Source organism: Heptranchias perlo, chromosome 15, assembly GCF_035084215.1.
Source record: "Heptranchias perlo isolate sHepPer1 chromosome 15, sHepPer1.hap1, whole genome shotgun sequence".
Lineage (NCBI taxonomy): Eukaryota > Metazoa > Chordata > Chondrichthyes > Hexanchiformes > Hexanchidae > Heptranchias > Heptranchias perlo.
In genome coordinates, this window is record NC_090339.1 from 28,941,568 (window position 1) to 29,002,515 (window position 60,948).

At 41.6% G+C, this 60,948-nt stretch overlaps 1 protein-coding gene across 1 annotated transcript; it reads left to right on the top strand.

Moving 5' to 3' along the window:
- The first annotated feature begins 25,461 nt into the window (after nt 1-25,461).
- si:ch211-153b23.7 (TNFAIP3-interacting protein 3) lies at nt 25,462-60,185 on the top strand. The gene is made up of 7 exons (XM_067996985.1): nt 25,462-26,340; nt 40,326-40,500; nt 42,126-42,269; nt 47,032-47,160; nt 50,616-50,861; nt 51,626-51,751; nt 55,872-60,185. The coding sequence occupies exons 1-7, from the start codon at nt 26,210-26,212 to the stop codon at nt 56,124-56,126; spliced, it is 1,206 nt and encodes a 401-aa protein (XP_067853086.1). The 5' UTR covers nt 25,462-26,209; the 3' UTR covers nt 56,127-60,185.
- Nucleotides 60,186-60,948: the final 763 nt, after the last annotated feature.

A 60,948-nucleotide genomic window follows, 5' to 3' on the forward strand; every position in this document is an offset into this window, starting at 1 on the left:
GACTGTTGCAAAAATCCAACTGGTTCACTAAAATCCTTCAGAGAATGGAATCTGTCATCCCTACCTGGTCTGGTCTACTTGCGACTCCTGTCCTATGACATGTGGTTGGTTTTGAAAGCCATCTCAAGAGATCCAGAAAGCCACTCAGTCAAAAATTGCTAGAAAACAGAGTAATAAGAGAATGCTCGCAGTAGATGACCATCCGGGGGAATGGGGTGTCTGGTCCCTCCTTTGGAACAGGGAACTGGATGCCTGAAGCCACCCCCTTACCTAGGAAACTACTTCAAACTCCAATTCCTGCAAAATTTTTTGGCCCCTCATCTTCGGTGGTCCAGACTTTGTTATGCCATATCCCTGGGATGAGTTCCGATCACACATCCGTTCCATCACCAAGACTGCCTCCTTCCATCTCTGTAACATCGCCCATCTCCGCCCCTGCCTCAGCTCACCTGCTGCTGAAACAATCATCCATGCCTTTGTGACCTCCAGACTTGACCATTCCAGTGTTCTCCTGGCCAGCTGCGCATGTTCCACCCTCCATAAACTTGAGCTCATCCAAAATTCTGCTGCCCGTATCCTAACTCACACCGAGTCCTGTTCATCCATCACCACTGTGCTCGCTGACCTACATTGACTCCCAGTTTGGCAATGCCTCGATTTTAAAATTCTCATTCTGGTTTTCAAATCCCTCCATGGCCTCGCCCCTTCCTATCTCCGTAACCTCCTCCAGCCCTACAATCCTCCAATTCTTGCCTCTTGCGCACTCCCGATTTTAATTGCTCCACCATTGGCGGCTGTGCCTTCAGCTGCCTAGGACCTAAGCTCTGGAATTCCCTCCCATATCCTCTCTGCCTCTCTAGCTCTCTCTCCTCCTTTAAGACATTCCTTAAAACCTACCTCTTTGACCTAGCTTATGGTGACTTTTCCTAATATCTCCTTATGTGGCTCAGTCTCAAATTTTGTTTGATAACGCTACTGTGAAGTGCCTTGGGATGTTTTACTACTTTAAAGGTGCTATATAAATACAAGTTGTTGTTGTTATTGTTGTTGTCCCAACAGAGGGCCTACGAGCAGAGACTCACGAGTTAGGGAGTCCACAGCCTGGCCCCATGCTCCTTTATGCCGATGACCTTGTAGGGGTGGGATTAGTTCTCCTTCCCCCCCCCGCCACCTCTCTGCCCCACCCCCAACAAGACCCTCAGGAAACTCTGGTTTAGGGTCGGAACCCAGCATATCCAGGTCTCAATATGCAACCATTGCGGCAGATTCTCGCTGGACTTACACCATTGCAATTTTGGTGCGAAAGACTTTAGAGGTGTTCAAAATGGTGCTAGGCCAGGAGAGTTGTGGTTTGAGAGCTATGAGCAAATGGCTGTGACCTGATCCTATGACCAGGACTGTGGTTTATTTGCAGAAGTGATATCTGAAGATGAACTCACAGTTTCTAGTCTCCATTCCAGCCAATGTTTTCCCAACAAATGATTGTACATATTCCAGTTACACTGGTTGCTATAGTGACAAATTCAGTCTGCCCATTATTTAAGGTGTTTTCCATCATGTGATAGAAACCTTAGTTTCCATTTTCTAATCTTTGAACATTGTACTTTATAAATCTTCAGACTAGTCCTGTAAAGGAGGATGAGAACAATGAAAATTCATTTTAACAGCATCTTCAGCCTCTTCTAACTTTGACAAAGTACTGGCGACCCATTAGTACCCCTTAGTACCAATGGGAAGGGGTGAGAGTGGGAATACATTACCAGGGAAAAGGGGAGTAGAGAGTGGGAATACATTATGAGGGAAAGGGGAGTAGAGAGTGGGATTACATTATGAGGGAAAGGGGAGTAGAGAGTGGGATTACATTACCAGGAAAAGGGGAGTAGAGAGTGGGATTACATTACCAGGAAAGGGGAGTAGAGAGTGGGATTACATTACCAGGAAAGGTGAGTAGAGAGTGGGATTACATTACCAGGAAAGGGGAGTAGAGATTGGGAATACATTGTCATGAAAAGGGGTGTGGAAAGTTGGAATACATTACCAGGAAGGGGCGTGTGGAGAGTGGGAATACATTACCAGAGAAAGGGGAGTGGAGAGTGGGAATTCATTGTCAGGGGAAGATAAGCAGAGAATGGGAATAAATAGCCAGTATAAGCTTACTGCAAATGTAAACAGGAAGACAGTTCAAACAATATGGCATAAAGCTGGAGCTTTCCTGCAGGGCTAACATCTGAGGGCCAATAAACCAGGACACCTTGGCGGATGGGAGTGAAAAACCAGGTGGGGAGCAATTCCTCTCACTTCTGGCATCCAACATCACTTCTGGACTTCGCACCAGAAGTGACATTAGGCTCCAAAATATAGATGGTGCATTGTAATTAGATGCAAATGATAGAAATACATCATATGAGCCCACCAAATTATTCAAATTACCCTGATCCCAGGAAATCGACAGATGGGATGGATGGAGGTGCAGGCCCACCAAAAATTTGTTGACATTGCATATTCAGAACCTCTCTGGCCACAGGGGATGTGCCAGAGGACTGGAGAACCGCTAATGTAGTACCATTATTCAAGAAGGGGAGTAGGGAAAAACCGGGGAACGACAGGCCAGTGAGCCTAATATCAGTGGTAGGAAAATTATTGGAAAAAATTCTGAAGGACAAAATTAGTCTCCACTTGGAGAAGCAAGGATTAATCAGGGATAGTCAACATGGCTTTGTCAAGGGAAGATCATGTCTGACTAATTTGATTGAATTTTTTGAGGGGGTGACTAGGCGTGTGGATGAGGGTAACGCAGTGGATGTGGTATACATGGATTTCAGTAAGGCCTTCGATAAAGTCCCCCACAGGAGACTGGTCAAGAAGGTACGAGCCCATGGAATCCAGGGTGCCTTGGCACTTTGGATACAAAACTGGCTTAGTGGCAGAAGGCAGAGGTTGATGGTCGAAGGTTGTTTTTGTGACTGGAAGCCTGTGGCCAGTGGGGTACCACAGGGATCGGTGCTGGGTCCCTTGCTGTTTGTGGTCTACATTAACGACTTGGATATGAATGTAAAAGGTATGATCAGTAAGTTCGCTGATGATACAAAAATTGGTAGGGTGGTAAATAGCGAGGAGGATAGCCTCAGTCTGCAGGACGATATAGATGGGTTGGTCAGATGGGCGGAACAGTGGCAAATGGAATTTAACCCGGAAAAGTGCGAGGTGATGCACTTTGGAGGTTCTAACAAGGCAAGGGAATACACAATAAATGGGATGACCCTAGGCAAGACAGAGGGTCAGAGGGATCTTGGTGTGCAAGTTCACAGATCCCTGAAGGCGGCGGAACAGGTAGATAAGGTGATAAAGAAGGCATATGGGATACTTGCCTTTATTAGCCGAGGCATAGAATATAAGAGCAAGGAGGTTATGATGGAGCTGTATAAAACACTGGTTAGGCCACAGCTGGAGTACTGTGTGCAGTTCTGGTCGCCACACTACAGGAAGGATGTGATCGCTTTGGAGAGGGTGCAGAGGAGATTCACCAGGATGTTACCAGGGCTGGAGCGCTTCAGCCATGAAGAGAGACTGGGAAGATTGGGTTTGTTTTCCTTGGAGCAGAGGAGGCTGAGGGGGGACATGATTGAGGTGTACAAAATTATGAGGGGCACAGATAGGATGGATACTAAGGAGCTTTTTCCCTTCGTTGAGGGTTCTATAACAAGGGGACATAGATTCAAGGTAAAAGGCGGGAGGTTTAGAGGGGATTTGAGAAAGAACTTTTTCACCCAGAGGGTGGTTGGAGTCTGGAACTCACTGCCTGAAAGGGTTGTGGAGGCAGGAACCCTCACAACATTCAAGAAGCATTTGGATGAGCACTTGAAATGCCATAGCATACAAGGCTACGGACCAAATGCTGGAATATGGGATTAGAGTAGACAGGGCTTGATGGCCGGCGCGGACACGATGGGCCGAAGGGCCTCTATCCGTGCTGTATAACTCTATGACTCTATGACAAAGAGGAAAATATGCCCCTTGACCTCTGTGTACGCTGCATGTTACCTGCTCTCACTGCTCACCTCTATATCTTTCACTTTGTAAATCCTGAATTTGAGTATCATTAACCTCAGCAGCATACCACATCATAATAAAAGTATTCTAACATGGAAATTAATTTTACTTTTTTTCTGAAGATCAGAAATTGTTCAGCATTTAGGAATGGAAATATGCAATATTGGGCTTATCATTGTCTGTTTATCCAATCCCAGGGCTCATAAAATACCATACCATGTTTCATACCACCTCATTACTTTTTCTGCTAAACTATCTGACTCCACTTGTCAATTTTCTCCCCATCTATCCTGAAGGCATTGACTCTTTGCTGGTGGAAAATTCCATGGACACCTGTTATCCTGCAGTAACTTGCTCAAATAGTCATTCTTCTTGTATGAGCTTTGATATTGAGTGTCAGCGGTTGTTCAAGCATGGGGACATCATAGTCCAGTTTGATGTTCTTCTCACCCAATGTCTATGTTTGCACTTCCAACAGGGATTGTTGGATAGAGATCAGCAGGAAGTCTGACCAATTTTACAGTCCCTAATTCAGGGCACTATGAGCATTTACAGCACTCATACTGCACCCCCAGCTGAAATCAGATAACTCAGAACAAACCAGGGATCAAACCTGGGACCTTCCTAGTCTGTTTGGCTCAGTTATTCACTGTGTAAACCCACTGGGTCATCAGGGAATTAGAAATCATTTTTATCCCACTCTCACCTGGACAGGATTTAAATTTCTTTTATGATTTCCATTTCAATACAGAATATAGAAGGTTTTTGGGGTGGCAATGGCCGAGAGATTTTGGTCTCCTGGGGCAAGTAATCTTAGTGCTGGAGATTAGAATAGTTTATAATTTTTGCACTCAGCAAGCAAAATCAAGCACTCTTCCAGGTCAGGTACAGCACAGGGTACTGGTAGATGTAAAGTGTGGAGGGCCAATAATGCCTCAGTGAATCTGGTGCCTGCTCACTGGAAAATCAGATGTATAGGCCTGAAGCCTGCAATGCATCTGAGGTGTTCCCCTAGTGAATAAGGTGTTCTTTTTTATTATGCAAAGATAAGTTGTATTAATGGGAATAAGTGAAACTGATTATAACTGTTCTGTATCTTCACCTTACTGTGGAATAAGGCAACTTAATGATTCATATCCAGTCTTGCATCTTCTTAGTGCAAACCTGAAGCCTACAATGCATCTTAGGTGCTCAGCCTACCCCTGTATGGGCAATGAGCACAAGAGGGCCTGGGGCCAAGTTGTACTTTAGACTAATTAGGCCCCTGAATTCTACTTAACTGAGGCTCTGTCCATAACGAGGCTGGAGCACCTGACCAACCCTCCAACCATGCAACGTATGGAGCGAATGATTAAAGAATTTGGGCTTCCTTGCCCTTTGCCCTCCTCCCTGGCATCCCTGATCCCAATACCCACTCATGCCCAGTGCCTCCTCGCACTACCCCCTAACCCAGGAGCTTGGTGAACAGACAGCCAGCAGATCTTCACTAGCAGCTGGCACATCACCCAAGTATGTCATGAGACACATGCCCTGAGCATCAGTCCATTTGAAGGCAGGCGCACATAAAGGCTGTGAAGCACCAGCATCAGCGCCACAGTACTCGAGCTGCATTGTTCGCCGCTACACGTCCATGACATAGCACTTGAGAGCAGTGGCCATAGTTCCAAGCCTAGAGGGCAGTCAACAAAGGGGCTTGGCTGGCTAGAGATTGTAAAAACTGATGAAAAATTGAACACTGCTTTAATTGCTTTAGAATCATAGAAAGTTAAGGCACAGAAGGAGGCCATTCGGCCCATCATGCCTATGCTGGCCAAAAAAGAGCTATCCAGCTTAATCCCACTTTCCAGCACTCGGTCCATAGCCCTGTAGGTTACAGCACTTCAAGTGCACATCCAAGTACTTTTTAATTGAGTTGAGGGTTGCTGCCTCTATCACCCTTTCAGACAGTGAGTTCCAGACCCCCACCACCCTCTAGGTAAAAAAATTTTCCTCAGCTCCCGTCCAATCCTTCTACCAATTACTTTAAATCTATGCCCCTGGTCACTGACCCCTCTGCTAAGGGAAATAGGTCTTCCCTATCCACTCTATCTAGTCCCATCATAATTTTATATACCTCATTAAATCTCCCCTCAGCCTTCTCTGTTCCAAAAAAAACAACCCCAGCCTATCCAATCTTTTCTCATAGCTAAAATTCTCCAGCCCTGTCAACATCCTCATAAATCTCCTCTGTACTTTGCAGCTGAATCAAAAACAAATTCCAGCAGGAATAATTATTTTGTATCAATAAGAGCATTTATTTTTCTTCCTTTCTCGCTCTGTTATCTTCCCTTGTGCCACAATTCAAGGCTATGACAATGGCTTGGCGATCTACTATCAAGCTTCTCCCTATGTAGCTCTACGACTAGCCAGGATCATCACTCCTACCTCTGTATGGAGAAGCACCCAACCCTCAATCTGTCCTTCAATGACTGATGTCCTAATGAGATCTAGCTGTCAGATTTGGACATTGCAGTGTACAATCTCACTCCACAGACACAAGAAGATGACAGAACAGTCTGTAATTTCCAATAACGATTTAGTCTCCTGTGATTGACACATGCCCCCTTTCTTTAACGGACAGAAGTTTAAATATGACACTAAATGTTGCTCAATTGATGAAACAAATACTGGAAAAATGGTACTTCAAGCTTCTCTTTAAATTATGAACATCAAAATTAACCTCTTACAGTAAGTACAACGCTTACATTACATTTCTAATGATCTGTTACCTGCAGGGTTCTCTAAAGTCAATTAATAATCTGAAGGATAATCTGATTCTACTCCAACACCATTATTACCACTCATTCTGAGAAGATGGCACGTAACAATCTTACATGAAAATTATTTATTCTCGCTAACAAAATAAAAATAAAACACATTGGGCACACTGAAAATTTTGTTGAATTTTTATTTTATCCTCTCCAGTTTTCACCTCTCGTCTTCTAAAGGTGTTGGAATGGGTAGGCCCGAGGCCCACCCAATATTGGGCCATGGGCCTCATTTACATCAAAATGGCGTGTTGTGGACACCTGCTGGGTGTCCCCAGGCAGCTCGCCGGCAAAGAACATCTGAACTTGGGGCCACTGCTTCGCCGGTGGGTCAGGTAGCTTTTGGGAGAAAGGGGGTGGGTGACCAGGAGAGGGAGGTTGGGGGGGGGGCGATCTGGAGAGGAGGGAGATCGAGAGGGGGTGGGGCGATCAGAAGGGGGAGTTGAGGCAGCTACAGATTTTCCTCAACGTAGAAACATTTGAAGAGGATGATATCCTTTAGTCAGAGCTGTTTTTAATTTAAGAATGAGGTTGAGCTATCCAAAGAGGATTTTACACTTTACCCTTTTGTAGTTCAGAAGGTCATGGAGAGTGACATCCATGTGCCAGATTCCTACTCAAAGCAGCTCCCTTATCGACATTTTCATGATGTGGAGATGCCGGTGATGGACTGGGGTTGACAATTGTAAACAATTTTACAACACCAAGTTATAGTCCAGCAATTTTATTTTAAATTCACAAGCTTTCGGAGACTTCCTCCTTCCTCAGGTAAATGTTTCAGGACCTCCTTGAAGCCTACGCATTTATACATATAGAACAATACATGGTGTTTACAGACTGCCCCTGCAACTGCCCGTTGCCAAGGCAATCACCGTGTTCAGACAGAGAGGTGTCACCTGCAGAACCCCCGAATACACATTCAACAAAAAAACAAACAGGGAAAAAAAAAGAGAAAAAAAACAGAGAGAGGCAGAAACATCCGGAAGGCAGAGAGAGCCAGCAAATGACCCATTATATTAAAAACAGATAACATTTGTTCGCTGGTGGGGTAACGTGTAGCGTGACATGAACCCAAGATCCCGGTTGAGGCCGTCCTCATGGGTGCGGAACTTGGCTATCAATTTCTGCTCGACGATTTTGCGTTGTCGTGTGTCTCGAAGGCCGCCTTGGAGTACGCTTACCCGAAGGTCGGTGGATGAATGTCCATGACTGCTGAAGTGTTCCCCGACTGGGAGGGAACCCTCCTGTTTGGCGATTGTTGCGCGGTGTCCGTTCATCCGTTGTCGCAGCGTCTGCATGGTCTCGCCAATGTACCATGCTCTGGGGCATCCTTTCCTGCAACGTATGAGGTAGACAACGTTGGCCGAGTCACAGGAGTATGAACCATGCACCTGGTGGGTGGTGTCCTCTCGTGTGATGGTGGTATCTGTGTCGATGATCTGGCATGTCTTGCAGAGGTTACCGTGGCAGGGTTGTGTGGCGTCGTGGACGCTGTTCCCTTGAAAGCTAGGTAATTTGCTGCGAACGATGGTCTGTTTGAGGTTGGGTGGCTGTTTAAAGGCGAGTAGTGGAGGTGTGGGGATGGCCATAGCGAGGTGTTTGTCCTCATTGATGACATGTTGAAGGCTGCGGAGAACATGGCGTAGTTTCTCCGCTCCGGGGAAGTACTGGACGACAAAGGGTACTCTGTTGGTTGCGTCCCGTGTTAGTCTCCTGAGGAGGTCTATGCGATTTTTTGCTGTGGCCCGTCGGAACTGTCGATCGATGAGTCGAGCGTCATATCCCGTTCTTACTAGGGCGTCTTTCAGCGTCTGTAGGTGTCCATCGCGTTCCTCCTCGTCTGAGCAGACCCTGTGTATTCGCAGGGCCTGTCCATAGGGGATGGCCTCTTTGACGTGGTTAGGGTGGAAGCTGGAAAAGTGGAGCATCGTGAGGTTGTCCGTGGGCTTGCGGTAGAGTGAGGTGCTGAGGTGCCCGTCTTTGATGGAGATTCGTGTGTCCAAGAAAGAAACTGATTCTGAGGAGTAGTCCATGGTGAGCTTGATGGGTCTATTAATCTCCAATCAGGATAAGAGTGACAGTTTTAGTGATGTGAACATCTGCACTCCGCACAACTGCAATCTCTGAAGTCTCTGAACTACAGAAGCATTAAATGTAAAAGCACCTCGAGTCTCAGTGGCTTCTGTTAGTTTCAGGAAAACAGTGTTAGCTATTACTCACAGTACTTGCCTGAATCCCAACCCCCACAAACAATCTACACCTGATCACCGTAAGCAGTCTTCCCCCACGACTGCTACATATTTCTTCCCTGTCACATCAGCCCTCAACAATTCTAGGCCATGGACGGTCAGTAATTCCTGGCCATGGCACTTATCTGCAAGAGAACTTATATATGTCCCAGGAACAAAAAAAAAAGACACGTACGAAAAGTTCTTAGCAGCACTGACTGTTTCCTTATTTTTGGGTGTACGTAAAAGTTGGCTTTAAAAATTTCAAGTAGTTAAGAAGCTCATTATACAGTGCAGGTAGATGCTGATTGGCCAGTTTCTGCCAGGTGAGAATATCAACTTCATTAGGAATGAAGCCAACAGGAGGAGAATAAGACATAGATTCCAATTTTCTTCACAGTTGATATTTGTGACCAAAAGTTGGTTCACTTTAATAATTATTTTTAAAGGAGAAAATATAGGCCCAGATACCTTCACTGAAGCAACAATAGCACTTGATTGCATCCTCCACTGTAATCAAGTGTGTTGCACAAACCTTTTCCATGACAGCAATACCCCTTTAAATCAGACAATGCAATCAATCATTTAATGTTGTTTGCCTAGCTACCACTGAAACCACTGTGACCCATTTGGATTAACCAAACTTCTTCATTTAATTACATAAGGACGCTGTGGTTTAGTATCAAATGTTCAGTAAGGTTTTAGAATAGAACACGTTTCCATTATCAACACTGCTCTCTCGCTCACTTTCTTTTTCCATTGCTGCCCCCCATCCATGTGTGTTGACTGATTTCTAAAATATTGTTTTTGGACATTTAGGCCCCCTCTTATTTATAAATAATAGTTGTAGCAATATTTATTCTTGTGGATTCTTGTTACATTCATTGAACAATCATTTTCTATATTGATTTTCTAAATGTTGTTGGTAATGTCAACACCCATAAATTCAGTACTTTGCACGCGTAAAAATCTCAAATGAGATTGACTTGAGTGAACCGTACATTCTTCAATTTGTTCAATGATGTATGCCTCTAAAATGAGCAACATTTCTACAACCAGTGTTTCGGTACATTTTTTATTAATTCCTCCCCCCCACCCCCCAAACAATTTCTCTCATCTTTTCCTCTTCTTCTGATGATGATGACTCATTGCTGGAGAAGAATTCCACGCACGTCGATCTCTCTCTGGTACCTTGCTCAATGATCCAAATATGCAAGCCTTGAGTGTTGGTAGGCTATTTGACTGTGGGGGCTTTGCAGTCCGGCTTGATCCTGTCCGCAGCTAACATACATTTCTAGCAGAGGTTGTTGAACAGCGATCAGGAGGTGAGCTCTGGACAATTTTCTACTCCAGGACACTGAGGTCAATTGTAGCTACCTTATCACTACCCTAGTTTGGTTCAGTTAATGCAACACAGGACAGGTATTGAACCTGGAACCTTCCTAATTTGCACTGGATAAACTCCCCGATTATCATAAGCATTCTGTGTTAGTAAACCTTGTTCCATAAATAAATGTAACCACATTTGTATGCATTACATAATTTTCATACAATGGTCATGGCCTCAGGAAAAGTGCAATAAATCTAGTGTAACATTGTTTTTTCATAGACCTCTTCTCAACTGTTGCGAGAGGTACCATGTAATCAAATATTATGTTACTGTTGTCACTTTTATTCATTCAAAAAAAACCACAAATTTTATTTTTTAAATGTACATCAGTCTAGCAGATAAAGGCCACATGTGGTATAGCATGAAGCAATATAATCCAGAAAGTCTATGTTTAATTCCTGACCTGTGCTGAATTAGCTGATCCCAGCCAGGGCTGAGCTAGAGAAGATAAAATCAGTCTGGCTTCTTGTTTCGGATTGCCAAGCCCATCTTCTTCCACTTCTGAACCATCAGTTGTTGCTCTGCAGCCAAAACCTCAACTATTCCTTCACTACTTCATCCACTACCCCTGCTGGAAAATGGGCTGGAATGGGCATGGCCGTGAAGTTTTCATACAGAATGGCCATTTGGACAAGGTAGGGCTGCTGGCATCTGTGGACTCTTACTTCAGCCAGAGCCAGCACCTTGTGGAGAGGGAGCGGACATATGAGGAGATGTTGAGTAGATTGGGACTCTACTCATTGGAGTTCAGAAGAATGAGAGGCGATCTTATTGAAACAGATAAGATTGTGAAGGGGCTTGATCGGGTGGATGCGATGAGGATGTTCCCAAGGATGGGTGAAACTAGAACTAGGGGGCATAATCTTAGAATAAGGGGCCGCTCCTTCAAAACTGAGATGAGGGGAAACTTCTTCACTCAGAGGGTGGTAGGTCTGTGGAATTTGCTGCCCCAGGAAGCTGTGGAAGCTACATCATTGAATAAATTCAAAGCAGAAATAGACAGTTTCCTAGAAGTGAAGGGAATTAGGGGTTATGGGGAGCGGGCAGGAAATTGGACATTAATTTAGATTTGTGGTTAGGATCAGATCAGCCATGATCTTATTAAATGGCGGAGCAGGCTCGAAGGGCCGATTGGCCTACTCCTGCTCCTATTTCTTATTATGTTCTTATTAAGACTGGCAAGAATATTATGCACCACAGAAATGAAACAGTTAAACATGCCAAAAACAATATTAGCAAAACACTCAAAATGTTTTTTTTTAAAAATGGTTAGGTTCTCCATTTCTCTAATTCTTCTTTATTTTGGCCCCGAGCTGAGTTTTCTATCCTACATCTGGTCCTATGCTAAGACCACCTTTTTCCACCTCTGGATCATTGTTCACTTACACTCCTACCCCACTCCTTCTCAGCTAAAAACCCTCAATCATCATCTCAAGGTGTGCAAAGTGGTTGCTATGTTACTAACAACATTTACTGCACACTTCAAAGTAATTCAGCAAATGTGACGCACTTTGGACTTCTTTGAGAGAATGATAAGGTACTGAATAATGCAAGCCTTTCTTTTCTCTAATACTCATCCCACCAGCCTTCCAACTGAACTTTCCAGACCAAGTCCTTTCTTGATCAAAGTTCCACACACACATATTTTTCCCCATCTTTACCCAGCTCCTTTTGTTTCTCTTGTTGGAAAATAGTTTTGGGTGAATGTCAGGGACCAGGGTGGAAAGGGTTAATCAGGGATACTGCAGCCATCTGATTGATTCTCCAAAGAGGCTTGTTAGTGTAATACTGCTGGCTTTGTATTTTATTATTGCAACCGTGTAACCGTGTCAAAGTTTAAAACCCATAAGGATGTAGTTTTAGACCATAATATTTTGAAATAGCTAATTAATGTTTGGAACGTCTGAACAGATGGTGTTGATTGTAAGTACACCAGCAGCAGACAAGTGTAATAAAGTTCATGTGAAAGCTAAGCAACAAAAGGGAGTTACAGCAGAACATAGCAGTGATAAGAAAGGGTATAAAAGGGAGAGTGATAGAAATTGGACCTCGTTGTGCCTGTTTTACATTAATCTTGGTTAAATTGCATCAGTACAAAGAGCTGAGGCTGGATATTCCATTTTAACAACAACAACATTCCATTTCGGAGTGCAAATATGATAAAGAGAAGTTCATGAGGGACTAACAAATGCACATGCAATGAACCCTGAGGCATTTTGGCCATTGTGAACAATTAGTCCACCTTTCTACCGCCATTACCACGATTTCCCCTTTTATGGAGACCTACAGCCCAATAACAGCTGCTGTCTGGCCAGATTTTGCACTTCCTGGCAAGTTTTTCCTGTGCCTATTCAAATTAGGGGGTGGGTCTTAGAGCACAAAATTCCGCACGGCCCAACTCCACGCTATGGGTGTAGGTCTGCCCGGGCAATGAGCGTGTACAGCCCTAATTTAGCTGGGATTGCAAAATCGGGGCTTATATACTTACTACACAGAAGGAGAAAAGGAAAACATTCTAATCTTTAGTCTCCCTCAGCACTTTTTTCAGAGTCACTAAAAAAGGTTGATGCAGAATCAAATGGGAAGTAGAACCAGAAAGTAAAACAAAATAAGGAAATGGGAATTTTTTTCAAGCTGCTTTAAGGGAGGTGGAAATGAATTATATCCTCATGAGAAAAATAACAAGGCCAAAACCACAGTGGTTAAAATGGAAGGTCAAAATTAACAGACTATGAAGAACTATTTTAAAACATACAATAGTAATGAGAAATGAAATACATGGATGTGTCAGTGCAAAATAGTGGAAGTGACGGGTTATCACTGTCCTGCTCAGAAATCACCACTTGTGGGACTTTTCATGCAAATTAGTGTCACTTGGGCAGCATATCATGCCACACACAGCAAGTGTAGAAATTCACTTGATGTATGACCTATCCTAAACAGAACTAAAAGTGAGCATTGTTACAGTTCAGGCTTCTGTCAGCACCTTTTCTCATGTGAACAGCCTGGGGGCAGTTTCTGTATGCAATCTGTTTTCTTTGTGTAAACTACAAATACACACATACATGCAAAACGTTTTTTTCTTTCTGATAAAAAAGGGCAAGAAGGAGAAAAGACCATACAGACCATCAGGTTTATCCTTCTAGTATTCCAAATAATAGAGCAGTATTAGTAGGGGACTTCAATTACCCTAATTTTGATAGAGGAGAAAACATTATAAAGGGCAAGGAGGGTAAAGAATTCCTAAAATGTGTACAGGAGAACTTTCTTAATCAGTATAATCAGTATAGTACTAGCTCAATGAGGAAAGAAACAGTGCTCGATCTAGGAAATGAAGTAGGGCTAGTGGAGTGTGTTTCAGTAGGCAAACATCTGGGTAATAGTGATCATAATATAATTAGGTTTAAAGTAGTTGTGGAAAGGGACAAACAAAAATCAAAGGTGAAAATACCCAACTGGAAGAGAGCCAATTTCAGTGATTTGAGAAGGGATCTAGCACAGGAGGACTGGAAACAATGATTGGCCAAGAAAACAGTAATGCCAGGTCTAGTTTGGGTACAAACCAAACATATTCCCATAAGGAGGAATGATATGGCATCGAAAGCTAGAGCTCCCTAGATGACCAAGGAAATAGAGGTTAAAATAAAACAGAAAAAAGGGAGGTTTAATGACAAATGTCAGGTACAGAATACAATAGAAAACCAGGCAGAATATGGAGAGTGCAGGAGGAAATTGAAAAAGGGTATAAGAAGGGCAAGAGAGTATGAGAAAAGATTAGCACGTAACAAAAAGGGAACTTTGATTAACATATAAAAAGTAAAAGGATAGTTAAAGGAATGGTGGGGCCGATTATGGACAAAAAGCTAATCTTCTTGTGGAGGCAGAGGGCTTGACTTGTGTATTGAATGAGTACTTTGCATCTGTCTTCACAAAAAAGGAGGATGAAGTTAATGTCGCAGAAAAGGAGAAGGGAATAGAGATATTGGATAGGATAAAAATAGATAGAAAGGAAATGCTAAGTAGGTTGGCATCGCTCAAAATTAACAAGTTGCCTGGTCCAAATGAGATGCATCCTAGGTTGCTGAGGGAAACTAGAGTGGAGATAGCAGAAGCTCTGACCACAATCTTTCAATCCCCCTTGGATAAGGGAGTGGTGCCAGAGGACTGGAGGATTGCAAATGTTAAGCCCCTGTTCAAAAAAGGGGCGAGGGATAAACCTGGTAACTACAGGCCAATCAGTCTCACATCAGTGGTGGGAAAACTACTAGAGACCACTGTCAAGGACAAAATTAATTCTCACTTAGAGAAGCATGGGTTAAGAAGGGACAGTCAGCATAGATTTGTTAAAGGCAAATCATGTCTGACTAACCTAATTGAATTCTTTGATGAAGTAACAGAGAGGGTTGATGAAGGTAATGCAGCAGATGTTGTATATATGGCCTTTCAAAAGGCATTTGATAAAGTACCACATAACAGAATTATTCGGAAAATAGAAGCTCATGGTATTAAAGGGTCGGCGGTAACTTGGGTACGTAATTGGCTAAGGGATAGGAGGCAGAGAGTAGTGGTGAATGGATGTTTTTCTGACTGGAGAGACGTATGCAGTGGGGTCCCCCAGGGATCAGTATTAGGACCATTGTTTTTCTTGTTATATATATAAATGATCTGGACTTGGGTAAAGGGAGTACAATTTCCAAGTTTGCAGATGGTATAAAACTTGGCAACGTAGTAAAGTGAGGATGATAGTAGCTGGCTTCAGGAGGACATTGACAGACTGGTGAAAGGGGCACACACATGGCAGATGCAAATTTAATGTGGATAAGTGTGAAGTGATGCACTTTGGGAGGAACAATGTGGAGAGGCAGTATAATCTAAATGGTACTATTTTGAGGGGGGTGCAAGAGCAGAGAGACCTGGGGGTGCATATTCTCAAATCTTTGAAGGTGGCAGGGCAAGTTGATAAAGCGGTTAAGAAAACATGAGATACTTGGCTTTGTAAATAGGGACATGGAATAGAAAAACAAGGAAATCATGCTAAACCTTTACAAATCACTGGTTCGGCCTCATCTGGAGTATTGTATACAATTCTGGGCACCACACTTTAGGAAGGATGTCAAGGCCTTGGAGAGTGTACAGAGGAGGTTTACCAGGAATGAGGGTCTTTAGTTATGTGGAGAGATTATAGAAGCTGGGATTGTGCTCCTTAGAGCAGAGAAGGTTAAAGGGTGGTCTAATAGAGATAATGAGGGGTTTTGATAGAGCAAGGAGAAACTGTTTCCTCTGGAAAGTGGGTCGGTAACCAGAGATTATAGAGTTAAAATAATTGGCAAAAGAACTAAAGGGGAAATGAGTAGAATTTTTTTCACACAGAGCTTGAGCACAGAGGTTGGTAAAGACAGAATATGAATCTCCAACAGAGTTAATTGCTAAGAGAGTGAGGACATTCAACTGGGAATTTAGTGAGTGTGGGAAGTAGGTGCAGAGGGAGAAGGAGGTGCTAAGTGATTTAAACCAAAGAAATGTAGACTAAGACTCAGTGAAGTATAAAGGGAGCTGCATGAGGAATCAAAACATGGCAAGGAGGAGCATCGAGGGTAAGTCAGTAATATTTAGTTCAAAGGTTAGTGGTTTTTAGTGGTTAGTGTTTTAGCGTCAGATAAACAGTAAAGTGCCTTAAAGCTAAACAAACAGTGTAAATAACTGTTAGATAACATGGCAGGACAGCTGGGGCCCATTGTATGCACATCCTGTGCCATGTGGGGGTTTCAGAACAGTGTGTGTGTCCTGGAAAACCACATGTGCAGCAAGTGCCGCCAACTGCTTGAGCTCAGAGTTTCTGAGCTTGAGGGGCGGCTGACGTCACTACAGTTCACACAGGAAGCCGAGAGCTTCGTGGATAGCACGTTTCAGGAGGTGGTCACCCTGCAGCTACAGAGAGTTCATGTGGAAAGGGAGTGGGCGACCGCCAGGCAGACGAGGAGGAACAGACAGGCAGTACAGGAGTCCCCTGGGAGTGTGACACTCACAAACCGGTATTCAGTGTTGAATATCAGTGAGGGTGTTGACACCTCGGGGGAGTGCAGTCAGGAGCAAATCCACGGCACCAGGGGAGCCCCAGCTGCATAATGGGGCAAAAGAAATGCAGTTGTTATAGGGGATTCGATAGGGGAATAGACTGGCTTTTCTGCAACCATCGACATGAGTCCCACGTAGTGTGTTACCTCCCTGGTGCCAGGGTAAAGGACATCACTGAGAGGGTGCAGAACATTTTGAGGGGGAAAGAGCAACAGCCAGAAATCGTGGTCCATGTGGGAACCAATGACATAGGAAGGAAAAGGGTCGAGGCCCTGCAGTCAGAGTTTCAGGAGCTAGGGAGGAAGTTAAAAAGCAGGAACTCAAAGGTAGTAATCTCTGGATTACTCCCAGTGCCACACACTACTGAGTATAGGAATAGTAGGATAAGACAGGTAAAAGCGTGGCTGGAGCAATGGTGCAGGAGGGAGGGCTTCAGATTCCTGGGGCATTGGGACCAGATCTGGGGCAGGAGGGGTCTGTTCAAGATGGACAGATTACACCTCAACAGAGCTGTGACCAATGTCCTTGCGGGGAGGTTAATTAGTGCTGTGGGGGAAGGTTTAAACTAATTTGTCAGGGGGACGGGCACCAGGATGAAACATTAGAGAGGAGAAATATGGTACACAGAGGACTGGGAGGGACAAGTAGCACTAAAGTAAAGAATTGTTCAGAAACAGGAGGGATCAGACAGGGGGCAAATGCGAGACAGTCTAAGATGAGATTGGAGCGCATGTGTGTAAATGCTCATGGCATGGTAAATAAGTCTCAAGTCACCACATGGAACTAGGATATAGTGGCAATAACACAGACCTGGCTCAAAGAAAGGGAGGATTGGGTATTTAATATTCATGGCTACAAGGTATTCAGGAAAGATAGGGAAGGAAAGACGGGAGGTGGTAGTATTGATCAAAGAAACTATTATAGCACTGGAAAGGAATGATGTCTTTGACCCCTCAACTACAGAAACAATTTGGTTAGAATTAAGGAACAATAGAGAAGCCACTATGATATTGGGTATATACTATAGGACACTAAATAGTGGGAAGGAGATAGGAGAGAACATTTGCAAGCAAATTGCAGAAAGGTGCAAGAACTACAGAGTAGTGATAATGGGGGGTCTCAACTATCCCAATATAAACTGGGACAGTAACAGTTTAAAGGGCAAAGAGGGGGAGAAATTCCTGAAATGTGTTTTAAGAGAACTTTCTGGAACAGTGTGTTTCGAGCCCAACCAGGAAGGATACAGTGCTGGATCTAGTTCTGGGAATGAAGTGGGGCAGGTGGAGCATGTTTCAGTGGGGGAGCATTTGGGGAACAGCGAACATTTCTGATTAACCAATCACATTGTACAAAAATGAAAAGCCAGCATGCCAGTTCCCTGTCAGACTAAACACCCATTCCCTGACTCCTTAAAAAAGAGATGCAGCTTTCATTGGCACAGCTATGGATTGATCCATACAAAGCCATAAGCAAGGCCACACATGATGTACTTATATTTTGGGTTGTAGCCTCATGCCAGCTCTAGAATAAAAATAGTTCCTGCTTGTACAGCCTGTCCTACTCCTGCCAACATCTGTACTAACCATTATTCCTCCTACACACTCTCACTAATACCACAAAAAGAATCCCTATCGAACTTACAAAAAATATCTCCAAACATTTTAAAATGCCATCAAAAACAAATTACTAGAGCTCTCCTGTGACCTTGGGAGTAAAGAAAGTTCTGTGTAGCAGAGAGCAGAAGGTCCTAGGTTTCAATTCAAATCTGTGTTGAGTTTCCTGATTGCATCTCAACTGAGGGAGGGAACAGTACTACCAATGGACTCAGTGCCCCTGGATTAGAGAAGAGATAAACACAGTTAGGGTTGCTGCCACCAGTAGCTATCACCACATGTTTGGACAGGGCTTGGCTGAGATGCCCGCTAAATTCAAAGTAGTTAACATACTGTTGCACATAATACCCACTTGGGTGAGATACTGCATAAAACCAGCCTATGTAACTTGCTTGTGTAATAACATCAAAACTGTCAAAATTACCCCTCAGGAAATTTAATTTAAAAAAATTACCGAAACTATTTTCGGCAATCAATTTTAATTTAATTCGAAGAAAGAAAAATAACTGATTACAGTAATCATTCCAACTTGTTACAATATATATCAAAGCACTTCAGAAATTAATGACTCACAAATTTAATCATAGTTCAATGTAAAAACTATTTAAAAAATTGTTTGTATCTTGATTTTTTTTCCCCTCTCAACTACACAAATAGATTTGCATTAGGCAGCAGATGGCACAACAAAATTGTGTTTCAACAAGTTGCACCAGAGAGCAATAGGATGCCAATTTATACTTGTGATTCTCTACATGGTGAGCTTGCAATTTCAGTTATGCTATCTGGGGTGGTGCCAACTGGAGGCCAGGTGTTTCCTCTACGGGAGGGAAAGTAAGAAAGTAAGAACTTTACTACCCAGCATTGATAGTAACAAAGATTGGCACTGACAGGTGCCTGCAACAGGCTGTCTGCTTGACCTTATGGACTCAACATGGTGACTCTGGTTGCCGCTACTGAAGAGTGATTCACTCTTCAATTTCCATTTCTTCCCTGTGAAGAAGTGTCTGGCCTACATTTGTCACCTTCTCCAACAGCACCATCCAGAATGAGATCCTAATTATTGCTGCAAACCCGCTGTTAACTAAATGGTACTGTCTTGGTAGTGAGAGTAGAAGCTAGGTGCTTTCCTCTGAGTGTGGCGGAAATTTTGGAATGTGAATTACCCTAGGCTACACTTTCTGGATCAAGTCTAGGTGCTGATTACTTGTCTTTCCTTTTGCATAGAGAATGATGCACAAGTATCTTGGGAGAGAGAAATATCTAAATAAAATATTGCCTTTTTGGTTTTTTTTAAACCTACAGACTGATCTTGTACATCTGGAAGATTTGTCATGACTGGAAAGTGTCTAATGCAAAATATCTGAGACCGGGAGGAGAGAAGAGAGAGAAGAAAGACATGCACTGCACAGTCTGATTGTACTCTGAGAGTTACAAAATGCATCATATTTCTAAAATAAAGCTCTGTCCATAGCCTGAGATCTTATTAGAATAATATTTAAATGATGTTAGCATGGTGGGAGAATCAGAATCCCATTATCTAAATGCAATTAAGAATGAAAATAAGGAATGATGTGGAGATGCCGGTGATGGACTGGGGTTGACAATTGTAAACAATTTTACAACACCAAGTTATAGTCCAGCAATTTTATTTTAAATTCACAAGCTTTCGGAGGCTTCCTCCTTCCTCAGGTGAACGTTGTGGGAAATGAAATCCTCGAAATGAAATCGCATTTATAAATCACAGAACAATGCTTGGTGATTACAGAATGTTTAAGTATCATGGGGATGCTGAGGATTTATGTATTAAACAAATATTCTGTCCTCATTTTAATACACATTTTATCTAGCAATGTAATCCTAATCTGAGACCAGAGCCCAAACTAAACCAATATCATTCACACTGGCCACGCAAAAAGAGTCTGTTTTTAGAAACATATTGCAGGGCATGAACTAGTGCTGAGTTTAGTCAGTCCGACCATGTAGGACAGCTCACACCCCACAGCAGAGTACAGCAAAGGGAACATGAATCATAGAACTTAAAATCTACACCCCTTTGACTCAGAGTAGGACTGGTCAGCTATTTTTTTAAAACATTACCAATTAGGCAATTTCAAATATTCTACATTTATAAGCTTATAATAGAGGAGACTCTGTCTCCTAATCAGAAAGCACGGAATGGAATAACAGGATGTAGTTAGTCATCAATTAAACTAATTGTTAAGAGGCGAACCTGAATAAAACTGCCAAACTTTACAACTCTGCTAATTCTCAGTGTCCTAATATGTATTTTACAAAACATTTTTGTAATAAGGTTTAATGTTTCTCCTCTAGAAGAGAAATCAGAAAGTCAAAGTTTCCCACATTGGCACTTGTTTAGTTAAGACTCCTGCTGTGCTTAGTGAAGGGAAGCCATTCTAACATAAAAAGGTGTGAATGCACTAATAAATGCCATTGTCTCAAACTGATATGGTATACGAGAAACACAATTCTGTTAGCCACTTCGGCTGGTGCTAATCAACATTTCCAAATAGTTCACGTGTTGTGGGCTGATTTCAGTTGAATTGCTGTACTATATATATCCCCTGAATCCTCCTAGGCTAAATAGACAAACTTCTTGAAATGTGACACTGATAAATATTAAATAACTGCAAATGGTACTGTGTTGATAGTTTAAACTTGATTAAAAGTATAAAACCTCCTGCATGCACAGATTAAAAAATGTAGGACCCAAAGATAAAGGCAGGGCATATTTTCCTCACGCTCCAAAATGTGAAAGTGCTGAGCACAGGGCTATCTTACAGTGCTATGAACAGCTGGTAAAAACATTTGGAGATGGAAACTTGTTCAACATTAAAGGGGAAAGGACCTGGATACAGATGTATTGGCATTTCCTACATTTTTTGTTTTTATTTTCAGCATGATTTTTATCTAAGCAAATAATGTCTGTATTTTTATTACCACTCAAAAATGTAAAAGTTATCTTTACTGGTCGTTATTTTTGTTAGATATAAATACTTGCAGGCGAAGCTTGGTAGGAGGATCAGGCTGTGGGAAGAGTGGCACAGTCAAGGCCCTTGAGGCTTCCCCAGAAATCTACTCAGGTTGGCTATTAGGGAACTTTAAGATAGACTGACTGGTGACATCCTGGGATTTTGCAGAGGAGGGCAGCAAATGGTGGATCAACTTACTGAGCAGAGGATTAGGAGAGAAAACTTGATCTGTTGATTGTAGGCAGTCCATTTTAAAGTGCCAATGGCTTATGGAGCTTGTCAAAGCCAATCTGCACTACAACTGATATATTTTTGGTGCCTTGAGACCTCAAGACACTCCTTACCTTTTGTTTCTATGGGACTGATAGGTCTGTTGCTGGTTTCTAGATCAAGGAAGGATGGCCGCATCATTTGCAAAGAGTGGCTCTGTGAAGGAGCCTACAAGTGTCAGTTCAGCTTGTGGCTATCCATGTTTTCATGCCCCATGAATGTTGAGTGGTATTTTGTGTTGCCAGTGCTGTCGAATCCATCTTCTTCCCCTTCATTTCTCTTTACCAGTATGGCAGTATTTTTTTATTACTAAAGGAATAACTTATATAGATGTAAATAGAGGATTTTAAGTCATCCAAGAATTATCAAACTCTGGTGAACATTGATGAGTTTATTTGTCCAGGGGCAACCCTTTTAAGTCTGGAGTATTTTTGTGCATCAAAGATTGACTGTTGTGTCTATGACCACTTAAATCTTTGTGTGTTTTTCACTGACTAAAAAGAGCTTTCTCTTCAGTTTTCAGGCAAGCAAAGAGCAATGGCCTGTAAATTGCTCCAAGCGGCAAGTCAGTAGTGCTCGCCGCTCATTAGATTTAAATTCACCCACTAAGTTACCACGTTCTTTTTGGCGGCAACTTTCTTGAACTGCGAGTTTAAATAACACCAGCGTTCTTTCCCGGGCTGTGTGAGTGGTGAAAGGCCTCTCAACCAATCAGCTTGTAGCAAGCTACGCTGTGAGAACCAGGAAGTGCAATTCATAAACAAACATCGCAAACTAAAAACCTGGGATGCGCCCGATAACGTATTAAGACAGAGAAAGCAAAATTAAGAGAGGATAAGATTAAAAGACTGAGATAAAAGAGATGGAAGGAAAAATTTAAAAGCAAATTTTTAACATTTTAATTATTTTTTTTAAACGTCCAAAACTATTAAAATCAGGAATAACGAGATTCCACATTTTTAGAAGGTCATTTTTAGTGCCAAAGAGCTTATTTTGCAGTCATTAAGCTGTTAAAACTTAGTTTAGACTTAAAAAACTGAGCGTAATATGTTTTGTGATGAGAGTAGTTTCCAGCTGGGTGGGAGAGCAAGTTGGCGCTGGTCCATTGATTCTATTGATTGCAGCCGGTAATAACCCTTTAAGGCAAAGCTGTCAGATCGCCAGCGAAGAGCAAGTTCCAGATTTCCGCTGTTGGACTCACCGTTATTTTGAAAGTAATTTTGTTTTGTAATAGTAATAGTATCTACAATTACCAGATTGCTTCCAATCTTAGCCACATGACTGCTGGAGAGATTCATTGAAGGCCAAGATCTTTCTGATGGGAAGGGGGGGTATGGGGATGAAGGGGAAATCAGAGGGGAAGTCTTAATTGGGGCACTGTCATGTGATTAAGGGGAACATAGCTGATGGCCAAACAACCAGATACTCTTCTGAGCCACAAACGATACAGGGTCTGGGACAGAAGAAAAGCAAAAGAAGAAAGGATAACATATGTTCACAAGAGAGTTATAGCACCCTAAAAAAAAGCACCAGTGAATTGTCATCCACCCTCTCTATTTATAAACATGAAAAATGATCATTGAATTTTGAGATGGGTTACACTTGAAACTTTCTCTTTAAATGTCGATCAGTCTTCTGAGCATTTCATAAATTTCAGTTTTCCATTATTTATGTCCTTCTTTACTTATGAAAGCCTGCCCCTTTTATGCCCAAACCTTTTATTATTGTAAATACCCAAGGTCAGATTTACAGCACCTGTCACAAGGAGCCTCCAAATCGAGGGTGCTCAGATGCTATGTCGCATAAGTCTTATGGGGCTCTAATGTGTCTTCCAGTATTGATGAGCTGCTCAAGAGTCAGGGAGCAGAAGAAAGACTAGTGCGTTGCACTAATTAGCTGAGCAGAGGCTTAAGGAGTCAACCATACACCACAGATGTCCACGGGAGTGCGGTTGTGGAAGTCATTGGAGAAAAAGGAAGCAGCTGGAGATCATTAGTGGAAAAGGGCACCATTAGGAGAGATCATGGAATAATACAGAAAGCTCCAGGGATGGTCATAAGGTAACAGAGTCTCACACACACACACACACACACACACACACACACAGAAAGAGGGAAACCGAAAGAGAAACTCAATAGGGGAGAAAACAGACATTCAGAGAGAATAGCAAAGAGGAAAAGGAAGAATAGAGTGGGCGAAACATACAGGAAAAGGGAGACTGAAGAGTAGATAAAGGGAGACACAGACAGGAAAATGAGGAGTGGACAGAGGGAGATAAAGAAGGGTAAAAGGGAGAGAAAAACAGTGAAAGAGGCTGATAGTAAAACAAGGGACACAGGAACCAATATGGTGAAAGAGGGAGAGTAAATATTACAGGAGAGTGACAGAGGCCCTGGAAGTGGGAGAGCTAAAATTTCCTGTCTTCACAGAAGGAAAAAAACTGCCTTTTATTAACATTACTAGCTTTTTAGCTAAATTCAATTAAAAGGGGAATATCAGCCCATGGGAAAAAATAATAGGTTCACAGAGGTGCTCTTCTCTGATTCTCCCTATTCCCCTCTTCTTGCAATTCACATTGGCACTATTCTTCCCTGATTCTCCACTCATCTTTACCTAAAGCAGCTGTGTCAGTTTGGTCCTTAAGTTTGGGATCTGGACATAAAACTTTAGCATTTGCCAAAAACAACTTTGCCTGACTCTACTATCATAGTGTAAACACACCATAACTTATATATTCAAACTGATATGAAACAATGACACTTACTGAATTAAGGGAACTCTACAAATGCTTAACTATTCATAATGTGGAGATGCCGGTGATGGACTGGGGTTGACAATTGTAAACAATTTTACAACACCATTCATTACAAAAGTGACTATTCATTACAAAAGTGACAATGAAACACTTCCGTTGACCCCATAAAAACTACGATTGAGGCAATGTCCCATTTGTACCTCAGTAAGATTGCTGGATGAGGATTTTTTTTTACATTTGTTTGCGGGATGTGAGAAACAGTGGAAGGCCATGCTTATTACCAGTTGCCCTGAAAAGATGGTTTTGGGCCTGCCTCTAGATCAGCAAAGGAGTTCTGCGCCCCAGTGGATAGTCTAGGCCCTCGTCTCTACTATCCTACTTGACAGATTATTCCAAACATTTATCAGCATTTGAGCTCAAAAAAAGTTCCAAAAAGATTCATTTCACAATTTGCCACAGTGAGATCTGAACTCCCAGCCTTTAGTTGGTACTCCAGTACTATAACTAGTACACTTGCCTGAATATAATTGGTAAATTTGAATATAATAAATCAATATAAGTAGAATATGGAAATGCACCAGCTTGCACCATTTTACATATCTGTTGCAATGGCGATAAACGACATAAGTTAGACTGTTGTGCTCCCCGATCTTCCAGATCTCACCATTGGTTTTAATGGGGGAGGAGCTGCGATAATTAGCTGTTTGACTTTTTGGGCAAGGATCTCTGTGGAACAACGCAAAAGTCCCAGTAAATTATGGTGTCGCATAAGTAATGGCATAAGTCATTCATAGAATCATCTTGCAAGGAAGAAAGCCATTCGACCCATCGTGGTTCTTTGAATGAACTATCCAATTAGCCACTCACGCCATAACTTCCTGGAATTTCTGCACTGGAACAATAGTGTACGTGGTAATGGCGCAAATTCATGCCCAATTTCTTAATCTTAAGGTGGTACATATTCTGGACACCCTTCCATAACAACCAATTTCTTGTCTGGAGGAGGGACTCGTGGAACAGCTCTTGCGGGAGTGCCAAAACCTCATGACCCTGCCCTGCAAATACCCACCCGACACACACACACACACTAATTCACATGATGGAAATATTTGTTGAAGATACATGCACACGGTAAATTCACTCCAGCACACCAATCCTGACTCAAGGCTGTCAATGAAGACGGTACCGTTTCAGCCGGTTGGCTTTTAAGTGGAAAGTACATATTTGAAATAATAGTCACATGCCTTGGAAAGTACAGATTGCTTTTTTCGGGGTGGTGGAGCAGACACGACAGTTACCGTCACACAATGAACTGACCAAAAAGACAAGGTCGGTGGCGGGGGCGGTTCAGCCAAGAAAATGACACGTTCCCTCAGTTGCTACATTTGCAGATCAGCCCAGCGTCAACACGGGAAGTGGCAGGGCTGTGACCTGCCCCAAATCTGAACATTTGGTTAAACAAAATCAAACCTCAGGATCAGCTTTGTGTGAAGCTCTGACAAGGATCGGATTCTCGTTTCCCTCTTCCGCTTTCTTTGATGCTCTGGAAAGTCCCGGGGCATTTTCTGAAAGCCGCAGCGATCACATCCGCCTGTCTTTGTAGTTTCTGTGTCCATATTTCACGTGATGAAAAGTTTTTTAAAAAAATAACATGGAAGTTTTGCATCCAAATTTTTGCATTGGAAGGATCACGACCTGAAAGTGATTCGAATGATGCTGTGAATAATTAATGTCAGATTTACTCATAATTCAAGATTGTAAAACATGCGGGTTCTGAGTCATTTTTAAGGGTCGGATTTACTATCGTTTGTTTTAATATAAGAGCGAACGAGTTGTAGCTTCGCATTGTCAGCTGCGCTGGACACAGTTGCCGATCAGCACCTGATGCTGAGTAAATTTCCTTCTGAAACTGAATCAAAGCCACTTCCTCTTTCAGCAAGTAGGTTGAAAGCCTGGTGACAGGGGACTTCTGTAGTAAACTGGAGGATCGTGAGGACTATACAGTCTGCGGCCAGAGTCTGTGATCGAAGAATGGAAGCCAAAGCAAGTCTGATGCCCCACTCCACTTACAGCCCTGAGCTCCCCCCGACGCTGGACAAAACTTCCAAGCTTTACCACGAGGATGAAAGAAAGGACATCGCAACAACTGAAAATGCCTTTAGGTAAGTTATTAGATTGTTCACTTTATTTAGTGCACTGCTTCGACCCCCCACCAGTCACTTAGCAAGTCTGTGCAGTGAAGGTTGCGCTCCGCAGAGCAGGAAAGTCTCAAGTGATTGCTGAGTGACAGGGTGGGGGGTCATTATAATTGACCTCGGCCTCATTGGGTTTCAAAGGGGAAAATCGGGTAGGGGTCCCACTATTGACTGTTATTCAGCAGTTCCTACTGGATCAGGGTAAAATGTGTATGGAATTGGAGTGAGGACTGAGTCTGGTTTGACTATGATGCCTCCTATAGTCAAATAGCCTGCTGACACTGTCAAGGCTTTTGTATAAAATGATGGTCACTGGATTGAGGTATGAGCAAATGAACCAGTAACCATGGAATCATACTCCAGCAGAGGGTCAATACCTGCGGGAGAAGATAAACTTAGCGGACAAAAATTGGCAAGAATAAAAAACGTTCTAAATTTAAAATATTCTGAATGATATGATTTAAAGAATTTAATTGCTTCAGTTGTTTAATTATTATTAAGCCTCTTCATTAAATATTGAAACCAGATATCCCAATTTTCAGAATCCCATTTCAGGGAGGCACTGCTAAAGCCATTTTCAGAACTGCTCCATTCCAGTACACATTAAGATAATGTATGTTTTGTGCTTCTATTGAGGAATCTCCAAATACGGCATTTTATTTGCTTACCTGCATGATGTAAATTCTGTCACGGATAGGGCTGTAGGTTTTGCATTGAGTCTATTTTTGCTATTTTGTGAAGTCATAGAACCATAGAATGGTTACAGCACAAAAATAGGCCATTCGGCCCATTTAACCTGTGCTGGCCCTTTGTAAGAGCAATCCAGTTGGTCCCATTCCTCCGCTCTTTCCCTGTAGTCCTGCATTTTTTCCCCATCCAATTCCTTTTTGAAAGCTACGATTGAATCCGCTTCCACCACCCTTTCAGGCGGCACATTCCAGATCATAACTACTTGCTGCATTAAAAAGTTTTTCCTTATGTCGCCTTCAATTTTTTTTGTCAATCATCTTAAATCTGTGTCCTCTGGTTCTTGACCCTTCCGCCAATAGGAACAGTTTTTCTTTATTTACTTTATCTAAGCCTTTCATGATTTTGAAATATCAAATCTCCTCTTAACTTTCTCTGCTCTTCTCAACCTTCTCTGCTCTAAGGAGAACAGCCCCAGATTCTCCAGTTCATCCACGTAACTCAAGTCCCTCATCCCTGGAACCATTCCAGTAAATCTTTTTTGTACCCTCTCTAAAGGCCTTCACATCCTTCTGAAAGCACAGTGCCCAGAATTGGACACAATACTCCAGCTGTGGCCAAACCAGTGTTTTAGATCAACATAACTTCCTTGTTTTTGTACTCTATGCCACTGTTTATAAAGCCCAGTATCCTGTATGCATTTTTAACTGCTTTCCCAACCTGACCTGCCACCTTCAAAGATTTGTGCCCCAAGTCTCCCTGCACCCCCTTTAAAATTGTACCATTTAGTTTATATTGCCTCTCCTCATTCTTCCTGCCAAAACGTATCGCTTCGCACTTCTCTGCGTTAAATTTCATCTGCCACGTGTCCGCTCATTCCACCAGCCTGTCAATGTCCTCTTGAAGTCTATTACTATCCTCCTCACTGTTAACTATACTTCCAAGTTTTGTGTCATCTGCAAATTTTGAAATTGTGCCCTGTACACCCAATTATAAGAAATTAATATATATCAAAAAAAGCAGTGGTCCTAGTACCGACCCCTGGGGAACATCACTGTATGCCTTCTTCAAGTCAGAAAAACAACTGTTCACCAATATTCTCCGTTTCCTGTCACTTAACCAATTTCGTATCCATGCTGCCACTGCCCCTTTTATTCCATGGGCTTCAATTTTGCTGAGTCTTTGTAGAAATACATCGAGTCCCCACAACTTCACAGACATTCAGGAATTCCACAGAAAAAAAAGTTTATTCCTTACAAAACATACAGCCTTAACTATGAACAAAACTGGACCACCGAGAAGGACAGGAAAATCAGGATACAGGGATAGTCCTGCAGATTGAGAAGCAGTTGGGACATCTGTTAAAAACATTAGTGAAAAGATAGGCTGCTATTTGACTGAGTTTGTAAAGATGCCTAAGCATGTATTTCAGGCTTTTCTGGATTGACAGACCTGTCATTGAGTTAGTTTCATATAACATACAATATATGCCTCTGACAACTTATTTTAAAAAATGTTAAAAATGTAATCACTTTACTTCAGCTTGTCTTGTCACCCCCTTTCCCTCATTCTAATATCTTCATGATCCTCTGTTCTATTTTTAATGTTACTTGTTTTCTACTAAAACTAACCTGTCCTATCTTTTCCAATCCCTTTCTCCTTTGAAAATGAACCTTAAGGTCTTTTGTTTATCTTGCTTCATCTTTCTCGGCTCCCATGATCCATTTTTGGAGATGAGTTAAAAAACGTTTCTCTTAGACAGAGAAGTAGCACTAAAGGCCATGTGCTCAATTTTCAACATAAAAATATGGGTGGTTTGGGGGCGGGGTGGGCGGTGGGGGCATTGAAAATTGCCACCATTTCAGACCTGCCCCCAACCCACCCATTTCCGTTTTTCACTGGGGCGGGCGACCAACACGCTCCCAGGAGGCGGGTCGGGCCTTAAAATCTTTCAAGGAGGCTTCAGGTCTCCATTTTTCTCAAATTCCCGATTTCAACCCCGGGGGGGGGGGTGGGGGTGCCGGGATTCCCGGACCTTTTGTTTTACGCATCGTGAAAGGAGGCGAGAAGGCCCAAGACTAACAGTTAGGTGCTTAGAAAGGGACAGCTTGTGAGCCCGGAGGAGCAGAAGTGCTTCCCCCAGGCCCAACAAGCCTACCTGCACGAACCCCCACCCCCCCCAACGATCGTGGACCCCCCTGACCCTGATCCTCCCACCCCCGACCCTGATCCTCCCACCCCCTGCCCCGACCCTCCCCCTCAGTGAACCTATGCCCACCCATGCCCCCCTCATCCATACAAACAAAGACTTACCTGAACACATCCTCTCCCTGGCTGGCCTCCGGTCTGACAGACCAGCCCATCGTAAAAAAAATAAAAGGCATCCTTATGTCAAAATCGTACTAATGGATTTCCCGACCTCAAATTGACCCCCCCCATCCCCCTTCCTGGCTCCGTTTTAAAATTGAGACCCATGTAGTTTCAACCAATTGAAAGCTCAGATATTTAAGAATGACTTAGTTGTATCATGGGTTTATTTTTGCGTGTGAAAACATGGATGAGGCTGACAAGTAGGTATGATCTTTCAAAACATTAATCCCAGTTTTTCTAAAAGTTAAAATAAGAGTTAGGCTTCAAATAAAACCATTCACCATGACAACACAGGTCCTTAACGAAGACCAAAGCTCGTATTGCAACATAAAACACTATGAAACGTTGACGAAGGAGGAAGCCTCCGAAAGCTTGTGAATTTAAAATAAAATTGCTGGACTATAACTTGGTGTTGTAAAATTGTTTACAATTATGAAACATTAGTTATTACTTTTCTTAATTGGACAAAAGCAGGCATGAGCCAGTTGCTGTTGTTGGGAACCTGTTCACCCAGTATCCACTTTAAGCTTAGCGCTATTCAAACAATTCAGGCTTTTATTGCACATTAACACCTCTGTAGACTTCTGTTTGCTAATGGTTTATATTGGAGTGGAAGTCAAATGTGTATTTCATTGTTTTTATTGCTTTTTGTACCTCAAAAAAACTCTGGTAGTAAGTGACATCAGTTAGTTGTAATGTATGGGTTGAAACTGTAGCCAATGTTTTGAAGTCAAGGGTTGAAATCGCACTGATATTAGTAACAAAGTTTTAATCTATTCGCATGACATTCATCTCTGCTATTTTAACAAAAAAAATTAATCCATTTAAAATTGATGTGGAGATGCCGGTGATGGACTGGGGTTGACAATTGTAAACAATTTTACAACACCAAGTTATAGTCCAGCAATTTTATTTTAAATTCACAAGCTTTCGGAGGCTTCCTCCTTCGTCAGGTAAATGTTCAGGAGCTCCTTGAAGTCTACGCATTTATACATCACAGAACAATACATGGTGTTTACAGACTGCCCCTGCAACTGCCCGTTGCCAAGGCAATCACCGTGTTCAGACAGAGAGGTGTCACCTGCAGAACCCCCGAATACACATTCAACAAAAAAACAAACAGGAAAAAAAACAGAGAGAGGCAGAAACATCCGGAAGGCAGAGAAAGCCAGCAAATGACCCATTATATTAAAAATAGATAACATTTGTTCACTGGTGGGGTAACGTGTAGCGTGACATGAACCCAAGATCCCGGTTGAGGCCGTCCTCATGGGTGCGGAACTTGGCTATCAATTTCTGCTCGACGATTTTGCGTTGTCGTGTGTCTCGAAGGCCGCACGACAACGCAAAATTCACATCATTATTAAAATAGTCGGTGGAGCTTTCAACTTCGGCGATGACATAAAGAGCATTAGAGGATCAGCCGCCCATTATACGTCCCGCCTGATTTTCCTTTCCCTTGAAGTCAGTGGAAAGGCCAATCTGAGACCACCCATTTTAACTCCCTCCACCGCCAAAGTTGAAAGTTCCGCTCAGTAAATTTCAAATGAGTGTGTTAATACTTTTATTACTAATAACTCACAATATGGGCCTGGAAATTCCAGGTGGGTTCTCTCAATCTTCCGTCCTAACTTCGGCAGAAGATAGCCAGAACCCCTGCAGAAACAGCTTAAGCATCCTCCCAGTTTGTAGATCTTGATTAGACTTTTCTTTCTAAACCACATACTTATTCCCTTGCCTGTTTCACCTTGAAATTATGCAATGGAATGCCTGTGTACGAATGCTCAATTTGCCTGAAATTCCTTTGTCTGTTATTTTAATGGATGTTCTAACCAGTTAAAAATAGATGGGTTAACACCTCCACTAAATAGTAATAGTGGAGAAAGGTATTTCAAGCTAGTGTCTCTATGGTGTAATTTCAAAGCCTTTTTGTATTTCCTAGGCTTTCCCACCCCCAAGTCTGACTACATTAAGAAACAGTCTGGAAATAAAAAGCCTCCATTCTAATTTCTGGTTCTTAGAGTGGAAAATTTGAAAAAAACATACAAAGTTATATTTTTGAATAACATGTTCCCAAATCATGGTCAGACTTTCCCCACACTGCAATTTTTTATTGTATTTCCTTGAATTTTTTTTGTATCTCTCGGTCTCCATCTTCCTCTCGCTCATCCATTTTCTTGTAGACTCCCAGTACTCTTGGCTTTCCTTCCTGTATTAGTACATGTAATTTTCCCTGTATAATACAGGAGATTTTACATAGTTGTATTACGATGCATTTATTTTCCATATACAAGTAGGTATGCTCTTCAGAAGGATTACTCCTAGATGTTTTGTAAGGTTAAACAATGGTTACATGTCAAACAAGACATTTTACCATGCTGATATGGAAGGACTCCAGGCCCAGAAGAATGTTTTGAAATGCCTTTTCTACAGAACAAATACAGGCGATGCCATGTCACAACAACAACAACAACTTGCATTTATATAGCACCTTTAACGTAGTAAAACATCCCAAGGTGCTTCACAGGAGCATTATCAACAAAAATTTGACACTGAGCCACATAGGAAGATATTACTGGTGTTTTTTTTCTGAAAATTGAACTAATAAAAGCTCAAACAAAGGGTCTGAGTCTCTTGCTCTCTCACTGTCCCAATCTCTCTCTCCCCTCAGCTTAATGCACTTTCTAAAGTTGATAGAATAGTAAACAAAAGCCACAACAGATGTGTAATCCTGTTGTTTCTCTCTCATATACATATAAACAGATATATATATACATCCTCTCTTTAAAAAAACATTATACATTTTACCTCAAAACCTTTGAAATCTGTACTCTAATTTTTCAAAATTATTTTATGAAGTGCTACTGGGCAGAAAGTGCTAGAAATAAGAAAAATATTCCACTAAGCTGACTGAATGGTACTGTTAGATCCTGTGAAATTAGGTATGCTGTATATGCTCAGGTTGCACAATCGAAATTTAGCTCAGAGTCACAACTCTGGGCAAAAATATTGAATCAAGCCCTGGGTTTTGGGAGAGGCTGGGGGTTTCAAGTAAAAACCTAAATGAAGGCATTACCAGGCACAAAAGACAATTCAATGGATAAATGTAATTAAACTATTGTGAAATACATATTTTTAAATTTAGTTTAACCCTTATTTTAAACATTAGAAATTTCAGTTACTAAGAAAATAACAGTACATTAAAAATGTATCAGGAAGCATTTTGAGCAATTTGTGGGAACCTGGTTGTCAGCTAGTGCAATAACAATGACAAGTTACGTAGCAAAATCCATTGTAAATGCAGATGTAGGAATTTATAATTGGAAAAGTTGACACAAAAAGTGACACAACAGAAAGTCAAGTTGTGTAGACAGAAAGCACGTGCTGACATAAGATTTTAAATAAGACACAGCAAAACATTGTTTTGATATTAGACTTGCGTAAGTAATGTATTATTCTCTGTGACACCTGTTGGTTGAAGCATTACATTCTTGCTGTGTAAGTTAAAACAGGTCTGAGAAAGATATTTGAGTTAGACTCAATTAATTTGTTTTAAGAGTGTGGACAATTCTGGAAGATTCCAGTGAAACAAAGGCTCAAAGAATAGCTAGAAAAATGGTAGCCAAAGAGGATTGGTCCTTATAACAGACAAGTAATCTATGGGTTAGTAAAAATCCTGTCCACAAACTTTACTTCCTGTTGTCATGAATTTTGGTCACATTTGTGTGTCAATATTCACCATTGTAAATTCTTAGGTCAGCATTTCCCATTCAATTTTACCGTGTCAACTGCTACAACATAAGAGCAGATTCTGACCACTAAGTGGTTTGGTGGGCCGATTTTTTTGACTTCTCTCTCTGAACTTCATTGACATTGTTTATATAAAAAAAACCTTGTATTTATCAACTGAATGTGGGTAATGCCATGGATAATTTATTGGTATTGCATCCATTGAGCTGCATAAACATTGGGAGATTTGCTCTGGTGACTTTGAGTAGCTTCCTTTTAAACACATTTCTGATTTTGCTACAAACCTTGTCCAGAAAAAGTCTTCATGAATTATTTAAGTTGTCGCTATACATAGAAATCAGAGCAATTCTTCCCCAATTGTATCACAACAGAGCCTATGAGTTATACTACTTATAGAAGGGAGATACTTAGGCTTATCAATACTTTCATTGTATTGAAGAATTCTTTTTCTCAATAAAAATATTTGAATTGTAATCAAAGTACTTGCTCGCCTGAAAGTAAAATGGCCCAACTATGATCTGACTAATGCAACCTTTCAGCAATATGTTGCTAAGATTCTTAGTGGCCAGTGAGGTATGGCATTGCACCATTAAATTGACTACTTTGTTTATGAAGTGACTTACTTCAAAAAGAAGCAAATATTTGTGGTCTGTTCCAGAATAGCACTAGAATCAAAATTCAGGGCTGATTTATTACTTAATCTACCTTGCAAAGTGGGAAAAATATTTGATAAAAATTACAAATTGACGGATTTTTTAAAACTAGTCAGTTTATATTGGAGGATTATTGTTAAAAGTTTTTTCATGTAGTGCATGTTGGCAGTAGTTATTTTCATGTTCAAACCTAAAGATATTTACTTGCTCTGTGCAAATGAACTCTTAGGTACTTTTACTGGAATTTGATATGCATTGCAATAAAGTGAACCTCAGTTGTCATCTTTGCATGAGAGATGCATGGAAGTTTGCTATTAATTTTGCATGGGTAACTTCCTGCTAATTGACTGTGATGTGTTACTGACAATATAATTAAAGGAACATTGATATTCAGCAAAGGTTACTGCCATTATTGTATTAGGGGTGTTAGTTGGATTGTGCAGTCAGATGATTGCTGATGTCATTGCATAACTTACCATGTCAACCACTAAATAATTTCTATTTTATTGAACATTAAAGAAACATAATCATGCAAAAACCACAACAAAGTAGTTTTTTACTGCAGCTGATATAACATGGGATGTGGCACACTCATGCTGTGGCAGATAATATCATGGCACTGAATTCTTGTAAAAAAAATAGTTTCATGAACTGGCAGTGCCTAAAATTCCCTGAAAGCCAGAAAAGTAGCCCTTTAATAAAGAACTGGGTGAACCATATGTAGGTGATGTTTGAGTTCACAATTTACCATCTTCTGAACTGCACTGGAGGCACTAAATGCCATGAACAGAGGATGGTTAGAAAATAATGAAAAGAAGTGAATATTTTAATAGAATTATTACCAGAGAAATATGGTTCAATGCTATGAAATAAGCATCACCCATCACAGCCGATAGGCTTGAGAAACGCATACGTAATTTATAAACTTTAATTAGTGATTCCCCCTATGTAAATGTGGATAGTACTTTAGGCGTTGAAAAATACCACACTCTGATATCAGTTGATCCTTTCCAGTTCCATCATGTCTCATCTCTTTTTTTTCATTTCATAACTTGGTGTGCTGCCATCAATAAATCAAGACTAGTGTATCTATAAAGATACATTGGCATGTCAAAAAGCACGGAGCTCGCAGATCTCTGCCTCTATTATAAAATGATTCAACATCCTATGTTTTAATGTAATGGTATGCTGCATTATTAGAAATCCAATTCACTACAATATTTACCTCACTTCCATAGGAACAGGAGTAGGCCATTTAGCCCCTGGATCCTGTTCCGCCATTCAATGAGATCATGGATGATCTATGGCCTAACTACATATACTCGCCTTAGTCCTGCATCCCTGAATTATTTTGGTTAACAAAAATCTATCAATCTCAGATTTAAAATTAGCAATTGAGCTAGCATCAACTGCTGTTTGCAGAAGAGAGTTCCAAACTCCTACCACCCTTTGCATGTAGAAGTGTTTCCTAACTTCACTCCTGAAAGTCCTGACTCTAATTTTTAGGCTATGTCCTCTAGTCCTAGACTCCCCAACCAGTGGAAATAGTTTCTCTCTATCTACCCTATTAGTTCCCCTTAATACTTTGAAAACTGCGATCAAATCACCCCTTAATCTTCTAAATTCCAGGGAATACCACACTAGTTTGTGTAATCTCATCTCATAATTTAACCCTTGGATTCCAGCTATCATTCTAATAAATCTACACTGCACTCCCTCCAAGGCCAATATATCCTTCCTACGGTGCAATGCCCAGAACTGAACACATACTCCAGGTGTTGTCTAACCAGGGCTTTGTATAGCTGCAGCATAACTTCTATCCCCTTGTATTCTAGACCTCTAGATATTAAGGCCAACATTCCATTAGCCTTTTTGATTATTTTCTGTATCTGTCCATGACATTTTAATGATCTATGTACATGGACCCCTAAGTCTCTTTGTTTCGAGCTTTTCACCATTTAGAAAGTACTCTGGTCTATCCTTTTTAAGTCCAAAGTGGATGACCTCACACTTGCTTAAATTGAAATCCATTTGCCACAGTTTTGCCCATTCACTTAATTTATTAATATCTCTCTGTAAATTTATGCTTCCACCTACACTGCTTACAGTGCTGTCTATCTTTGTGTCATCGGCAAGCTTAGCTATGTGGCTCTCTATCCTGTCAACTAAAGTTGTTAATAAATACAGTGATTAGTTGAGGTTCCAACAGAGATCCCTGTGGGACACCACTAGTCACATCCTGCCCATTGTCCCTACTCTCTGTCTCCTGCTACTCAGCCGATTTCCTAACCAGGTCAATAATTTGCGCTCAATTCTATGAGCTTCAACTTTAGCTAACAATCTCTTATAATATCGAATGCCTTCTGGAAGTCCATATAAACAACATACCAAGGATTGTGTTATAAAAAAGACAGGACTGAAAAATCTCACACACTAACTGGTCAGATGCAAGGTACTTTGCTCTCTCTACCTGGCTGAGAAACAAGGTAACATGTCAGCTTCCAAGTAACATCAGTGTGTTTATCACTTCATCTCCTCTATCTTTTCTTTCTCTACTTCTTGCTGCATGTAATCCTTTGAGGCCTGCTGCAGCACTTTCCAACCTGATTAGATCATTGTCTCAGAAAATGAACATTTGATTCCATTTCTTTCTGAGTAAATGATTATTGGTGAGGGCAACATTCAGTGGAACTAAAAACAAACAAAAACATTTTTACAAGGACAAGAGTAACTTTTGAAAGCATTTGTCCAGCATGAGGGTAGAATTTGTATATTATTTAACTAATATATAACTGGCAAGGCAAAAGTTTTTTTTAAAATCGACTTTGATTAGTCAGAATCTTCTCCCAGTGTTGAATTGCAGAATAACTCTGCTCTTCCCCAACAATGTTGCCCTTTAGCATTAAATGAATGGATGGATGGAAAATCAGGAGCTATGCACCCAGATGTGCTTTCTGTAAGCATCACTCCTTACTGCCGGATTACAGAATCTTCCCTTACACGTAGTCAAGCTGTACCAAACCTGGGAATATTGGTGCACAAAAAGGAGCATGTTCTAGTGTCAGCAGGGACATCCTTTATCTTGATGAACGGAAAAGCCATTTAAAAAATTTTTTAAATGGTAGAATATTTATTTGGAAGCAGAACAGTTGGAAGTTGATAAATAAGGACACGGGGTTGTGTCGGGAGGGGGTGGGAGGTGGTTGTAATTTTCACTTTTGCTACCTGGGCAGTAATTTGGCGAAGCGGATTTCAATAGGATGAAAATCAGGTGGATTCTACTATGGGCTCTGAAAGGTGATCTGCTCGACCAGGTTAATGCCCAGACAATGAAGTGTAAAATTAACCTCAGTGAATTCAAATAAAATGAGCATTTTCAGAAAACACACATGTAGTGCAGAGTGGCTTTAAACATAATTGCTTTTAGATGGCATAACACTGCAAAGAAAATGACCTTTGTGTAAAACCATAGCACAGACTAGTTGCCCAGCATATAGGCCTCAATGGACCTCACATTGCTGCACTCCATCTGTCATTGCACAATATACCCTGTTTCTACAAGTGACAGTGTAAGAGTTTACACCATGTATTGCACCCCCCTGCTGTTATAAAGTCACCCTCTGCATCACAAACCTGCAGGAAATACATAAATCAGAGCAGGTGATGCATGGTCTCGGTCTAAGAATGGAACTATTGAATTCCTGACTCACTGACTACTTCAGATATTGACTGTTTATGGCATTTGGTCTCTGCCACATATCCTCTACATGTGCTGTGATAATGGGCCCGATTTTACCAGGGGTGCGGGTTCCCGGCAGGTGGGCCAGCGGGCGGGTTGAAAACGCGCCCGGTGAAATTAATGGGTTGCCCGCGCGATCGTAGCAGGCAACACACTAATTGGATCCACTTACCTGCTCCTCCGGGTTCCCCGATGCTGATCTGCGCTTCGGGCGGCCTGCGCATGCGCAGTAAGATCTGTCAGCTGGAGGCGCTCTATTTAAAGGGGCAGTCCTCCACTGACAGATGCTGCCACAAACAGCAAAAATTACAGCATGGAGCAGCCCAGGGGGAAGGCTGCTCCCAGTTTGATGATGCCTCACCCCAGGTATCATTAGATGGGGTGAGGAGGAGGGGGAGGACAGAGATCTTCCACCCGGCGGGCGGGAGGAAGCAGCCTGCCTCTGCCACCAAGAAGGCCTGGCTCGAGGTGGCAGAGGAGGTCACCTGCGCCACCAACATATCGCCCACCTGCATACAGTGCAGGAGGCGCTCCAATGACCTCAGTAGGTCAGCCACAGTGAGAACACGTAGTCTTTCCCCTACACTCCGTCTGCCACAACACTGCCCCCACCCCACATCTCCTTCGGCACTGCCAACACTATTCTGTCACATCACCCCTCATACCCACTCAAACCTCATCCTCATCTTACCTGCACCTACTCACCTCGCGAGTACTCATCCCGCCACTACCACGCAACCCAATCCTCATACAATCTCATGGCTCTATCCCATACTCACCCTCTCGTGCATCTCTCTCACGGCCAGCCTCACTCAACCTGCCACCACCTGTGCTGCAGCCACAGGGCATGCATCACATATGTGCAGTAGGCAGCGTAAGGCAAACGTGTCGTGAGCATGAAGGGGATGCACAAGGGTGTTTGAGGGTTTGTCATGGTTGTTACTTATATTGAATTTCAGAACAACTCACATCACACATTATATTGGCACCACTACTGCCATGTCTTCGCGAATCCTGTCCGGTTTGTGCAATAATGCCCGCTCCTGGGTATCCCGATGAGGACCCACCACTGATGCCACCCAGTGTGTCACTGCAGAGTGGGTGTAGGTGTATTTGCAGGGCTTTTCTGCGCAGACGACTGAGAGACATCGGGGATGTCCCCGGTTGCAGCCTGGAAGGCTGTGGAGCAGAAGTTCGGGAGGGCAGTGGTGACTTTGACAGCGACAGGTAGGAAGATGGTGCACGGGCCAGCCAGGAGCAGTTCGGCATGAAAGAGGCTGCAGATGTCCACGGCTACATGTCGACTGACTCTGAGCCTCCGTGTGCACTGCTGCTCAGAGAGGTCCAGGAGGCTGAGCCTCGGTCTGTGGACCCTGTGGCGAGGGTAGTGCCCTCTGCGACGCATCTCTCTCTGCGGTAGCCCTCCCTCCTGCTGTACAGGTGGATGTGTCACAGCACTCTGTTGTGGAGCTCCACGTGTCAGAGGTGGACGGTGTGGATGGCGAGGCTGGTGAGACTGGTGATGCTGTTCGCCCTCCGAGGAGGTCATGACTGCAGCTACGGTGGCCCCCATCCGCAAGATGTACATCTGAGGGGGTCCGCAAGGTAGGTACATGTCTCCGGACCCCGTGGTAAGTGTGCAGGTTGGTGACTGCGACCATCAGGAGGAGGGTGGTGGAGGCCAAACATTGTCCCAAGTGACAGAGCGGCCTCCTGCAATGGCTGAGGGTCTCCCCCCGCCCCCCCACCTGTCAAATGGACCTTTGCAGCTGCCACAGGCTGACAGCTGCAACACGTCCATTTCAACTGGGAGTGTTTCCCCCAGTGTGGGAAACAGTCCCATGTTTATCCAAAATCACACACAGTCCCTTAATCAGGTCAGTTAATGACCTGAACAAGCAAAGTAAATACACTCAAGTGGCATCCCATTGGCTTTAATTGCCTGCGGGATTCCCACCAGCGGGGGCTGCGCGCGCACGCCGACGCGTCATCGGGGAACCCGGAAGTGGGCGGGATCGAGGCGCGATCCGGTCCCGCACCTGGATTTCGGGATTTTCGTGGCCCCCCCTCCGAGAACGCACCCGGTAGCGGGTGCTAAAATCGGGCCCAATGAGTTTATTAAAATATCATTGGTTTAAAGATATACATTACTAAACAAGAACTATTCTCTGCATCAGGTTAACCTGATAACGGCATCAATCTAACTATAAATGAATATTGGATATTCGATCAGTCACATGGTTCCTGACAATCAAGTTGACCTCTTTATTGAGAAAAGTGGTGTTTGAATGATTTGATGGCTCAGTCTGGACTAGAAGCTGAGCCTGTTATCCATGTGCCATATGCATTATGCTTTAAGACTGTGTAAAATAATGTGAGGAACTGCAGCTTTGAAATAATCTAAAAATTGGAAGTGTTAATAATGGCCGTGTTTGGATGAAATCCAGGTTGAAATGAAAATACCTCAATTGGGGATTGTGAAATATTATTGGATAGTCTAGAACACCATAGTTCATAGGAGAACAACATGTTTTTCTCATTGATGGGAAAGTCGTGCACTTATCCTCTACTGACAACTGTTTGAATTTCCCTGTACTGGAGATTAACTTTGGCCTCTGATCCATAATTATCTACCAGATATTTTAAGTATTGCGCTATTAATGATCTAGTTTATCATGTTATATGATTGCCAGACCCACAGTTGCCCAGGTTACTGAGCACTGATATTAAACAATATGTTATTTTTTTTTTAGAGAAAGTGTCTCAAGAACACCAAATAATCCATTCCAACTGATCCAAAATTCAAATGAGTTTGGAGATGAGGAGAATGTGACCTTTATCACAGAAAGCATGAGTGTCACTACTGCAGACGAGGAGAAACTACTGCTGCTGAACAGGAACACTGAACTGAGACGCATGAACAAAGAGGTATTTGGTCCTCTTGCACTTCTGTATTTTGTTAAGCAACTTACATACGCTAGATAATTTGCATAGGCAAAATCTATTGAGCAACACTCCACTGGAGTTTCCCTTCTGAGCAAAGAGCAACACAGACAGAAATTTGTAATTAGCACAGTCCTCTTCTCTACAAAATAAAATCAGTCAAGCATGTAGTCATTAAAATGCCTTGAGGGTATTTATGTTTTGATATACTTGGTTGGAAACTTGCCTCTGAGACATCAATGGTGTTGCCAGCATATCAAGACAGCACATATAATTAAATGGGAAGTCAAGTCCATTATTACAAATGTCATTGTGGGAGGGGTTGATCACCATATCAAGGCATTGAGACCACATTGTGTTTTCATTCCATTCCATTATGTAGTTAAATGATGTTCTGTGTACATGTCACATTGACTAAAGACCATTCAACATGAATGAATGTGCGTGACTCTGAAACTATATCACAGGTACAAGTGCTCAGCTCAACTCAAAAACTGAAGTGACTCAAAGTGAGCCATTTCAGGTTAGTTGTCAAATATTTGAAGTTTTGATCATTCAGAATTCTGCCCCTTAAAATCCTATAGGTGTGTGTGTCGAGGGATAATGTATACCCTAACATTATTTTATAATACTGGTAGATCTCCTTTGGCATCGCTCATAGTGAGTCGAGGGAAAAGCAGGTTGTAGCTGGGGTACTATCATTGTCAGCTGACATGATACTCCCAAAGGCTGCGACCCACTGGAGAAGCTTGTGACAGAACATCTATTTTTTGGTTGCTGGATGTGTTCAGCTTGTTATGGTTTACCTTTTTTTTCTCTGTGGATGCACATGAAAAACAAATTGTCAAGAAAGGGAATGGAAAACAGCAGGGAGACAATGCAGTTGATCGCAGACTGAGAGAGTGAGTGTGCTGCAGCATAATTCTGAGTTGGGTGACAACAGCAGGGAGCGAGGTTGTACACTGGGCATGAGGCCCATGAGTGGCAGTGGAACTTGCCATGGTACATTCATATGGATTAGTTGAAAGCAATGTTTAACACAGTTGACAATTGTGGCAGTGGGTAATGTGACTGTAGAGTGAGATCAGGGGATAGAGTTTTTCTCTGTGTGTTGTATCCATGGAGCAGGAGCAGGTATTGGTGCAGGCAGTGGTGAGTGACAGTAAAGAGAGAGAGTGGCTAAAGGAGGTGTGGGCCCATTAAAGACAGATGCAGGTGATACGGTAATAGGCAACAAGGTAATAACAGATTTATTAAACAAGTACTTTGTATCCATTTTCACAGCAGAGGAAGAGAATAAAATACCAATGATAGAAGGGAAACTAAAAGTAAATCAAGGGGAGGAACTTATTGGATAGATGCAGAGAAACAATTTTCCAGATAGAGTGGATACAATCTGCCAATCAGTGCAATCCATGTCCCTTAGAAATGATGAAGAAGTATCAACCGCTGGGTCATTACTGCTAGTTTACCAAGACATGGTGCTCAGTTGATCAGGAAATTCTATCTCCAGTTATTGATATAATACAGTAAAAGGGAAAGCTAGAGATTGGGGCTGCAGGTAATATGGATTACCTGCTTCCATTCTTATCATATGAACCTTCTTTCAGCTGATGAAACTCAACCAAGACTGGGACCAGATCTATCGAGCAACTACAACAGGACTTCAGCAAAGATTGGCAGTGCTACAGATGGAAGTTTCAGATACCAATCAGCATGCAAGTGCACTTTCCAAGAAACTGGACAATGAGCAGGTATGGGCAGCACCACCAACTGGAAATACTGATCAATAACTTTTACTCAAGAGCGTATTGTTTTCTAGTAAAATCCCTATTCTCATAGATGTCAAACATTAGTGCTTTGCACTGACAGTCAGCATTTTGGGGGCCTGATCAACATTTCCATATCAAATCAGTGTCACTGGGACCTTGCTCTAACCCGCTAGCCAACTCTTTGAGTCTAGTGGCTTATATACCAGATGGGCCTGCTCTTCCCAGCATTAATGGCCCAGATTGCCATCTGTGTACACTGTAAGCAGGAACTTTCTCAAGAACAGGATCTCCTGCACAGCTGGCAATCCCAGCCATTAGAACTGCGAGCTCACTGACAGAAGGAGTGAGGCCTATCTGGTTGGATGTGGGACCATGATAGCTGAGGGTTGGATGTGGGTGAGTGACAAGATGACGTAACTTTTGGGTAAGTAATGGCCTGTTGAAAATCTAAATGTCACTCGCCTGGTTCAGTCAGAACCCAATGCATTTGTGAAGGGCAATATGTTGAGTGAGTTGACGTGTACCAGTCTCCAGATGTGTCAGTGTGGGGACGAGGCTAGAAAGTAGCCTGGACCTTGAAGAAAAGTGAGTCAGTTTTAAAAGATTTTTTTTTAAACTGATTGGTCTCCTTACATAGAGGGGCAGGGAGAATATGGCCACGGTTGGCTGGTGGGGACTGGACAACCCCCACTCAATGATAGACATGGATTTTCCAGCCACATGAAGCAGGCGATTGCCAAAGATATGCACCTGTAGTGGTGCTTGTACCACCTGCCCCATGCAAAAGAGGTGTCATCCCACTAACCCCACAAACTCTGGCAAGATCAGTGCTGGAATGTACTGATGGGCATAATCCAGGTGTAAATGAGGAATTTTGGCTCCATTAAAATTAACCATAAATCACACAAAGGCTGTTCTTAAGTTGTCAGCTTTTTGTGAGTTGTATCAGCTTTTCTGAAGTTGCCGATCAACTTTTGCTTCATTTATTGTATCACTTCGAGAATGTTTTGAAAGTCTACATGGAAAGAATATGTTTCTTTTCAGTAACAGTGGTCTCTACTGATGACCCCATTTGAGAAGTCTATGTTTATAACTGGAATCCAAGTACAGTGCTACTTTAAAAAGAGGGTTAAGGTTAGTAAGATGCAAAATCATAATCATAATCATGACCAGGTCTCAGTTTGTGGGATGAATGTGTAATTTTCTTGGTAACCTCATACAGTAATGGGTCCCACTCATTTAGAAGAGAGTTTTTCTCCTCAGAACACAGTCATCTTAACATGTTGAGTTATATTTTCTGAAAGAAAGTACATTTTAAAAAGGTATGTATTTAAGAATAAAATAATCTTTAGACCTGCTAGTTGGTTAAAGCCCACATCATTTATTTTACTTCTTGCTAGATGTCAGTCAACTGATGCACAGCAGCTTCTTGCTCTTGCAACACAAGTTCAGTCACAGTAAAGATGGTAATAGTAGACATGTAGAATCTACAATTTTTTAAATATCACTTTGAATAGAGTCATTGGTGGATTCTTTATCTCAAGTGTATTGTTATGAAGGTCACATTACTGAGTCTCTGGACAATATTAACTGTAACATTGTGATGGGTTGGATTTAGCTCAGCACTGGCTTTGCTGTCGCCAGATATGCTGTTGTAACAGCAGCAAAGGCCATCTGTATTGCAGCGATTAACCTTAATTCCTTATTTAAAGCAGGGCATTCATAACATTACAGTACCTTGAAGAACAACATAATTGACCAAACATTAAACATTCCAATTCTGCCTGGGTGGATCTCTTCAGGAATTTGAAGTATTATAATAGTGTGATCCACATTGAAACTTCTTGGAACTTGCAACTTAGGCCCAGTGGAAGCACTCTCGTCTTTGAGTCAGAGGGTCGTGGGTTCAAGCTCCATTCCAGAGACTTGAGCACATAACCTAGGCTGATACTTCAGTGAAGTACTGAGGGAGTGCTGCACTGTCAGAGGTGTCATCTTTCAGATGAGTTGTTAAACTGAGGCCCCACCTGTCCTCGCAGATAAATGTAAATGAGACTACTCGAAGAAAAGCAGGGACGATTTCCTGGTGTCCAGGCCAACATTTATCCCTCAACCAACACCACTAAAACAGTTTTACTGGTGATTTATCTCATTGCTGTTTGTAGAACCTTGCTGTATTCAAATTGTTTGCCATGTGTCCCTGCATTACAACAGTGATTGCACTTCAAAAGTACTTCATTGGCTGTGAAGCGCTTCGGGACATTGTGAGGACATGAAACGCACTATATAAATACAAGTTCTTTCTTTACTCTTGCAAGACAAGTTGAACTGGCTGGACAGCTCAAAATTGTCTTAATCAATAATTAGGGACAGATTTAATGAACTATCAAAAGATTCAAAATCCAAGCACAGTCAGATAAACAATCATCCAAAAAAACTTCTCTAGCCATTGTTTAACTGGAGTTGTGCTTACATTTGTGACCAATTCATACCATGTATTTGAGCACTGGTTTAATCCAGTTGTCTAGCTACAGAATACTATTTAATTTGTTCATTAGTTCAGAAGTATTCAAGAAAGCTGGCTAAATAACTTCGTTTATAGCACAGCAGAGAAACTGCTTTCCCTCAACACATTGTCACTGGAGTGTCTTGTGGATGTGGGGGAGGCTGGAAATGAAGACCCTTAGACATTGGTGTCATCCAGTCCCTCTCAGGAAGCCTTTCTGTCCATGATTTAAATTATTCAAATGCACTGAAGTTGAATACCAAACTGAATCCAAACTCTGAATTGCTTAAGAGGTATAAGAGCCGATTTTTCTGTGGCTTTTGCCCTGAGCAACACTTATTTCCCAGATGCAAAGCACAGGAAAAAGGGGTGAGATCCATGAAGGCAAGTCCCCACCCCTTTATGTTGCCTCAGGACTTCTGGATTTTCCACCAGGAGGGGATGCAGTCAGAATGCTTGTGCTGTGATAGCTGTAGGTTATGTGCACGTATGGAAATGAGGTGGGCAGGAACATTCCTGGCACTCCTGCCTCATTTTCTGTGTTTAGCATGAGGAAGGCCCTGCAGCCAAAAGCCAATCCCACTGCCTCTCAGGACTGCAGCAGTGGCTGGCTTTCCACCCCCAATTCTGAGTGCAGGCCCATGCCATGGGGCACATTGGGGCAATGCAAATGACCTGATCCCCCAAATGCATGGGTGGGGGGGGGGCATGGGTTCAGGCTCTGTGCACTTTGGGTGTGCTGTGCTGGGCCCAGTGCTCAGGCACAGGGAGAACAGAAAAATCAGCCACAGGAGTATATTTATAAACAAAGTGCACAGTTGTGCCCAATTTAGATTCAAATATGATTGTTCCTATGAAATAAAGGTGTCCCTGTAGACTTCACTATTGTCGAAGCCCTTTGGTATCACTTTCTCTGACATACTGTGGCCTCTGATCTATTCGTCACTCTTTCTGGCTTCCTCATTAAGAATAGCTACACATCGGGGGTGGTGATAGGGAAATCAAGTGGCACAGAGCTGTTCATCTCACAAACATCACACAGAGAGTTATAACAGCTTTGCTACTATCTAACATGGCTGAACAGGTTAATGAGGGAGGGTGAGAGCTGAGTGGGGATTTCACTGGACTCTGACTTTGCTGCAAGCTTTTGTGAGGTGAACTTTCAATCAAATTATACATCCAGCAATATTTCATTTTTAGCTTTACCTCACAAACATTCTTGACGTGTTCTCCCCCCACACTGTGGCAGTTGCACCCAGATCCCCCCCACCTTTCATGTTGCAATCAGAGGAGCCAGCAGAATCCACACAAACCAGGAAGTTAATTTTCCGTTCTGTTAATAATGGTGCTTCAATCTGGAATGCCTGTATTGTTCAGCAGGTATTATCAAACAGTTATCCTTTGGCAGCATTGTATGACTGCCAATATATTTATGTTTTACTATTTTTAAATATTCCAGCACATTAAAATGACTAAACCATTTATTGATTTCTAATGTGCTGAGTTACTGGCAGCAAACTGCTATAATAGTGTAAAAATAAGTTCTGTTTACTTGCTGGGAGCCTTAAATCAGCACCTGACCAGAACACAATTGCAGCAGCACCCAATATGGCCATCGCAGAAGAATTTTGCTGAGGTGCATTATGCAGAGACTTTTAGCACAATGTGGGAAGTTTAAATGCCTTGTTCATTTTTGGCAGCAAATGTTAACAAGCAGACAGCACAGTGAAAATGCTGACACAGTTGGCTTATGTGTCTAGTTCCTTATTTACTTGATAGTTTTAGTTACAATTAGTTCCTAATTTGTCCAATTATTCAACAACAATACAGACAGTTTCCCCAAGTTAACCTCTGGGGAATTTTAGTGGTTGCTATGGGTCAGTAGTTTGACAATGTCAATTGAGAAGTTCAGAATTTTGTATTTTAATAGGACACATATTCTTTCATCTTCCAGAGAGTTTAATTGTTTATCTAAGTCTTAACAAACTAAGAATTTCAGAATCTCTCACTTAAATTACTTGTGGTAGTAGTTTCCCTTGCCATTCATTTGTCAATATTTGTATTAGTGCAGTAACCCTAGCTCCATATCTGAATGGATATAGGGCCAAAAATGTTGTTTGCTAATTAATGCTAAGCAGGCTCACTTGATCAGGTTGACAACATTTGAACCAGATATTCATGTTGCCTTTAATCAGTGCATAAAATGTATTTAATATAATTTGTTCATTTTGAAATTAGCGCAAAAGGGAGTATTATGAGCAATCCTTAATCCAAGAGATGAAGAGGAATCAACAGCTCCAGGAATATGTGAGACAACTGGAAAGTAAATTACACAGCATGAGAGAGAGAATCCCCCCACCCTTGGTGGTAAGTCTCTAACCTGTAAAAAGCTGGAATAGAGTTTAACAGTATGTGCTGGATGAGATTTAATCGGCCCTTCATAGTGAATGTAAATCTAGCCCCAAGTCAAGGACAAAGACCCTTTCAGTCCATCAAAGTTCATTCCTTCTAGTATTGTAGCTCATCAATATTGTATCCGACTGCATTTCATGTCTCTAATTCTAAATAAATTATTCCTAGTACAAAAAATTTGGTGCAATGTGGTATCCTGCGAATTTCTACACTTAACCATACGGAACACAATTTGCTGCCCAATCACTGCAAAAAAATCCCAGAAGCAGTGACAATGATAGTTTTTGACCAGCCGTTAATAATAAATCTCTTGGCCTAATAATGCCAAACATTTATCACCCTTTGAGTAAAGATTCTTTTAAAATCTAATATCCGCTGTAAAGTTAATTTTCATTAATTTAACTGTATATCCCGCAGTCTGACTGACCTAGCTCAACATGAAGTAATACTCTGGGTTCACCTTACCGATGACATTTAATATTCCATGTACCTCAATAAGATCTCTTCTTAATTTTCTTTGTAGACTGTAGTGCCTAAACTTCTACTAACTTTTCCTCCTGGCTCATCCCCATTACACCGGATCATTCTTGGTCATTTCTGCACATTCTCTGTGCATGTACATCCCTTTTGAAGCATGATGAGCATTGTACACAGTACTTCAATTATGCTCTAAGCAGTATGTTTTAAAGTCTTATCGAGTATGATAGCAATGTGCAACTCCCCCCCACCATATTCTTAACGAATGAGTGGAAGACTAGGAACTAGAATGTAATCATATGCCAATGACAATGGTCTGTTCCACAAAAATATATAACCCATTGTTACAGGCCTGCAGTGCAGTGGTAAAAAGCATTTATTTTGTAGTTAGACAGACCCAGGATTAAGCCTTGAGCCAGCATGTGAAGTCATCTGGTAGAGGGAAAAAAATGTTTCCCATTTTACCTTGCAACAAGACAAGGTAAATTATGTGCTTTATAATATTTTAACAAAAGAAAAAATAATGTATAGACTGCAACATGGGGAATTCTTCATTCGACACTTAATTCAGGCTAACCTACTTCTAGTGAGTAATTTCACATACTTCCTACTCTATGGTATGTGATTGAGTCAAACTCCTGGTACTTTAGTTAAATAAGTTTAATAACAATGGTACTTTAATTAAATAAAATAGGTTTAATAACTACAAGAAGTGCAAATTAAGATCTCCTTACTCTACTCGCAGTATTGTGCAAATAAAGAACTCCTGACCTTCCCCATTACACGAATAATTATATGTCAAAAGTTCACAGTCGTGCTTTTTCTTAAAGTGACTGCTGATAATATAGAACACTCTGTTCATTCCAGTATTCCTTCTTGTGTAGCAGAATACCACTGTACCAGTGCAGGTATTACTGTACTATACTCCCAGCCACAGAAAGTTCCAAGTGCAGGCTGTTTTCATTTGGTATGGTATGAAAATCACCTGAAGATTAAGAAATTTATGGGTCTGCATTTGCTGAAAACTTGTGCCATAGATCTATGACGTACGCCATTATTAAAGGTGCAGAAATTCCAGGAAATTATGCGTGAGTGAGTATGCCATTATTTACGTCACACCATAATTTGCTGGAACTTCTGCGCTGCTCCACAGAGACACTTGCCGAAAAAGTTGAACAGTTAATTATCATAGCTCCGCCCCCATTAAAACCAAGGGCGAGATCGAGTTTGCTGAATTACTGCTACTGTGATCGCTGCAGCCACTTTAGACCATTACAGAATGGCGCTGGAGGCCCCAGAATCAGTAAAGTATTCAATCGCTCTGCAGGTTGCCTGAGGGTAGGACTTGTTCTAGGAACTTCATTGAAATCTTAAATCAAATTAAATCCAACCCTGGACATTCTGTCTGAATGTACTATGCCCCATCCCCACATTATCAGATCAGAGCCATTACTCCTAAATGCATCCCTGTTGTTCTGTTCTTTGTTGCTCCCTGGTACCTTGGATGCGTATCAGTCATTGGCCGCACTGCTCCCAATCCGCCGCTGTGCTCACTGCAGAGAATCGGACAGCGCAACGGTCTAACTTAGGGCATTCGTCGCCAATATCACCAGTGCAGCGGATTCTGGGCCATCACATTATCTCAGGGTGTGTTTGTAATATGACTTCACTGTTCCCCTGGCTACAATTCTAAAAGGGATGCAGGAACAGAGAGACCTGGGGGCATATGTGCACAAACCATCGGAGGTGGCAGGGCAGGTTGAGAAAGTGGTTAAAAAAAGCATACGGGTTCCTAGGTTTTATAAATAGAGGCATAGAGCACAAAAGCAAGGAAGTTCTAATGAACCGTTATAAAACACTAGTTAGGCCTCAGCTGGAGTGTTGTGTCCAATTCTGGGCACCGCATTTTCGGAAGGATGTGAAGGCCTTAGAGAGGGTGCAGAGGAGATTTACTGATTCCAGGGATGAAGAACTTCAGTTACGTGGATAGACTGGAGAAGGTTGAGAGGAGATTTGATAGAGGTGTTCAAAATCATGAGGGGTCGAGACAGAGTAGAGAGAGAGAGAAACTGTTCCCATTGGCGGAAGGGTCAAAAACCAGAGGACACAGATTTAAGGTGATTGGCAAAAGAATCAAAGGTGACATGAGGTGAAACTTTTTTTTTTAAGCACAGCAAGTGGTTAGGATCTGGAATGCACTGCCTGACGGGGTGGTGGTTGCAGATTCAATCATGGCTTTAAAAAGGGAATTGGATAAGTAATTGAAGGGAAAAAATTTGCAGGGCTACTGGGAAAGGGCGGGGGAGTGGAACTAGCTGGATTACTCTTGCAGAGAGCCGGCACGGGCTTGACGGGCTGAATGGTTACAGCACTGAAGGAGACCATTCCATGATTCTGTGGAGGAGGCCGTGCTATACTGGTTGGGTTTGACACTTTGTTTTACAAAAGTACTCAAGGGTCTGTTTGTTCTCCTGCACACTTTATAAAGGTACGCAGAGCTTCAGTAACCCCGTGATACTCATGCTTTGGAACTTTGGTTGAAGACAGATGTGCTTTGTAGAACACCACCTGATGGAAATACAAAATCGAGAGCGATATAAAAAGGAGCTGTCGACTCACTATCACCCGTTTTACACTATCGCACAAAGTCAGGATCTACCCCATTAGGTCATTAAAAAGTGTGCTAAAATAATGGAGACAGAAATTTACAAGAACACATTAACTGACATGCTAAGATAGAGCAGAAAGGAAATTAAATTAATTAATTATGTGCTATTAGTATTAGGGGAGTCTATACTTCCCCTCTAAGTTATTCTTGTTTGAAATAAAAAAAAGTATTCTTTAATATTACAATCTGTAGAATTACTGGAAAAAAAACATTACTTACAGCTAATCTGAAAACAAGTTTCTTTAACCAGTTTTACTTTGTTTAGAAAGATGAGCCGTGGAAACCAAACCTAAGTGATGATAAAGCAGGTGATGCCTATCACCAATCACAAACAGATTATAAAAATGCAATGCCCTCATCACCAAAACACGTGCAGATCTTGGACAAGACAAGAGACTACAGTCAGTGCAGACTGCCAAAATCAGAGGCAGAACTACATGTACCCGGCAATGGAATCTCACAAAAGGAATGTAAGGAGCTTCGGGAACAAATGGTTGCTCTCGTGTGTCAGGTAGGATGTAATCTTTCTCCTCGGGGTTTTGTTTTCTTCCCTAAGGTCAATCTGTGGTAGAAGTTATGCTTATCGTGGAGGTGAGGGAGGATTCAAAAAGTTAACCTTCTCTAGGCCAAGGAGGGGGAAAATATTGGTTTTGAGAGCAGATTGACAAGAGGCTGAAGGACTAAATGAAAGAAAAGGAAACTGTCCTTTTATATCATATGACTTTTAGTGGTTTCTTTCTTCCATTTTATATTTCTTTAATTTATCTCAAGCTTGATCGGTGTCTTTCATTAGATCCAGACTGCTGATTTTCTCAGCACTGGGCCAGAGAACAGCCGGGGGGATTGGGGAGCAGCGTCGATCTGGGGGGATCGGGGTGGTGGTGGGGGGAGGGCAGTGGCGGCAGCCCACCTTCTTTAAATGTGAGTCCGGGGATGGGGGGGGGGCCCGTCTGCCTCCAATAATGCAGTGGGGGTATCAAACAGGCATTAGGCCTCTTATTTGCATATGCAAAGGACCTATCGCCTATTTCAGGCGTGGACATTGAATGACGATTTTTTGTCCTTTGCCAACATGGCAGGCAGCACACTTCAAGCTAGAAATATGTGCAGACTTTCTGCCCGCCATATTGGGGGCATTGTAGCCTGGTTAGCTCCTGAAATACGATCGCAGTGCGGACGAATTTATAGGCCTTTGATCCTAACTGTGAGAAATGAATAAGGTTTAATCTAGAATGTGTTAAATATTTGACTCATAATTCCTTCTCTTAAATATAGACAAAGCTCTATGAATCTGATTATAAGACAGAACGCAAAGACCGACAGCGTACTCAAGCTGAAAATGAAAAGCTAAGGAAAAAAACAGAAGACATGATTTTTCAAATGAACCTTCTTCAGGAACAGGTTAGTTACAATTTTCTTATTCCAAATTCCCCCCAGGGTCCAGACCATGGTAACTGTAGGCCTGCAGTATCTTGCTCAACTTGCTATTGAGCATGAGTAAACCTAGACTTTGAAAGGAGGCAGGCAGCTTGACTGGAGAGCGTTGTAGTGAAGCCAATCCTATTCTCACTTGACATCTACACATGGACAACTTCAATCAGGAATCACTGGATAGTAATCAGGAGTGTGAACTCCAGTTGATTTTTACACCCTTTATTCCAGGACATTGAGGTGATTTGTAATGGCCCAACTTCTCAACCCCAGTTGAGATCAACCGAATCAGTACGAGCCAACAATTGAGCCTGGGACCTCCTTATATCACATGTATGGATTAGTACTGTACTGCACAGTGCCTTTTCCCACTATGGAGGAGTTAAATTTCTTCAAGTGAATGACTAAGCAGATGGGGCATATTCCTTGTACAGCAGTGATCGCAATTTGAAATCAATTCTCACTATCCCTGCCTGAAGGAGGCATTTTCACAATCAAACTTCCAGAAATCTGAGTCAGAGCAGAGTGCTCAACAACTTGGCCTAGAAATTGGACTGCATCTGAATCGGGACGCGATCCGGGTGCAAATGCCTTTTAACTTAAAGGGGCCGGCGACAGGACCACAGCAAATGAACATGCGCACACCACCTTAGACCCTTCAGCGCCCGTTTATGACCTGAAAAGCAGGCACTGCGTGATCCAATTTCTAGGCCCTTGTGTTTATATGCGTCCCTCATGTAAAAGAATGTCTTAGAGTGCTTCACAAAGTGAAAGAGGATGCTGAACATGAGTTAGGAAGGAATGCACAAAGAGGTAGATTTTTGAGGCTTTTCAAGAATAAAGGAGACATAAGCAAGGCAAAGTGATTTTGGGAGAGATTTCCAGAATTCAAATGGGGCAGAGGTGATCTGATCCATATAATGGTGGAGTGGAGAGAAAGGGGAATGATCAGTAATCTGAAGTCAAAGTAATAGAGGGTGCAACATATACCTGGAGAAGTTATTACACTCACCAAAACATTAGTAAAATGGTCGAACATATTAGCTGCTGTTTTGCTAAAATTTATGAATCAGCTTTTTGAACGATTAATGTGAAGCATCCATCATGACAATCCCATTCACACAGATAATAAAAAACACTTCTGCAAAGCAGAACGTTTTCTTGTAGTTGTTGCTGCACCCCTATGTTGATTAGCTTCTCACTTTTCATTTTTTTTTTGATAGTCGTAAGCCAGGGCCAGATTGATGACTTGGTTCTGCCTGTGGTTTAATTAAACCCTACACATATACGCAGGCCACCAGCAAGAATTAGGCCACTCAAAACACAACATTTTGTAATATCTGCAGCTTGTTATTGTAATGAGAATGCAGATGGACTTACCACCACTGTTAGTATCTGATCACATATCCATAAGACTTGATGAGAACTTGCACTCAGCATCTCTAGTTTTCTGCACACTTCTCCTGCAGTTTTAGCATGCTTCTTCCTATAACCCTCGACAGGCTCTTCCTCAGTTCACAGTGGAGTTACCTCTTTCTAATCATCCTTACTGGTTTATCCCAGAAGTTTCAATGTCAGGAGTTTTTTAAGCTTGCTCCAATAAGAGTGTAAGAACACAAGAAAGCATGGAATAGTTTTTTTTTGGAAAAATAACTCGTTGCATAAGAACATATGAAAAAGATAAAGCTTTCCTTATCCAGGCCATGATTGTAAAAGCAATGCAGAGTATCCTCTTACAGCCAGGGCCTGTCTTTTGAAACGTCCTCCTGTGACAGTGACTAGAACATGTGCTGAATGTAAGAACGGCTGGCACAGCCATCAGATTGATCTTACATTCAGGACACACTCTGCTGATTGGCATGGGAGCACGTTTCCACAGGGCAGGTCACGGCTGCTTCAAGGAGGCTCTACAATGCAGTATAGGTACACTCTTAAAATAAGCAAAGCTTTGACCTGGTTTCTGCTCACAGTCAGCTGCACTTCTGGACTGTTGAGAGCAATTTTAAACAGAACAATTTAACTTTTCAACTGTAGCACTGCTTTGGGGTTTGAGGACTTGTTTCCTACACCAAATTTTGGGTTAAATGGAGCTAACTGTTTATTGAAAATGCTGAGAGTGGGTTAGTGGATGTTGTTGCTTCTCATGCCTTTGTGAAGTGCTTTGGGATGTTTTATCCCAAAGCACTATATAAGTACAAGTTAAAAGGCACTATATAAGTGCAAGTTGTTGTTGTTGAACTGACCCAGTTATATGTCTTCAAAATGCATTAAAATCACTGTCAAAGTGAAACCAGTCCCTGGGTTGTGTCTGCATTACTTTAGTACTGATCCTGATAAGTTACACTGCACATTGGCAGTCAAAGTACAGCCTGTTTGTGAATCAGTGCAACCGTTGATCTATAATATAACCAGGGTATAGGACAGAAAATGAGAAGACGGAACACACGCCGACTTTTTAGTGGTCACATACTTTCTGCTAGGCAACGGTGTATATGTAATGACTTTAACTTCATAGCTGGGCTGTGAGATATGGTGTCACACAAGGCGTGCGTTGGAGAGGGAAGTGCAGTTGACACTTGGCTTGTTTTGCTACAGAGTAGGCGTGCTCCCCGTTAATTATGCTGCACCACACTACAGCACAGCCAGATATTATGATATTTGCCATGATGCGACCATACTCCTACGAAATCATATGTCCATCAGGTGGGAGGAAAGCTGGGGGGCTGGTTTCACTGAGAAACCTGTCACTTCTGATTCATAAAAACTGTAGGAAGAAGAAATGTTACTTTCCCTTGTGGTAAAAAACTGCAAGTCTATTAGCTGAGTTCCTTCAGAGGTTACAAGAAGCAGGACAAAGGATTAGGTCATTGTTGACCTATTGAGATGTGAAGAGTTCCCCTTCTTAAAAGCATATATTGCCTAAAAAGTTATTTAAAAGAACCTTTGGTTATGACTTATGGTCCATATCTCTGAGTTTTCAGACCTCACAAGAGACAGACTGTTCCCCTTATTGCAGACACACGATAGAGAAATTCCACTGAACTTCTGACCGTGAGTCATGTGACCTGTGTCCCTTCCTCCCTCCTCTCATTCTTGGCCAGGTGGCCGATAAAAAGCCTTTTTTTCCCCCATTAGAAAGCATTGACGCATACAGTCATCAGAATTAATGCCCTATTATTATTGTTTCCCTTAATTTCTTTAAATATTATTCCGCATTAGCCAAGGCAGATGATCTTCTCACAGGCTCCCATCAATGCTACTGTGTAACCAGGCACTAAAAGATGTGCAAAAGCATCTCCAAAAAACTTGCTCTCTGTATTTCTGTTTTGACCTCATTCTCCCTGCCTCCACTCAGCATTTCTCCCAGATGACCTGACTGAGATCATGAACCCACCATGAGGGAAGATTTCAACTGTGTCAACTATTATATAAGCATATTCACAGTTGTGCTATACACAGTGCATAGACAATACCCTCTTCCTATGGGACAAATAATTGACATATACTAGTACTCAGCTTCTTCATGAAACAACCCTTTAGTGCACCAACACACTTCAACACCGGCACAGCCGTTTTATTCATTTTATGGTTTGAGGGGATTTTCCTACAAGCTGCCCTTTTAAATTCTTTATTTTTCCAGGGCTTTATACCAAGTGGCATTATTGTCCAACTAAGTAAAAAATATGGGCAGTAATGGCTTACAAGTGTGGATGGAGTACTGTAATTGGGGATGTATCAGTGCGACTACCTACCCGTTTCCAATTTTCAACTTTATTTTTAACCATTGCTGCAGGATATTTATTTGTTAAAACCACCTTCTTCTGCACATGGCTGAAGTCATGTCATCAATGGGGAAGGACTATAATCTCATCTTATCAACATTTCACGGTCAAACAGCTCGTCAGTGTTTGGTTTATATGTGAAGAATAGCCCCTTGGATCAAGTACTGGAAGGCTGCCAGCACCTGTACAATCTACCTCAGCAAGAGTCAAATCCTTCAGAAGAGGGGATAAATTGAAGGAGGGACTTAAAAAAAAGCAGAATGTACTGCACACCGAAATGCTAACTCTGTGCTTTACTACTTTTTTAGCTCAAGATTTACGAGGATGACTTTAAAAGGGAAAGATCCGATAAGCAAATTCTCCAGCGTCTTCTAAAGAGTAAATCAGAAAATAAGGAGCCGGTTCTTGTCCATCGGTGCAACAACACTCACCAGAAATTACCAGAGATCAGGAGGGTGCAGTATGGCAAGCACTGCGTTGAACGACATACCGACTATTCAAATCACCACAGATGCAGAGGTGCAGAAATTCAGGCAGAGCCGTACTCCATAGAATATCATTAAAGGGACTGTTTGGAAGAAGACAGGTGCTGACATGTGCACTGTCAATACTTTGGAGGACCTGCCACACTCGTGAGTCTTTAGTCACAAAATGAAGCAAGAGAAACCATGACCATAAAATATAGTGTATAAGTTACGCCTGTGTGTGAGTTTCATGCCTTCTAAATATAGGAGAGCAACTTATACACATGAACATTTTAACACATTTGTATAAAATGTCATTTTATAAATGGGTTCATTTAATGCTGTGGTTAAAGTAGCAGACAGAGGTATGTTACATGAACACTTTAATGTGTTTGTTAGTAATATCCCACAGCGCAATTTCAATTCAAAAGCGTGACTTCAAAACTATGTATTTTGAAACAAAACAGTTATCATAAAAATAATGAATGATTTTGACACATGTGATGTAAATCTAGATTTTGTTACTCTGTCTTTTTATTGGATAAGAGGTGTCAACAGTCACCACTCCTGAATGATTAGGATGCAGTCACATTTTCTCAATTGGACAAAAGACAAAATCACTTCTTACTTGCTCGAACAGCTGCTGCATATTGAATATGCATAAATATTACAGGTATCAGCATCTGTATTATTTTGTACAAGTAAAAAAGATTTTTGAACCAAAACAAAATGGTAACATCACAATTCTGCTGATATTATTAATTCTTAGAGTGAAAATATTGATATTGCCAATTAATTGCTGCCCCACACATAAAAAGTCCAGCAGTCTTACAGACTGTCATTAAATTGACAATCTCATCCACAAAGTCCATCATTCTTGACACACTGTACTTTCATGCTTTTAATTTTTTTTTAGTAGATCACACATTTTCACAGAATACTGTAAATATAACACCTTCATCAGATGGACACCTGGGGACTACAGTGCTGCAATCTTGGTCTTACGTGAAGAATTTGAGTTCCAAGCCCAGGCTTGAATTACCTTCACACTCAGGCTTTACATGGGGCTGAATTCACCAGCTTTGGTCAGATTGTGAAAAAAAATCATTTCTTGGCAAGTCATCCAAGGAGTGAAATTGCCAATATCTGATGTATATCAGACATGTGCAGACATCTATTACCAAACTAAAATTATTGAGAAATCCATATCAGCAAAGTTTCCATTGCCTGATATGAAGAGTACACACTCCCATTGAAAATTCCTCCAGCTATCTAGGCCCAGATAACTTAGGTGCAGGTTGGAAAAAACAAAGACTTAGGGACACCAAAATATGCATAGGGCTACTGCTAAAGTTAAATTGGCCAAATCCGCAGAACTGACTAGCACAATGTTTTGGAAGCTTCCCTCAACTTGTCCAGGTAGGACCACCCTACCATTAGGGCAATAGTTTTCAATGTTACCTGGAGCTAAGTGAAAGAATCTCAGCTCCCATTGACGCATCTACCCTGACAAACCCTACAGGTGAATCAACAACAGCTTATCTGATGTCAGAGCCTGCCACAGAGGATCATTCAGTTCCATCTCCCATCACCAGGCTTGACCCTAAAGAGTCAAGGAGGATAATCATTTCTTAGTCATTAGACAACTGAAAACATGAGTTTGAACCCTTGCTAGGCAAACAGTAGATAGCAGGATGCCATGGTAACCAGCACAACTCACCATGAAATGTTTGAGTTCATTGCCACCATCTTCCTAACCACAGCATACTTCATTGAATGGGGGTTCTACCAGTTGGAGGTGAGGAGCTTCAGTAGCAATTGTAAACAAATCAAGGGAGTCACCAGGCTCTGGATATATGAGTACATTCACATACCCAGCTTCCAGGTAGTGCCTCCTGCAGTTATCAGTCACCATTTCCTCATCATCTATACGAGAGACATCTGCCTTCAAAGTGGTGCAACAAACTATACAAGATAGTTTATGACATGCCAGCCTCCTTGATATGTGAGATACCCAAATCCAGTGCCATATTCCAGACTTACTTGTCACCAACTACTTAATTTAGATCCTAATTGAAGTGCTTTAGCAAAGAGATGTGCCTGTCATGAGGCTGATTCATCCTACAGGTGCTAAGTGACATGATTCTGATCTCCTCCCCTTCTTTGCCCAGAACCAAGCTTTTAGCCAATCAGCTTCTGGTATTAAAACACCATATGACTGAAGTGGGCCTATAACTGATTTCTGTTTAGCAAGTCACATGGTTGTCATTGATTTGCATTTGCTTGTCAGAAATATCAGCTGATCAAGATTTTCCCGGTGTCCTGGCCAATACTTATCCCACAACATAAACAATAAACAGATTATCTGGTTATTAACACATTGCTGTTTGTGGGACCTTGTGCACAATTTGGCTGCTGCATTCTTACATTACAACAGTGACTACCCTTCAAAAGTACTTCATTGGTTGCAAAGTACTTTGGGATGTCCTGAGGTCGTGAAAGGTGCTATATAAATGCAAGGCTTTCTAATACTAATGAAGATATGTATCTTATGTTGCTAATATTGTAGTGTACTTTTAACTTTCATTCATATATTTACACATATATAAACTATTTTAAATTATCTAGATTTTTAACTTCTTTTGGGGAAAGATTAAAAAAAAATGGGGTGGAAATTATTTTGAGCGTTATTTGTAACAACCTTGTTAACTTGTGCATCATTTTCAAATAAACAGGTTAATGACTGTTAAAATAGAGCATGAGAATTTTTTATGAACATGTTAAGAATTGTGTTGAGAAATTTTCTTCCCATAGTTCTCAACAGTCTTTTAGAACAAAGTCTTGTAGAACATAATTTTTGGGTTACTGAGTTATACTCAGAGTAAGGTTTGTAACTTATAGCTAATATGACTCCATTCGGAGTAAATACTGTTTTGGTTTCTTCCAGATATTAATAATTTAAGTGATTGCTAACTTATTATGAGATGAAATGTAGCACTATGAGAAAGAATCAAGGAACTCAGAACCAGACCTTAATCTGGTATCTCTGGAAAGTAGGAAAAAAGAGATAATTTCAACACCAGTCTTCTATAGCTTTGTGTGTGCTGTGCTAATTCAGCTAAAAACAAATAATATGCTTGTCCTTTGTATTGTATGCAAAGTCAGCCTTTAGGGTGCAAGCCTATTATGCTATTTATAATGAGTTAGGTGCTCTAGGTAAATATTTTGATATTTCTGCTGCCCTATTGAGGTATGTACATCTGCGTCATGGAGATTGCAAAAGAAATTAAACATTTGCTGTAAAAACATCTTGTGATATAAATAGTGATCAATAGGCATTCTAAATTGGCAGAAGTACAAGGGATCCATTAAGCCAGTAGAATATGTTGAAATCTGATATATAGAAATAAGAACTTGATTTGTTTAGTACACTTTAGCCATGCCAGCTTTGGTTTATTTGAATTGTGCCTTGGAAGCAACTTATATTTTTATCCTTCCTTGGTCAGAGAATAACTTCACTGTTTAATATAAAGGCAAACCTGATGTAATTTTCACTGACAACATAATTAAATAATTACAAATGCCTTAATCACTGTTAGATTCTGAGCCAGTGCAAAACTAAGTACAAGTTGAAAGATGGTATTTTATTTGGCGGTCTAAAGATGTCAAAATTTAAATATTTTAATAAGTATGGTGCATGGGCTTTCATGAGTCTCATGCTGCTTAGTCTGGCTATTTTCGTTCTTCCCTACTCTCCTGCCCTAGTATTGTGCAAAGGTAAAAACATAAATGTCTGTCTGGATTGTAGTCCTATGGAGGGAAGAGTTCTTTCATGATCACTTTCTAATGGGAGAAATGGAAGTATTGTATCTTCAGTGTGTTGCCACCAACCTAATCTTCTCAGCACTATACCTGAAATAATACCAGTGGCACAGATTACCACCACCGCTGAGGAATTGAGGTGTGTTGAATTCAACACCAGTTTGGAGTGGAGAGGGGTTGGCTGCAAGGTAGTTTAATTTAATTTTTTTCTCCATGTACTGTAAAATAATTGTGCCTTTAATGTTTATGTACCTTTATGAATACAGACATTGCAATGTAAATAGCCATTCTTCTGATTTTACAGTTTTGTTACAATAAAAAGCTATTGTTTGATGACCTACTGATTTTGAAACATTTGTTGAACATAAAGTGAAATGCAAATAACACAGCTGTTTGATAGTACATTTTGCTGCTGTTTGTCAGATTTTCCAACTTATTTTGGTTCTTTTCCCCAATGTCCTTCCTTTTTTTCTCCTAATGGCACTTACCTATGCTGGGGTATGGTTTCATGAGGGCCAACAGCCCTTATTTACTCCATTCTTCATTTGGTAGTGAGTGTTTGCAAGCTATTTGCCTGTGGGGTATTACAGCTGAGGCTGGCCCCTTCCTTACCCAAAGATCACACACTTAAACTTTCCACATAATCTAGGCTGAAACTTCAATACAGTACTAAGGGAGTGCTGCACTGTTGGAGGTGCCTTCTTTTGGATGAAATATTAAACTGAGGCCCCTTCTACCTGTTCGAGGAGACATAAAAGATCCCATGGCACAATTCGGAGCCGAGCAGGGGAGTTCTCCTGCTATCATGGCAAATATTTGTCCCTCAACCAAGATCAACAAAACAGGTTAACTGATCATTTATTTCATTGCTGTTTGTGGAACATTGTTATGTGCAAATTTGGCTTTTGTGTTTGCCAACAGGGATTACACTTCAAAGTAATGTATTGGTTGTGATGCACTGTGGGACATCCTGAGGGATAAAAGGTGTTATATGAATACAAATTATTTTTCTTTGTCTTTCTTAACTGCTAGCAGACTTCCCCAGTAGCTGGCAGAATGATCCAACCATCTCCTGCTGACATGATTGGTAGTCCAGACA

Bases quoted from the DNA above. Each gene is read 5' to 3' on its own strand.
- si:ch211-153b23.7 (XM_067996985.1), top strand. From the start codon at position 26,210: ATGGAAGCCAAAGCAAGTCTGATGCCCCACTCCACTTACAGCCCTGAG. The intron at 42,270-47,031 runs GTATGGGCAGCA...TTTTGAAATTAG, and splicing joins AGAAACTGGACAATGAGCAG to CGCAAAAGGGAGTATTATGA. The intron at 50,862-51,625 runs GTAGGATGTAAT...TCTTAAATATAG, and splicing joins TGGTTGCTCTCGTGTGTCAG to ACAAAGCTCTATGAATCTGA.